At 39.6% G+C, this 72,089-nt stretch overlaps 1 long non-coding RNA gene across 1 annotated transcript; it reads left to right on the top strand.

Moving 5' to 3' along the window:
• Positions 1-27,209: 27,209 nt before the first annotated feature.
• Positions 27,210-67,470, top strand: LOC140122227 (uncharacterized). Its single transcript, XR_011854296.1, has 3 exons — positions 27,210-27,646; positions 64,656-64,864; positions 66,477-67,470. It is a non-coding gene; the product is annotated as an uncharacterized lncRNA (long non-coding RNA).
• The last annotated feature ends 4,619 nt before the right edge of the window (positions 67,471-72,089 follow it).

The raw sequence follows: 72,089 nt of genomic DNA, 5'->3' as shown, positions 1-72,089 counted from the left end.
ACCCTTGGGGATAGGGCCGGAGAATGTAAGATATGGGGTTGAGATACAACGGTCCAAGGCATGAGCGGATCCGGCTGGTGGAAGTAAGGGAAATTAGGGGAGACCGCGGGGTCTTCTTGCTTGACTGGAGGATGGAAGACCAACTGTGGGTCTGGGCTAGTTGAGAGCCGGAGTGGGCCAAATGGGTGCGAGAGTGACTGAGGCACTTCCAGGGGCCCGGCATCAGTGGCCTGGGGAGGGGGGGCGACGTCCATCTTGACCCTCCCGGGAAAGGTCGTCATTGGGGGGGAGGAAACCCCCTGGTTGGAGTTGTCCCAAAGCTGCCGTCTTGGGGAGAGGGGGGCATGCGGGCTTTGGGATCGGTCCCCTAGCGTCAGAGAACTGACTGGGGAGGCAGACTGATGGACCTCCGCTACCACTTGTATAGTGCGCCCCGGGGTGATCATGGACTGTGCAGGAACAGCAGGCTCCTGGGGCTGGGTGGTTGTGTCTTCCCCTAGCTCACAATCAGGGGTTGGGGCTGGGGCTGCAAGCGAGGCGAGGACTGGCTGACCTGATATGTTCATTGCCCCTCCGTTTGGTTCCTTCTCCATGCTGCAGGTGGCAGTTTCCATTGGTGGTGCCGTGGTGTGTCGCAGGGCTGCGACTGACCCAGCTGCGCCTCTTTCAGCTGCCGCCATGTCCTTCCTTGTGAGTGTGGCGCGTTCTGGCGCAGGCTGCGCCACTTGTCCGGCGGCCATTCCTGGGGACGCACGTGGCCGAGCGCCTGCGTCGGGAGACGGAGTGTTCCTGGCGGCGGACAAGGGGAGCACCGGAATGCCTCGGGGACCTCCGCTAGTGTCTCCCGCCGCTTTCGAAGAGCCGCTGGAGCTCCGGCCCGCCGGGGTCGGGAGCTCTTGTCTCGCCCCCGCCATCTTTGTAGTCGCAGGAGTCTCCGCTGCCGCGGTGAGGTAACGGGATATACCCCTTCAAGCGGCCCGAGGCTGGGTCGGAGTAGGGTGTGGGAGGCTTCCCTTCTTCTTTGGGCCCATATCTGTCGGTGACCGGATGCTGGGTGACGCTTGAGGTACCGTGGGGCCCGTAACGGAGCAGGAGCTAGTGAGTGGCACGTCTGCTCGCCTCCATAGGTAAGCCACGCCCTGGGATTACTTTTATGATATTGGCTACTAAGGAACCACTGTGACTGTATTAGCTACTGTGGGAGCACAGTCACTATAATGGCTACTATGGCAGGAATGTTAATATATTGGCTACAGAGAGGAAACAGAGAGGAAAGACAGTACTTTTAAGACTCAGAATTTACGAGTAGAGATATGTACTACTATAGTGCCTCCATTACATTGGGACAGTATGATCCAAGCTGACTGCGTTCGTCCGACTTACGGGATATTCCTGGTGCAGGTAGAAAGATCTTCCGGCTTGGCAACCACACGGCTCTCATCCAGGTTCCATTCACTGTACGGTCACACTAGATACTCCTGATACAAATGAAAGTGCAATAGTGCAACAGAGTTTCTTCGGGATTGATAAAATACATTTTTGTTTAATATACTCTATATATACTCTATAAATTGTGCATAGTGTGCAGATAGTGAATGGTCCAATTGATCTTTTCTTATATTTCTAAAGTGCTCATTAATGCAAGTTTTTAATTTTCGTATAGTTCTCCCAATATATTTCAGATCACATGGGCATTCTAGCATATAAATTATTCTGCTAGAATCACATGTGGCAAAGTGTTTTATGTCAAATGACTGTTGTCCATTTGACAATGTAGATTAGGACCCCCCAGCTCCCATACAAGACACTATCTGCTTATCTGCACACTACGCGCAATTTCACCAAAAAATTCCAAAGGTACATGTATTTTTAGTATAGAACAAGTCTCATCACATTGGAAAGGTGAAGATTTAATAAAGAAAAAGAACCAATGAAAACGTTATGGATTTTCCAGCTAAAAACCCTCATCTCGTTAGGACTGAATGCTGATTTTGAGATGAAATCTTTTTTATAAAAAGTTTTTTATTACAGTGAATTTCCCGCTTTTTGTGATTCTTTTCAAACATTAGTTTTTATTTTATTTTTTCGTGCCGTTGCAATATGAGTTCTTTTGTGTAGTAATTGAATTTCTGTATTAATTGAATTTTTGTAATAATGAACTAATCTCTGCATGTGAGTATAAAAATTGTAGTCTGATGCACATTGGTAAGCCGAAGGGTGAAACTCTGATTAGAGCAGGAGCCGATTGTGCGTCTTTTTTAAACTTATTGGGGCACATTTACTTACCCAGCCGACAGAGTTCACCCAAAGTGCATTGTCCGACGACAATGCACTGTCGCGGCACAGCGCATTGCCGTCGGACAATGCACTTCGGGTGAACTCCGTTGGCTGGGTAAGATCCTGCACCTGATTTGCTGCATCCGATTTCCCCTGCTCAGGTCCGCCAGAGTTCACCATTTTCTTCCCGGTGTATGTAAGTGCATTGGTTGCCACACCATTTGAATATTAAATCCCACACTCAGTCTGAATCAGTTTGTCACATTTCGGTCACATGAAAGCCGGTGCCAATGCGCCAAAATTTGATCTCGTGCAACACAATCCGCTCTAAATCCGACAAAATTTTGTTCCGCGGACCCTTAGTAAATAAGCCCCATTATTTCCTTTTTATCTAGAATTATTGTGAGTGTATAAAATAAAAAAGCTTTTATCAATTCAGAAGAAACTCTGTTGAACTATTGTACTGTATCTGTTTCGGGGGAATCTAGTGTGACCCTGGATGAGAGCAGTGTGGTTGCCAAGCCTGAAGATCTTTCAACCTGCACTAGGAGTATCCTGTAAGTAGGACGAATGCTGTCAGCTAGGAGCTTATTAATCTGATGTAATGGAGGCACAATATTTCTACTCATAAACTCTGAATTGGAGTCCTAAAGGTTCTATCTTTCTGTCTTTTTTGCATTATTGTAGAAGAAAGTTGAAGCTGAAGGAATATCTATATAATTCTGGACTTTTTCCATTTTATATCTTCTATTTTCATGTAGTGGTTTTAGATTTAAGGTATTGTTTTATCTTGGTTTGCACTGGCCTTTCTTATTTTATGAGAAAACCCTTTTAATGAATTTTCATACTTATTGGTTTAAGGGCCATAACTTCCTTTTCATGTGCAACACCATAAAGCATTTTGATGCATTTTTTTTCATGGTTAAAAATAAAAGGTTAATGGAACATTTTTTCCTTTTTAGTTTTATGGGGTTAAAGTTACAAAAATAAATATTTTTTGTAATGTATAGTATATTTTTTTTAAGTTATCAAAATAACTCAAAGTGATCATAATAAATGACTTTCCTAGCGTGTGGTGGTCGTTTTGATATATAATGGGGCACATTTACTTACCTGTCCGAAGTGCATTGCTTCCCCCCTCAGGTCCGGCGGAGTTCACCTTTTTCTTCCCGGTGTATGTAAGTGCATTGACTTGCGACACAATTTTAAAGTTAAATCCTGCGCTCAGTCCAAATCCGTTGGATCGTCCGATTGCCCGCCCCTCGATTTCTGTCGCATGAAAGCCGGCGCCAAAATCCGATTGCGTGCGACACAATCCCCTTCTAAATATCTGTCCCAGCCGTGCAATCCCCAAAAACGTTGGGAAGTCAGACAGAAATGCGATACGCGGACCCATAGTAAGTAAGCCCCAATATGTATAGTCTGGTCTAAATGTGCAACTATGGCAATGTGGCAAGGGAATTTTATTGAGGAATATTTTTTAGTAGTGTAGATTTTACCACGTATTTATGGCCGTGTGGCATTGGGGGGTCACCTCTCCTCTCACGTATGCCCATCTGGCCCATGTAAGTGTAGGCTTATATTATAAGCTAGTAACCAAATCACAAGGAACACAAGCACATATATATTGGCTGCAGGTATGCATGACCTGGCATTGACCATGTGCAGGCTATATAACCCCAGCACTCTGAGGTAAGATGTAGGTAATGCTGAGTGGTGATTGTTGAATCAGTTCATTTGTAGAATAATAGTGGATGCAGACAAAGATTTTGCTGGCCAGTAGGAGGAGAGAAGCAGAGAAAGTTACACACAGACAGACAACTGCCTTCACTATCAACCCCCTAGCCCAGTGATGGCGAACCTTTTAGAGACCGAGTGCCCAAACTACAACCAAAATCCACTTATTTACCATAAAGTGCCAACATGGCATTTCACGCAGTAACTTATTGCTACCTGTTCTTCAACATCATTCAATTGTATTGGCCGCCTGAGTTCACCAATACAGTTTAAAGAAGGTGGGCAAATTCAGACCATCATTGTCCAGGAAGAATGGTGGGTCCAGCAGGAAGACCTTCAAAGACAATGCAGTTCTTCAGCACTGTTGTTAAGTTGCTTGGGACTGCAGGAAGATTTGGTGGATTTGGTCCTGTTTGGTGAAATTGGTGCGATGGCCTGAGTGCCCACAGAAAGGGCTCCGAGTGCCACCTCTGGCACCAGTGCCATAGGTTCGCCACCACTGCCCTAGCCAGACCTTGTATTCTCAATGTGCCAGGAGATGTCATTGTAAGTGTAGAGTGTTCAGCTGGCACTGATGGTGTCTGTGGTGCAGCAAATATTGCAGCTTCTCATAATCCAGGAGTCACATAGGAAAACTGTAAATTTGTTGAATTAAATCCAGGAGTAAAATGTCTGCAGCAAGCAATATTATAGGAGCTCCAAAGTTACAGGATACAGAATTAAATGTGGCCTATTTTGTGTTCCTGTGCCTATAAATAAAGTCTTGCTGTATGAAGAAGATTTCTATTCTTGACAGATGATAAATTGTTGAAATAAAACACAATAAAAATAATTTCTCTTTACTGGTAACAGTCTAATAAAATGTATATGTATTTTTTTTCAAAATGCCGACATTTATAACATTTTGGCAGTATATCAATAGTGTTTGGTGAATTGTAATGGCAAAAAATAGAGGAGAAACTTATATATTTACACTTAATAGCTTCTTAATATGTGAAATCGTTTTCAGCAAAACTTAAAGGAATGTTCCCATTTCCAAATAAATGTTATTGTTTATATGATGAAAAGCTGCAGATATAGATGTCACTGGCAGTGATTTGTTATAGTAGTGACTTTACCTGAAGGACAAGGAGGTTGGATTTAGGTGAGTTAATTTTACTTATTTTAACTCATGGGGGGCAGGGTGCATTTATTAATTTGGGTGCAGGTTGGCTCTGGAGGTGTGCTATAAGTTTTCGTGTGATTTAATCACTCAGTGACATATATTAAAAACACTAATCTTCAATAGATAAACATTAAAAAAACCAGTATCACCAGGCATCAAAACAGCATGGAAAAAACCAAACCGCCAGTAACCAGTTCCCCCAAATTATGTGGAGTAGAAGTAGATAAGTCTTACCGGTCTTGCTGTGGCACTCAACTGTAAGGTGGCAGGCCCCAACTCATGTCCCAAATGTTGTTTGGATGGTGTGGTAGATCTGGACAGTGCACTAACACTTTCCCTATCCCCCATGGTGTTAGCTCCCGCCCTTACAAGGGCAGCACCTTGTACATTTGCCCAATCCACGTAATACACCCTGCACCCCCTCACCCACACGCGTTTCTTCCCTGAGTGGATTCTTCAGAGGGTACAGCGGTGGAAGCTTAATACACAAAAATGGTCTTAACCCTAGTGGGGGACAAAAAACCGGGGTAGGATAAAGTAAGTACTACGTATCAGGGCTCATGTCTAGAGACACTTCTTATTCCTAAGTGATCTATAAGAATTAATCTCCATTGATACTACTATACTATATTGCAGTATATGGTACTTTTACATAGTATTCAATACAATGAGCCATAATGGATCCTTTATCCTGACGTCATCTGGATCCCTGTATCCTAACCTGATGCGGAATTCTGACCTGATCCAGAACAACGTTTCCTGTCTGATCTGGAACCTGTATCCTAAACCCGTATCTAGAATCCCTGTATCCTGGCCTGATCTGGACGTCTGTATCCTGACCCGATCCAAATCGTGTTTCCTGCCTGATCCTGTAACCCTAAACTCTAACCTGATCTGAAACCCGGAACCTGTACTCCCAAGCCCTGTTGCAGAGTCTGTTCCTGAGCTTGTATCCCAACTCTGTGCCTGTTCCCTAATACTCATGTGTCTGCATACTTATCTCCCTTGACAAACTATATTTTTATCTGAAACTCTGACATCAGGTCTAAACTTTTGGGAAAGGGAATCCTGGCATATCTGTTAGCGCCCGCTGTACCTTCAAAGGTGCATCAAAGGTGCAAGATATAGAATTTATTGCTATATCCATATACACTCACCGGCCACCAGACATTAGGTACACCATGCTAGTAATGTTTTGGACCCCCTTTTGCCTTCAGAACTGCCTCAATTCTTCGTGGCATAGATTCAACAAGGTGCTGGAAGCATTCCTCAGAGATTTTGGTCCATATTGACATGATGGCATCACACAGTTGCTGCAGATTTGTCGGCTGCACATCCATGATGCGAATCTCCCGTTCCACCACATCCCAAAGATGCTCTATTGGATTGAGATCTGGTGACTGTGGAGGCCATTTGAGTACAGTGAACTCATTGTCATGTTCAAGAAACCAGTCTGAGATGATTCCAGCTTTATGACATGGCGCATTATCCTTCTGAAAGTAGCCATCAGATGTTGGGTACATTGTGGTCATAAAGGGATGGACATGGTCAGCAACAATACTCAGGTAGGCTGTGGCGTTGCAACGATGCTCAATTGGTACCAAGGGGCCCAAAGGGTGCGAAGAAAATATTCCCCACACCATGACACCACCACCACCAGCCTGAACCATTGATACAAGGCAGGATGGATCCATGCTTTCATGTTGTTGACGCCAAATTCTGACCCTACCATCCGAATGTTGCAGCAGAAATCGAGACTCATCAGACCAGGCAACGTTTTTCCAATCTTCTACTGTCCAATTTCGATGAGTTTGTACAAATTGTAGCCTCAGTTTCCTGTTCTTAGCTGAAAGGAGTGGCACCCGGTGTGGTCTTCTGCTGCTGTAGCCCATCTGCCTCAAAGTTCGACGTACTGTGCGTTCAGAGATGCTCTTCTGCCTACCTTGGTTGTAACGGGTGGCGATTTGAGTCACTGTTGCCTTTCTATCAGCTCAAACCAGTCTGTCCATTCTCCTCTGACCTCTGGCATCAACAAGGCATTTCCGCCCACAGAGCTGCCACTCACTGGATGTTTTTTCTTTTTCGGACCATTCTCTGTAAACCCTAGAGATGGTTGTGCGTGAAAATCCCAGTAGATCAGCAGTTTCTGAAATACTCAGACCAGCCCTTCTGGCACCAACAACCATGCCACGTTCAAAGGCACTCAAATCACCTTTCTTCCCCATACTGATGCTCGGTTTGAACTGCAAGAGATTGTCTTGACCATGTCTACATGCCTAAATGCACTGAGTTGCCGCCATGTGATTGGCTGATTAGAAATTAAGTGTTCTATGGATTCCCTAACTGCCTCCCTGGTTGATCGTATTCTGGCCTTTGATAAAGTGTGGGAACAGTGGGATCACTTCTGGGCGGAGGAGTTGGGGCGCGGGGAGGAGTGAAGTGAGAGCCCAACTGTTTGAGGAGGGTCTGTCTTGAGATTCATATGTTGTCTTCTGTCCTTGTGGGTATGACTGAGGTCCCTGTGTCTCTTCTACTGGTTCTCTTTTCCTTTCTTGTATATTAGGACTTTTGCTGGAAACGTGCTAGCACATAGGTGGATAAATCTGATTACAAACCTCAGTTATGAGGCCAACAATTTCAGACACCACATAAGGTTATTGGTTGCGTATGTTCAGGTCCCAACCCTGTTTGCATTTTATAAGGTACGGTCATAGACCGGAGAATCGCTGTATAATAAATATGTTTGATGAAGGGTTAATCCCTAGTTAAATAAGCAAATTGTTGAAAACTTGTATTTTCAGATCCGACAATTCCTATCTTTATTTGTATGTTTTGTTTAAAAAAAAAGAAAAATTCTTTTACTGCCTGTTTATTTGCTGACATGTGTCATCACATTGTATGTTCAACTTTTAATAAAAATACAATTATAAAAAAAAGAAATTAAGTGTTAACGAGCAGTTGGACAGGTATACCTAATAAAGTGGCTCGTGAGTGTATATATACTATAATAACTGCAACCAAATTTTTATTGTAAAGTTAATTCTGTACTTTGGTCATGGATAAAGAGTCTAATACAAGGCACAAGTAGGGAAATCAATTACAGATGACACAATTGTGCACTAATCATTCATGAAACTGCAGGATGGGACTTCATATAGGGTATTGGGTTCCCAAAAGACTATATAAAACTTACTCTGATGAGGCACATCTGACTCATCACTTGTGCTCCCCCTGTGCAATGAAGCCGGAGTTGTCCACCCTGGCTTCATTGCACAAGTGCCATAACGTCAGCACATGCGCAATGAAGCCAGTGTGTAGTACGCTGGCTTCATTGCTCGTCTGCATGGGGAGCATTATAACAAAGAAAGTATAAACATTTTTTATTTTAATTGTGCCCACATAGGGATTTGGTAAAGGGCAATTTTGGCCCCTAAACCACCAATCTATAAGGACCCGTGGGTGGTTTAGAGTCCCAAATCACCCTGACAGGTTCTATTTGAGTCTATCCTGATAAATCTGTCCATAACCATTTGTCCTACTGTTCATGTTTAATCAATGAAAAAGCCACTGTCAGAGCCTTCTGGCTACAAGTTATCCCTAATGGCACACAAAGTCCACCATTGGGGATTAGCTGGGACTGGGTAACCATAGACAGGATTTTGAAAAGCAATCCCATAATAAATAGGGATGTTTAGGAAGGGAGGGAAGGGTTAAAAAAATTTAGGGCAAAATGGTGATTTTGGACATCCATCTATATTTGTCAGGGGGAGAGATTAATGATGTGGGAGATCTAGTGTTATATGAGGGGGTGGGGGAGAGAGATGGGTGGGGGATGTGTTTTTTTGTCTTTGTTGATTATTTGTTTGTAGGGTTAGTTGGGGCATGGGTGGGTTGGGTAGGTGGTATAAGGTGATAAGTATTGGAGGGGACAATAAGGGGTAGGGTGCAGATTATTTTATTTAAGGTAGGAACATGATGGTTCAGTGTATGTATTTTATCTGGTATTGACCTGTGATTGTGTATTTTGATAAGATATATTATGATGTGATATTGTAAGTGCATTTGTATCCCTTGATGTGAAAAAGTAAAAAAAAAATTACAAATTTCAATTCCCTAGTGATGTTTTCACAATAAAGATCATTTTAACCACTTAAAGAAAAAAAATAGGGATGCTTGAGCAACTTTTATATTGCATATATGCTGATTATCACTTAATGATTGTGCAGGGGTTGGCAGCTGCAAACCAAGGTATGTATAAGTGTTTTATTTCTTTTATTGTTTGCCTGGGCAGTCATGGTATAGGGTGATTTGGAACATGAAACCATAATGACCTGAAGGTGGTTTGTAGTCCTAAATTGCCCTAGCAGGGTTAATTTAACACCCCAAGTCAATTGCCTTTTGTAGCATTTGCATTATTGTACCTTGCATCCTTTGGGGATCACAATAATAATAACCCATTTCACAATACACCCAATGAAGAGAATAGGTCTGTGGAAACAATCAAGCACACATAGGTTGATTATCGTCACAGAGAAGAACCTGCCCTGTACGTGTGAAGAAGCAGTGAGATTTCTGGTGTTTCTTTCCATTATTTATGCTCTGGGATCTCAGTTGACAATCTGATCTCCGCTGATTAGTAGCAACAACATTAAACAATGTAGAGTTAATCATGTCTCACCTGACTTTCTCTTCCTAACAAGACAGTAAGTGATTCCTTTACTGCTCTGCACAAGGTATCACAGTATGGGGTGCACTGAAATGAAATGCCAGAAGAGTTATCTGTGTTGTACAATCACTAGGAGCCTTCCAGATTTTCAACATTAGCCTGAATTTGAATGTAAACCTTTTATGAGAAATCAGTAATTATGCTGCAGTACCCTGACAGACGTCTCATACTCTTTACTGCCGGTGCACTTCTGGCTTTTTGAAGGGAAAGAGTTAATGAGTTGCAAGAAGATGCAGGAAGTAATACCTGAGTTTTACATTTGAGCAGTTGCTATTGTTTTCCACATTCGCTGCCAAAGTCTCAATTAAAAATGTGAGCTAAAGGTACATGCAGGACATTGTGGGTCATATGGAGGAAGTAGATACATAAGACATTGCAATAAGCTCTGAATAAACACGCTAAATTCTCTTCTATGTCTCCTATACTCAGCCCATGCAATAGTATCAGGTGTTGACACATTACACTCTGTACAGTACATTAATATCTTGGTAAGTAAATCTGCAGATCAAGGATTAAGAATTAGGATGGAAATGATTTAGCTTTATTCTTTAATCAGATCCTCCAGAGTTAACAATCAGAAACATAGTTCACACTTGCCTCGATTTAAAGTGCTTGTCCAAATTTACAGATGTGTTCACCTTTATATTTACTTCAATCTGGACACGTATGCCCCTTGAATAGAAGAAAATGATCACTGTGCATTTGACAGCTAGGTTTGAGATGGCTTACCAGTTAAAGGGAACCTACCATTGAAATTAACTCACCTAAAATGAATATTATATAAAAAGCTTTGATTAAAAAACATTGCCCTTATCCCTAACTGTTTCCATTCCATGACTGCAATTTACAGGTCTCACTGCTAGGACATGCTGCTATATGGAACTAGTGCTTAGGGACCATCTACCAATATTTGTCTACAGGCATATGCAGCTCTGTTAACTTATTGTTAGAGGTAGAAAAAGCTGTGTCAAATGTTTTACATAGTGCCTTGCTAGAATGTGGAGAGTTCTGTTTCTTCTGTTTCTGAGAATTTAATGTCATGTGACCTGGGAGATGTCATCTAAGGTCCTTTAATCAGTAAGTTTTTACTTTGCCCGGTAACATGAACATCTACTTCATGTATGTATATGATCACATTAAATCACAGCTGGTGTATATGTAAGCATGGGGAGAAATAGATGTCCATGGAGGCTGCTGTTATTTCATGTGATCAGATTCATAAATGGGATAGATGTCAATATTTCTGGGTAAAGAAAATGTTATTCATTAAAGGACCTTAGTTGACATCACCCTGGTATCACGAAATGAAGAGCTGAATAGTGAGGAGGCATATGTCATGGGGAGCCATAGATGAAAGTGGCAGGCTGAGCAGGACACGCCCCCCTCTGATGCCAGGTAGAATAACATAAAGTTATAAAGATTTCATGAGTATGTTGAGAAACAATTTTTAGATAAAGGAAGGGTGGAATTTAGTTACTAGGGATCTATGGGAATCTGTCACTAGCTGTATTTGTGAAAAATGTGGTGACATGTTCCCTTTAACCTATCCCAAAAGTCCTAAGCAGTACAGAGTAGCTCAGGGGGACTTACAGTTTGATGTCCTTCTTAAACCAGGGGTCAGACTTAAGCAATCAGACAGCTTTTCCTTTATCCTGCAGGAGACCCCCTTTGAGGATTCTAATTTCTTACAAAACAAAATACAACATCACAAAATACAGGCGGTCCCCTACTTTAGTCCTAGACTACAATAAACAGCTATAATAGTTATCAAAGGTGTCTGCAATGAAGCTTTAGTGTTAATCCTGGTTCTTATGACAACCCAACATTTTTAATATCCAATTGTCACAGAGACCAAAAAAGTTCTGGGATTACAATGATAAAATATACAGTTCTGACCTACATACAAATTCAACTTAAGTACAAACCTACAGACCCAATCTTGTATGTAACCCAGGGACTGCCTGTACTAGCAAAACCATTGGCTACCTGCAAGTCACCCAATGACAAGCTGCAAGCCAGATCCCACCCACATGCTTGTCTTTCTAGTAATTGTAATAGTCTCAATGGTTAGAAAATGTCAGAAATACTGTAACAAACCTTGTCATAGACTTACCTTCCTCATGGCTCCCTTATTCTTCACATGGACACGAGTGTCATGGAATTGTGAAAGTAAAATAAGTGAGAGTCTGTCTAATTGAAAGCTGTTTATTTTTTAACATAAGCAAGTAGATCTCATAGTAAACTTGTGTTTCTTGTATCATTTATAGATCAAAAAATGGAGCAATGGAGTCCTGCAAAACAAGGCTGAATAATGAAAAAAGTAAACTCTGAGAGAAGACCTGGCAACTGACTTGATATATAGCTGCTGTAGCTATGATTTGTGATGGCTTCAGAAATACTCATTTATCTAGGCAGGTGAATTTTAGAGTTTTGTCTCTTCCGGACTCTGCATAAAACAATATGCCTTACTGGAAACATTGAGTAATTCTACCATATGTCACTGCAGCATTATGCTGGGATCACACACACAAAGATGTGCTAGATATTGCAGCGTATAATGGACTGGATGAGGTCAGAATGTTATAGTATAGATGGAACTAATTTAAGTAGCTGTACTTTCTACACGATACCAGAAAGATTCTAATTTCTTGCTTTTAACTGTATTGCTTTTTATACTACCTATTACCTTTATACAGCGTAGTAATGAACAAGTAGCAATAAATGAATACATCAGAGAGAAGCAAATTGCTCTCAGGAAAGATACATAAGACACATAGCTGTGGACCCAGGGGATTAAATGATTTAAGAATAGTTTCCATTTCTTGTATTGATAAAGCATAGAAGATATAACAGCACCCAATGAAGGTGCGGACAACCTCCCGCTTGTTTGCTTGATAATTTCTATGAAATAAATTGGCTCTAGACAGTTATTAGCTGGGTGTGTATCTCCAGGCATTTTCTGTTTGTCAAGAGATACCAAGAATTAAACACTAATGGGGAAATGGTGGTATCAAAACCAGAAGGATAGGGGATTAGTCAGAAATAAGTACCGTATATTTTTTTCATATGCCAGAAACTCATGTGTAGATTTTTTTATTAAAAGGGTATTCATAACACAGTCATATTAATGCAACAGACTTATATTTATAAATACTGTATATACTGGCGTATAAGACTACTTTTTAACCCCTTAAAATAATGGCTACAGTGGGGGGTCGTCTTATACGCCGGATATACGGGGGCCGCACTGTGTGAGGTGTTTTTTTTCCCCGTCAGCGCGTAGAGAGCCGCTTCCTGGGACCGCCGCGCATGCGCGGCAGTCCGCCTCTCACAGTCATTAGAAGAGGCTTAGTACGCGCTGACGGGGCGGCGCGCTGTATGCTAATGCAGCCGCCCTGTCACAGCGGTCGGCGTCACAGAGCTGGGGGTCACAGGCGGCACTTACAGAAGCATATCGGATCTTCATTAATATCGCAGCTTACAGTTATGATCACCAGGCACTTGATCTCTTGTTTGTTTTGCAAAGTTTTAAGCAGACTTTTTTTCATTTGGGAGAGGGGTAGTCTTATACAGTGAGTATATACCAAATTCTATATTTTTAGGGCAGAAGTTGGGGGTCGTCTTATACGCCCAGTCGTCTTATACGCCGGCATATACGGTATATATTTATAAATACAATTTATATATATGTATTTATGTTCTAAGATGTGTCACATTCAATGCAATACACTTAAACTACCAACGCCACCTGCGGTGGCGCAGAAAAATGCCCATATCCGGACAGAGAAATATAAAACGTCACTTTTAATGATAATGAGAATAAAAAGTGGTAGTGTAATAACTGTTAACTACTTCACTTGAGAAACTACACATTAAAAATACAGGTACCTATGGCTCTTAGGTGATCTGTAGAAGGCTATAGCGAACAAATGTAGGAAGGGGAATGCGCCTATAGTCAGGAGAATGTATACTCTTCACAGTGTGTATCAGAGTGCTGAGGGCGGCTGAAGTGGCTAATACAGTGCGTTCCTCGTGTAAAGGGTTATTATATTTAAACCCAGTACAGCGGGTTCAGTAGTGGGATGATCATTAAGATCCCTTTACATACTGAACATAGCTACGTCCCTCAAGTAAAGTATCTCTGTGCTCGCACACTTCAATGTGCCAAGCACCTCTTATAGTGGCTGATCCTGACGGAAGTCCAGACATAGACTCTAGCTGGACCTTGTCAGTATAACCTATCCTACATAGTCACTGAGTAGAGCAAAAGTATATAGAAAAGAGCCTAGGTAATCCTGCTAATTAAAACAACAGAGAATTAGCCCCCCGACATGTTTCACCGGAGCACCGGCTTCATCAGGGGTCGGGCTAATAGTGTGTGTCGGCTCGGTAAAGCCGAGTTTATAAAGAGAGAGACCCTCCCACATTTGGGTTAAGATCCAATCTACTGTGCGAACAGATGACCAGCCTCCAAATGTTAATTGATCCATACCATATGCTGTGTGTCAGCCAGGTCCAATCAGCTGCTAGAAGCTAACAGGGGAAGTTGCCGAGTCCATTCATCCCAAGCGCGCATGTCAGATAACTCAGTATGTATGCGCATGTCAAAAGACTTAGTGTGTACGCTGAAATTATCCATGTGTGCGCATGTCGTGGGACTTAGTGCGCACACCAGGTAAGTAGTAACGGCGCATGCCTGGCTACTTAGTAACAAAAACCACTGAGTCAGAGGCATGATAAGAGTCCCGCACGGTGATGTAAGTATTTGCGCATGACAGGGGACTTAAAGTGTGCGCATAAAAATGTCAGTGTGTGCGCATGTTTGTAGACTTAGTGCGCTTACAAAGTTACTGATATCTACGCATGCCCAGCTACTTAGCAAAAGGATATATATATTTATAGGATCCAAGTTAGAGTACAGATAGGAGTCTTGCGTCCTTCATGAGTCCTATCATATGTAATCTGCAGTGCATGGTTCAATAACTGAGGTGAGTATAGCAGTTATCATATCAATGATAGGTATTGGTATATATCAAAAAGCCAGAAAAAGCAGTGTGTCACTGACATAATGGGTTCAGAAAAACATAACAAATGTTATTTGTATCAAACACTGAACACAAACACATATCTAAAATCAATTAAAATTGTACCGAAGTACATACAATTCTCTACCATGTTGTGCACTGTAGTTGGTGCAGAAACAAGACACCTCCTGAATGGGCAAAATATACCCAAGCCACCCCTAAGTATTGAAAAAACAGGTATAAAGTGCAAATGCATATATCAAGCTGCCATAGAGGTAAATGCTAGGTAAATGGATGCCTACAATGCAATCATAGTATACATTCAATACAGGTAATGGAGGCAAACCCTAGTGCAAAATACAGATAACCTGGCAATAAGCCAGTAAAATAGCAGCATACAAACGGGGTGGTAAAGTGGTCAGGAGGTGGAGGGCTCCCCACGCGTTACGTCTCCAACTGGAGACTTCCTCAGGGGTAAAAGATGCCCCCTGTGTTGCTGGGCTCCCCTTATATACCCCCTACGTTTCACTCACCCTCAGCTGTAGAAACATGTGTTCAACATTGTGTCCCTGAAAACCGGAAGTAGCATCTCACGTGATCGCGGAAACCGGAAGTAGCATGTCACATGATCGCGGAAACCGGAAGTAGCATGTCACATGATCGCGATAGGTCACATGATCAAGGTAAATATGGTTACTAGGTGACCGAATGATACCATGTCAGTGACACACTGCTTTTTCTGGCTTTTTGATTTCTTGTTTTGAGTGTGTCGACCATTACTTTTACTTGGTGTTACACTTTGCTGTGCAAGGTTCATTTTTCTTTGATTAGGTATTGGTATATATGTCTTTACTAAGGATGTCACCAGCCATACATAGTATAGTAGCTAAAGTGAGTATATCACAGTCAGAAATGTTGGTATGGCTATCACCATATTATATTTAACTTTCAATAGAGACTAGAAAGCGAAGTCGCATGCGACTCAGATGAACTGGGAGAGACAGACTGATTAATTGGACCTGTAAGGATGGCAAATGTCCCTTTTTATGCCAGCCTTGATAAAGTGTGTGACAAGGCAGAGGAACTAAAGTCTATAAAAGTAGACAGTGTTACTGTATATGAGGCTTATCACAGTAGACAGATATCACCAGGGAAGGGGTGTTTCTCAAGATAAGAACATCTGGAGGTATATGTGACCAATCGGCCAAAGTCTATATGTAAAGAATGATTAATGGTGCACTCGTATGTATGCTTTTTAAAGATAGGCTGTAAAAGTAAAACCCTCGTTAAGGCCAGTGGGACTCAAAGACTTTAGGCGGTGTATCCACCTAGCTACCAATTGTAAAAGTCTTCGATCAATGTTCCCTTGTCGGGGTCCAACTTGTATCTGGTCAATGGCCCAAAAACGGAGGGTTTCTGGTTTTCCGTCATGGTGGAATCTGACGTGTCTCGACAGATTATTAGGTGCATTGGGACATTCGATGCCTATGCTGATACTATAAAGAGGATCATGTCACGATATTGGCCGATCCTTACTGCGGATCCTGATTTGAAAGAAAAACTGACGGATAGACCGAACATCACTTACCGCAGAGGTCCTAATTTACGTAACTTTTTAGTACATAGTCATTTCACTGGGCACCCAGATTCCATCACTAAACTGAGAGACCGGATCCCAGGCTCTTATCCCTGTGGTACTTGCTCATTCTGTATATTTATGCCCAAAACTAAAACATTTGTCAACCCTGTGGATAATAAAGAATTTACAGTCAGACGGTTTATGAACTGTAAGAGCACAGCTGTGGTCTATGTGGCTCAGTGTCCCTGTCCTCGACTCTATGTAGGAAAAACTATCCAGCAACTCCGTAGGAGAATATCCAGCCACATTAGTGCAATTACAACAGGAAAGGATACCCCCATCTCGAGACACGTCAGATTCCACCATGACGGAAAACCAGAAACCCTCCGTTTTTGGGCCATTGACCAAATACAAGTTGGACCCCGACAAGGGAACATTGATCGAAGACTTTTACAATTGGAAGCTAGGTGGATACACCGCCTAAAGTCTTTGAGTCCCACTGGCCTTAACGAGGGTTTTACTTTTACAGCCTATCTTTAAAAAGCATACATACGAGTGCACCATTAATCATTCTTTACATATAGACTTTGGCCGATTGGTCACATATACCTCCAGATGTTCTTATCTTGAGAAACACCCCTTCCCTGGTGATATCTGTCTACTGTGATAAGCCTCATATACAGTAACACTGTCTACTTTTATAGACTTTAGTTCCTCTGCCTTGTCACACATTTTATCAAGGCTGGCATAAAAAGGGACATTTGCCATCCTTACAGGTCCAATTAATCAGTCTGTCTCTCCCTGTTCATCCGAGTCGCATGCGACTTCGCTTTCTAGTCTCTATTGAAAGTTAAATATAATATGGTGATAGCCATACCAACATTTCTGACTGTGATATACTCACTTTAGCTACTATACTATGTATGGCTGGTGACATCCTTAGTAAAGACATATATACCAATACCTATCATTGATATGATAACTGCTATACTCACCTCAGTTATTGAACCATGCACTGCAGATTACACATGATAGGACTCATGAAGGACGCAAGACTCCTATCTGTACTCTAACTTGGATCCTATAAATATATATATCCTTTTGCTAAGTAGCTGGGCATGCGTAGATATCAGTAACTTTGTAAGCGCACTAAGTCTACAAACATGCGCACACACTGACATTTTTATGCGCACACTTTAAGTCCCCTGTCATGCGCAAATACTTACATCACCATGCGGGACTCTTATCATGCCTCTGACTCAGTGGTTTTTGTTACTAAGTAGCCAGGCATGCGCCGTTACTACTTACCTGGTGTGCGCACTAAGTCCCACGACATGCGCACACATGGATAATTTCAGCGTACACACTAAGTCTTTTGACATGCGCATACATACTGAGTTATCTGACATGCGCGCTTGGGATGAATGGACTCGGCAACTTCCCCTGTTAGCTTCTAGCAGCTGTTTGGACCTGGCTGACACACAGCATATGGTATGCATCAATTAACATTTGGAGGCTGGTCATCTGTTCGCACAGTAGATTGGATCTTAACCCAAATGTGGGAGGGTCTCTCTCTTTATAAACTCGGCTTTACCGAGCCGACACACACTATTAGCCCGACCCCTGATGAAGCCGGTGCTCCGGTGAAACATGTCGGGGGGCTAATTCTCTGTTGTTTTAATTAGCAGGATTACCTAGGCTCTTTTCTATATACTTTTGCTCTACTCAGTGACTATGTAGGATAGGTTATACTGACAAGGTCCAGCTAGAGTCTATGTCTGGACTTCCGTCAGGATCAGCCACTATAAGAGGTGCTTGGCACATTGAAGTGTGCGAGCACAGAGATACTTTACTTGAGGGACGTAGCTATGTTCAGTATGTAAAGGGATCTTAATGATCATCCCACTACTGAACCCGCTGTACTGGGTTTAAATATAATAACCCTTTACACGAGGAACGCACTGTATTAGCCACTTCAGCCGCCCTCAGCACTCTGATACACACTGTGAAGAGTATACATTCTCCTGACTATAGGCGCATTCCCCTTCCTACATTTGTTCGCTATAGCCTTCTACAGATCACCTAAGAGCCATAGGCACCTGTATTTTTAATGTGTAGTTTCTCAAGTGAAGTAGTTAACAGTTATTACACTACCACTTTTTATTCTCATTATCATTAAAAGTGACGTTTTATATTTCTCTGTCCGGATATGGGCATTTTTCTGCGCTACCGCAGGTGGCGTTGGTAGTTTAAGTGTATTTCTATATCCCTGCCGTGACAGTAGGTCCAAAAAGTTTTTTTCTGTGTGACATTCAATGCAATACTCATATATTGTAAATTTAAAAAGTCTATTGAAAAATAAACAAAGAGATGTGCATAAATGACACATGAAAAACTTTATTGGTAGTACATTTTAAAACATACTTAAAAACTCAAAAAAAAAGGTTACATATCACAAAAACTCCCCTGATGAGGAAATAAATGGCAAAGAGTTGTCACCAAAATTGATGTATAAAGCAAGTAGCGGTCTTAAATAATAACACTGATACCTAGGACCAAAAAATCACAACCCAATAAATAACACAATAAGTGTATAGTATAAGTGAGAGGTCCATACCAAGTGCGAATGGATAAGGTACAAATCTACATTACCGTATGTATAAATAAAGTGCCATCCGGGGAGGAGAGAATGCCCCACGCGTATCGCCCGGCTTGCGGGCTTCGTCAGGGGCCGCTCATCACTAGTTAACACTATAAATGACTTAATCTAGTGGTAGTTGGTTTGCAGATTTGGTATGCACCCAGTATTTTTTTTAAGTTACTGTATTGAGTCTGAATATTTTGGAGGAATAGGAAAAGAAGCAAAAATGAATAGTAATTCCAGTGTCTGTGCCATCCTTTGTCCGTACAGGATGGCTGAGGATGCTTCATTGTGCCTCTTTCTTGTGTGGTGTATTAATACTCCCATAGCCAAGCTTTCAAAGTACTGATCAAATCATCTTCCAGATGGGGGCTATGAATTTTCATATAAGGTCTTATGGATCAGTTCTTTTTCCCGCTGTACTCTTGTAAACTAGTTGTGTTATTCTGTATTATAGTATCTTTGGACATTTGTTTGTATTCTTTACTATCCATTTTGCCTAGTAATTTTGTACTGCATTGTCCTCTTGGTTTTGAACTATATTTAGCATTTTTGCCTTTTTGTATTGTCTTGTCAGTGTTTGCATTTTGTTGCAGGTAAGAAACGCTGATTAGTTGTCTACCTACTGCTTAGGGTAGGCTGGGCTACTAGGCAGGGACAGTTGGGAAGGGGGTTTAGTCTCTGTGTCACCAGTCCATTTCCTATCCTGCATAATATCAAGACAATAGGGAGGAAGGATGGGCAAGTGAAAACTAAAAAATGAAAAAAGTAATAAAACAGGATAGGAGCTGTTCAGGAAAGGTCTGTGTTTTAGAGAACTAGAGGGGGGTTTATAGCAGTTTCCAACACAATTGGAGCACCATCAGTTCAGACTGAATAGATTTATGCACAATACAAATCTCTTAAAAAATTCAACAAATGTTTGATTATATTCATCTATAGTTTATACATTTTGTGTGCGTGGGGGTTAGGGGGAGGAAATATAAAAGATATTACTTCATTTGCTTTCTGATTTAAAAGGTTGTACAGCTCACCATACTGTAAATAAAGCATGCTAAAGTCATTCTGAAGGTTAATGCAGAGGCACTAAATATGCACAGGATCTCTTTTCGCTTCACTATTTTAGCAAAAAAGACCAACTTTCTATTCTGAGAACTAGAACTTTTTATATTTGTCCATCAAAAGAGCAATATTAGGGTTTGTTAATTGTTTATTAACATTTTAATGTCCCTCTTTAATGTCACTAGATAATTTTTATAATATGCTGCAATACTTCTTTACTGCAGTATACCTGTCAATTTTACACGGACATTCTCTACAATTGCTTTTTATTGTTAATTCTAAATAAAATCAAGTCTCTAAAAAACAAACTTCATTAAAATGTCCTTCCATTTTGTTGTAGAGTTTTCTTTGATCATGACCAATATTGGCACACCCATTTCCAAGCCATTCTGTTTACTCAATGGATTAGATCCATCAAAAAACTGTGCTCTAGAAAACATGCCCAATGCTCTGGAGACTCTGCTTCAGTTCTTTACAGCTCTCCAGTTGATGCTCGGCATTGTGCTTAGTGATCTGAGGCTTATTTTCTGCTGCTTGATAGCTAAAAAGTAATTGCTGTAGTCAAACACTGGTCTTTTTATATGTGGACTTTTCTGTCGAAGCTTCAAAGTGAATCTCCACTAGGGAAGAACTTCTTTTTTTAATTGGGGAAGTTGGCACCTATTATTATGACCATGGTAAAGGCATGAGAAAGGGGGCATTTATTAGGTTATTTTGGGAATGGAAAACAAAGCATGGGTTTGCGTCTTATGACCCTGATTTGCATAAAATATTGAGTTTTGCCACGAGAATATATAGAATCAATGTGCCAGAAAATTGGCTGCATTCTAATTCAGCTCCCTCTATGTGTAGATGTTCTTTAAAAAAAGTTGCAAAGTTTTATCTATTAGATTGCTTCTATTTGGGCCTAAATAATGATGTTTTTGAAATATCCCACATTATAAATCAGTCTACTACACCTGGTATCAGAGGATAAGTTGAAGTAAGCTTACTAGAGAGAAGAGGGGAGTTAATTGGTAAAAAGTAACAAAGTTTTTGGGCAACGTAACGGAATGCACCTAAATAGGTGCATTCGGAAATAGTCATTTTATAAATTTGTATCCTTGCTATTCACAGTAATTCTGTCTTGTTTTACCTTTCATGTCATCTTCATATTAACTGGTGTGAGTTTTGTAACCCTTGAATTTCCCTTTCTTGTCTGATTCTTTGGGCCAGGGACTCCATTATCATCACAAAAATTCCTGGTGACAATGGATACCCTTGCCGGGTACAATTAGAGATTCCAAATCCTGAGGAGTAAAACCCTGACACCAAGACCTTCCCTCTTGGGTTAGAATATAATGCCAGAATAGCTTGTAGAATTGGGCCTTTTAAACCAATTTTTTTTTAAAGTAGCTTCTAGGTACCCCCAGTGTATCCTATCAAAAGTTTTCTTTGCCTCTAAAGACAGGAACACACTGGGAGTCCGGAGGCCTGGGCCCATTGTAAAAGGTCTACTATTCTTCTGGTGCCATCCTTGGTCTGTAGGCCTGACACAAATCCCACCTGATCGGGAGATATTATAGAGTGAAGAACCTCATTTAATGTTATTGCCAACAATTTGGCAAATAATTTCACATCACAATTAAGGAGGGATATTGGTCAAAAATGTTCTGGTTTATCTAACTGTTTATCTCGTATAGGTATTGTTACCACAGTCACCAGTAAATTATTTTCTCCCTTTGTCCTTTAAATACTCGAACCATGTATAGTATAAGTTGTTTAGAGAATAATGTTCTTTTTGAAGCCCATCTGGTCCTGGAGTTTTATTTAATTTGAAGATCAAGATAGTTTTTTCTAATTCCTCTTCGATTATTGGTCTATTTAACTTTTCTATCTCATTCTCGGACAACTTAGGAATATCAAAAGTTGCTAGAAACCCTTCAATTTCTTCCTTTTCATCTTTCAAATTATTTAGGCTGGCGTAGTATGACTAAAAGGCTTCCGCTATTTCAATTGAGTTAGCTATTTTATTTTCTGGGTATTGTAGACTATATATTCTTGTTTCAATTATCTGTTTTTTTTATTTTATCCGCTAGAATTTTACTTACTTTATCTCCCATTGAATAGTGTCTTATCTTACATTTACGCATATCTTGTTCAGAATTTGATAACATTAATGTACAAAGCTACAATCACAATTCGCTTAGTTTTTTCGTGTTTTCTGCCCCTACTTTTTTCTTATTTTGATCCTCCACCACATTTATATCTGCTATTAGTTGTTATACAGTACTTTAGCTTCTTTTTTCCTTTAAGGATCCTTTCCTAGTCTCTTATAGCATTCACTAAAAGATAACTTGCATGTATTCCAAAGACATTCTTCATTAATTTCTTTATTATCATTTATTTAAAAAACTTCTCTGTTTCTTTTAAAAGAACACTTTGACACTTTTGTGATTTTAACAGGGAACGGCTGCAGTCTCCATCGAGGTGAGGGATTTTGTCAGGTACCTTTTTCTCACTTAGAATGATTGGTGCATGATCCCACCATGTAATTTCCCCAATTTTGGATTCCACACATCGCAGGAGAGTTTTACCATCAACCAAAAAGTAAGCTATTCTGGAATAATTCTAATAAGAAAAATATGTATAGTCACTTTCATTTACATGCTGATATCTCCAAATATCATATAACCCCCCTTCTAACACTATTTTGTTAGTTTCAAATCTATTGATACAAGATGAGGAATCCGTCAACCCTTTCACCGATGCGTTAAAGTCTCCACATATTAACCCCTTCATGCTCCATGTTGTATGTGTGTGGTGCAGAGGTGCGGGGGGTGTATGAAGAGGGCTCACAAGCTCATACACAGATGGGGTTTGTTGCATATTGCAGCAAACCCCCGCCCCTAATACCCACTAATCGGTGCTTGAACTGATTATGTGTATTAACTCTTCTGATGCCGCCGGCAAAGCTGCATTAAAAAGACGACGGAGCATGGGCGCCGCCATCTTGGATCCGATTGAAGCACCCACGAACGTCATTGGGTGAGGTGATCGCTTGATGTGACAGGCTTGGGTAAAATAAGTAAAAATAAAAGTTTCAAAAAGTTTTAAAAATAATAAAAAAAGTTAAAAACCTAAAAGTTCAAATCAACACCCTTTCCCTAGAACTGATATAAAAAGTAATAAACCGTACAATTCAGAGACACAATAGGTATCACCGCATTTCAAAATGCCTGATATATCAAAGTATATAAACGGTTATTGCCGGCGGTGAACCACATAACGGAAAATAGCACCCAAATGTTTGAAACGCAACGTTTACAACAATTTAACATCACATAAAAAATGGAATAAAAAGTGATCAAAATGTTGCACAGACCTCAAAATGGTAGCAATGAAAACATTGGCTCATTTCACAAAAAAATGACACCACACACAGCTCTGTACCTCAAAGTATGAAAAAGTTCTTAGAGTCAGATAATGGCGATTTTTTTTTCTCTTTCGTACACATTCATTTAATTTTTGAAAATGTATTAAAACACAATAAAACCTGTATATATTTGGAATCACCATGATTGCACCGAACCACAGAATAAAGCAGAGGTGTTATTTGGAGCGCACAGTGAAAGTTAAAAAAAAAACTGAGCCCACAAGAACCTTTTTTTTCCAATTTTTCCACATTTTGAATATTTTTTCCAGCTTCCCAGTACACAGCATGGAAAAATAAATAATGCCACGGAGAAGTAAAAATTGTTACACACAAAATAAGCCCTCACACAGCTCTGTACACAGAAAAAGGAAAAAAGTTATGGATTTTTGAAGGTGGAGAGCGAGAAATGAGCGAAAAAAACCTGCAGCCTTAAAGGGTTAACAGCCTTAAGCCTTTTTTCTACTGCATTTATTTTTTATAACACAGTTTTTAAAAATCTACCAGGAGTGATGATGTAACGTAGGAAAGATATTTTTTGGACTCTAAACAGCAAATTTTAGCAAATAATTGATTCGGATGGACCAATCGGGAGAAAAGATAAGAATATCAACCAAATAAACAAAAACATACTGACCCAGAAGATCCCCCAAGATATTAGCAAACTGTTGGATTTTAACAGTAATGTATTGATTATTGCTCATGATACAATACAAGGCATAACCAACAAAAAAGAAACCTGCTCCCATACGAGAGTTAGATGGGTGTATATGCCCCTTCTGTAAACTGTCTCTAATATACACCCACATAGCCTCACGCTTTGAAGGGAACAGATTAAAAATCCTGCCCTTAGGATATTTAGAACGATGTAAGATATCAAGTTGTAAAGCCTAAAGTCTTAGCAAAAACTTCGTCATCCACAAGACATCCACAAAATTGGAAATAAAGCCAGGAAGATTCACATCCTCAGTCTGAACTTCAGAAACAAGTACAGGCGGTCAGTCCCCTACTTAAGGACACCCGACTTACAGACAACCCATAGTTACAGACGGACCCCTCTGCCCCCTGTGACCTCTGGTGAAGCTCTCTGGATGCTTTACTATAGTCCCAGACTGCAATGATCAGCTGTAAGGTGTCTGTAATGAAGCTTTATTGATAATTCTTGGTCCAATTACACCAAAAATTTTGAAACTCCAATTGTCACTGGGGCAAAAGAAAAAAAATTGTCTAGAACTTCCATTATAAAATATACAGTTTCGACTTACATACAAATTCAACTTAAGAACAAACCTCCAGACCCTATCTTGTATGTAACCCGGGGACTGCCTGTAATAATTATACAGTGAGAAGACCATGTATTACCCCACTTTACCAATTCTCTAGAGGCCCAATCAAAGACAGGTTATGCACGGCTAACCATATAAGCCCAAAAATTACATAAGCAAATATATTTTTGAACACATAACATAAAAGCAACTCTTTGTGAATCCTACCTGTAAGGTAATTTGGGGATTCCCAAAACAAATATTGCCAACTTCTAAAGGGGACGTGTAAGCTCCTGTTACCAGAAATGGAGCATTCAGTTTTGACCAAATCTAAACCTAGAGCCTAACTGAAAGGATTACAGACAATTAGATTGTTCAGGAAATACCTATGTGCCCAAGTGACACTCCCAAAGTCATTTAGGTGTTAGTTGTTCTCCAGCACTGGTCATGTGGGACAGAACTCAATCAGATGACCTGATTTTCCACAGTAGAAACAAAGTGCATTCTTAAAGTAATACTCTTTATGATCATAGGATGACATGGCTCCAACAGGTTCTCCAACAAGTTGACCAGATTCTACAAGGGCGGTTCAATAAGTACCCGTGTTAGAAATGAAGACACCATTTAAAAAAAAAACTTTTAAAATTTTTTTCAACGTAGTCCACTTTCAGAAAGATACACTTCTCCCAACGTTCCTGGCATTAACCTGGATGATAACACCAACTTTCCTCCGGAACTCCTTCTGTCGTCAAACACGGGTACTTATTGAACCGCCCTCGCATTTAGATGAGGTAGAGGAGACAGTAGAAGAAGACAGAGGATCACACTGAGTAGTATGAACAGGTAAAGCAGATATGCTTTCATGTTTGCATTAACAGAGGAAATCTCATGGGGGTCTGAGGCTAAAGAAAATGCCCATTCTACTTCATAAAAGAGAAATAATTATACCTACATACAGGGCATCATTACCTGAGGCCTGAGGAAGAAATATAACTTACAACTCTCTCTAAAGGAGGAAAATAGTCTTTTATCACCGCTAAAGAAATTAGGCAACTTGACCTTGGGCTCTGACACAGGCAGATCTAAAAGAGGAAGGGGGCAATGTTCCTGCACTTTAAAGGAAACCTACAACTTCGGATAGGGCTTCTAAGCAGCAAATGCCGTGCAGGGTGAGCTGGTGCCGGCGCTTATCTTCGTTATGTTTTAAGACATTTAAACACTTTATTAATCTTTATATCCGAAGTAGCTTCCCCGCACCGTGGTCCACGCTCGGCGCACCATGCGCACGACCACTCGTGCGCCAGAATAGGAAGTGGTCGCGCACATGGTGCACCGAGCGTGGACCACGGTGCGCGGAAGCTACTTCGGATATAAAGATTAATAAAGTGTTTAAATGCCTTAAAACCGTTTAAAAACATAACGAAGATGAGCGCTGCACCAGCTCACCCTGAACTGGTGCACGGCATTTGCTGCTTAGAAACCCTATCGGAAGTAGTACGTTTCCTTTAAACCCGCTTTGTAAGGTTCTGCATCATGCGGACTAGGCCCTGCAACTGATTACCAATCACCTCCATGTTATCACCAGTATGTTATCAATGCAGCAAAAGCTATTTTTTTCTTTTAACGGGCTGGTTAAAATGTAATGGGGACACTGAACTCAGTGACAATAAACAACAATAAACCCAAAAACTCCAGTTTCCCTGTAGCCCTGCCTGGGTGCCTCAGCATATCTTAGGCCATATGAGACAACCACAAAGACGCTCCCTCCCTCCCCTGGAATGGGGACACGAAACAAGACAAACAAACAAATAACACAACAGGAAGGTCAGTAGTAACAACAGAGAAGGAAAAGAAGACTAGGTATAACACACATAGAACATTTATGTGAGTAGGAACTCTGCTCCAGGTTCAAGGGGCAGTTAACCATTGCCAGTCCAGAATAAAGCTTACAGAGAGCTGGGCGTGAAAGACTCAATCAGCAGCCCATCCACTAGAACACTGTTCAGACTGCTGACTGAAGTGAATCATCTAGAAATGCAATGTCTCCTCAGACTGACAGTATGAACTGATGAAGATGCTGACACAGATGTAGCAGTCCCTTTAAAATAACATATTGTGAAAGAAAATGGATACAGACAATATGGACCCAATTGTTCTGGTTTGCATTTATATGTATGTTTCATCTCCAAATTGACAAAAGATGGGAAAAAATAATGATGTTCCAGTGAACCATACAAGTAATATGGGAAGGAGGGCAGCGAGGCGTTATCTTGACAGGGCGTTAAAGCACAAGGCAAGAACGATAAGAAAGTGGAATATTGAGTATGGAAGGAAGAGAATGAGAGAAGAAAGATAACGGGTGTAAAAGCAGCTTCAAGCAGTGAGCGACATTACACTCTATTGGACCCCTGCTGACATCTCATTCAGCGCTGAGAGGAAGCGCCCCCCTGCCTCCTCACCTCATTCATTAAAAGCACCACACATAAATGACAGCCAGGGTATTCAGTGCTCTGCAGCTGCAGCATGATGATCAGCACAAGATGGAGCGCTCCCAAGTCCTGGCTATTAGTGTGCGCTACTTTACCTTCCAGCCTGATACACTCACACTATTCTTATGTACCTGTAGTGTCAAGTGACAGCCCTGCGTGAGCCTGACCTGACATGTGTCACCTGCCTTCTACACACTGATCCCAGATGTCCTGTTACTACACCGCAGATGTCCGGAAGGAAAATGTTTCCCAGCTTCACAGTACAATGTGTAAGTTTGTTTCTTATTATCTCATAGAGATACAGTGTCATTTTTTTTTTTTTTAGAAATGCGTATATCTAAAATATGTATAAATATGTTGTATCTACTATTTATTTTTTAATATTAGAAATGCACTTACGGATATTTGTTCCATGTTCCAAGTCATTATCTTTTATCATCAGGCAAAGCTGCATCTCTTATTATCTATGCAATCAATTAATGCTCTCCAGTAATGAGCTGCACATTGACACACTCTAGGAGTGATGAAGTTCTCTAACAAATAGGGGAATTGCTTTAACAATTTGTATCTATTTGTTAATTACCTTTTATTCCAATTAATGACTCGGTGCGCTCAGTGACATGGTGTTCTTTTTAAATGTGACATAGAAGCAATGCCTTGTAGTAGTAGTATAGAATGTGCCATTCATCATACTGTAATCATACTTGCTAACTAACCAATACTTAAGGAGCAAGAGCTCTAGGAGATATAATATCACCAAGATCATCATTGAAAGGTTAAGAGAATCCTTCTCTCACCTCATGCCCTTTCAAAAGTGCATCCCGCATGATATAATAAGCATAATTATATATATTTACTTGTTACCGAGCTCCGCGAGAGCTTACTGCTGCCTTTCTGGCATTTTCACTCGAGAAAATCAATGTACTAGACTTTCTCAAATGACTAGAGAAAAGTACTGGGAATGTATCTTTACTTTTATATTATTTTCTATCAGATTTAGAAATCTGTCTACATTTTTCTGTTTGTGACATAAACAGGAGTCTTCTGTGCACATATTGAGGGGCATTCATTATTGGCTTTCCGACAGTTTTTTGGCGCTTTTTTCCCTCCATGCTGCGCCTTGTGCACCACATTTAGGAAGTGTAGGCACCGCAATATTGCTCCTTTTCTGACACTCATGCCTTTTTTTATTTTTATGGTTGCTCAATTTGGGTGCAGTTTAGTAATCCCAACACTTATCCTGCACTTCTAGGTTCCTGACACTTTCTATGGCACAATTTTGCCGCACGAACAGGTGAGCTAACAGCTGATCGACCAAATTCTATTTCACCTTCATGAATGTGGAGTTAGTTCAGAACCTTTTTGGTCATGTGCCAATTCATTAACCCCTTGTGCCACAATTTAACATCTCCAGTGTAAATTACCATACAATCCGTGCGCCAAAAAAAAGGACCCTGTGCCACAGTTGATGAATGCTTTTTATTGTGACCTCATTCACAGCTTCTATGGTCAAGATGATCGCATAAATAAATGGTCATAGTGGGAGATTTGTCCTATTTATTCTTCTTGTATCCCATTGCATTTAGTGTACAGATTGAGAACTTATTACACAATGTAATGCTTATTCATATATTTAGCTTCGAGCTAGATAAATATATTTCTTCTTATAGGAATGATTGTAGTTCTACAAAATGCAAATATCATGAACTGGCATCTTAAAATCTTTTTGCCAATGTGTCAATGGTGCTAGGACAGTTAATGCTGGAACTTGTAGCTCTGTGTGAAGGAGATACCAGTGGCCACCGCAGTTGAGAGACCGGTCTTCTGGCTTGTTACAGAGGATATGTCATCTCTCCTAATGTGTCTCAGTAAATACAGTATCTGTAATCCATTTTTTCATATAGTTGATAATTGGAAGGTTTTTATTTCCCTTTGGGTTAACATGTTACTGCGCATATGTACATCTCTATTGTCAAGGGAAATGGTAATGGTAAAGATTATATGGTATATGTTATGGTAAAGGGGATGGTAAAGAAATGGGAATAACAATAGTGACAAAATCAGAAGTCAGGAATTGTATCTCATCCCATTTGTACAGTAGATTGATCCCCTAGGCTTGGATGGTCCTTATTTTGACCATTGTATTCTTACTAAAGGTACAGTAAGAAGTATGTTGTATTTATTTGTGGACTGTGTTTCTTTCTGTTGATCTAGTATTTTTCCTTGAATATATGTACTAAGAACACACATGCCGTTGGTCCTACAGCTGATGTCCACAGTACATACAAATACTGCTGAACCCCTGAAACATTGGAAGCATTGCTTTTATGTAGAGCAGCCTAACGGACAATCTTATTTCATGAAAAGGATTTCCTACAATTAACACACATACCCTAATCACTAGTGGCCTGATCATTGGGACCCCATCTATTACAAGAACAGTAGGTCATGAGAGTGAATGCATTGATGGTGAACGTGTCTGACTACCACTGATCTTATTTTTGTGTCTGACAGATCTGCAGTTCTAGTATTCTCATAGAAGCTAATGGAGGGATAGGGACAAAGGGACATTGCTGCTACTTTCATTTAGGACACATTTAAAACCTTTTTAGGGACTGCTAAGGGTCCATGTGCTAAGATCCCCAACATCCCCAGCTATACACAGCTACCATTATTGTGTAATAGGTGCCTTAAGCCCATTCCAAAAAACATTTTTGAATGACAATGACAGCCTTGTTAAGAGCATAAACTTTGATATAAATGAGCTAGTTTGGACATCTTGGGCATTGACTTTGTTCCTGGAGTGTCACTCTGCCATTCTTACTCCCCTTTATGTGAATGTACAGGTCCTCTTCCCAAGCTCCCTGTCTCCTGCAATAGCCATCAGGTCCAGTGTAAGTGCAATGCTTAGACCATGGCTTGAAGAGAGCTGATGAGATGGCGGAAAAGGCGTGGAAAACTGCTACAGTACCTAGGTCAATGCCCTGGGTGCACAAACTAGCTCATTTATTTACAGGAACTTGTGCCAGTGTAAAGCTATATATAAGGGATGCCTAGGGCGCACAGTGGGGATAGCCTAATATCGTGGGGGAAAGTAGTAGACTTCCTTTAACAGATGTTGCTAGCATAGATACAGCAAAGGCATTGTTAACAGTGGTCTCGCAGGTGTCAATAGGTGTTTTTGGTTTAACTTGTAGTCCCAGAGTCCTAATAAAAATATATCTCTAGCAGAGATGCCAACACACAGGAATTTTTTTGTGGTTAAAGGGAGTCTGCCACTGTTTTGACCATAGGCATAGATCCCAGATACAGGTAGCCATACCTGTGTATCTGTTATAATTAGCAGTAGGACAGTGAAAAAATGCATTTATATTTCAGGATTGTAGCTGGACTTGGTGCACTCCTGTGAAAGATCTCTTCATCAAACTGTTGCAGAGCCCTTCTCCTCTGCTCTGTGTAAGAGCTGTGGCAGGCTTTTGGTGAGCTATCACAGCTGAGGGGAGGGTTCGGCTGCAGTTTGAAAAAAGAAAATGTTGGTATGAGGACACTCTCAGTGCTCCAAGTCTAGCCACAATCCTGGAATATTAATGTATTAATACATATTAATGTATTTTCCTAACAACACACAGAAAAATATGGTTATGCAGATCCTCAGGACTACTACTTGTCTGCTGCTTTGCATGGTCAAAACTACTGCAAGCCTTCCTCAAAAGTAAGCCACGGAAATAACTAACACATTGAAATTACAATTAATACAATGTAGCGCTGTACCTATGCCTAGCTTATGCCTATGGACCACAACAACATATTGTATGCCAAGTGGTTGTCATTGCAGCCTGGAGTCTCAGAGACTCCTAGAACTGTCATGAGACCTGATGTTAAAGCTCAGCAGTACACACAATGTACTGTAATACAGTAGTAATGCAGTATATTGTATGAGCGATCAGGCTCCCTAAGGGTTAATTCCCCAGGGGCCTAAAATGACAGTACAAAAAAATTTTTAAGAAATGTTTAAAAAATTGAAAATGTTTAAATAATTCCCCCTTTCCTTAGAACACATAAAAATAAACAAAAATATTGCAAACAAGTTTTCTGTCCCAAAATGTTTATCCTGTGAACACCATACTGGACAAAATGTCCGAATCATGGCTTTCTTTGCATTTTTCCATCCATAAATATTTGAATACTGTCATGGGCCAGGGGTAGTGGACCCACATAACCACCGCAGACAATGACGTAAGCCGACACCTGGAAATGGAGTCTAAGTGGCATTCAGTTTTTACCAGAGCGCGCCGCAAACGGGTTGGACTTGCTGCAGTGTGGTCCCACCAGGTCACTCCACAGGCATGACTTTGTCCATGTTGGTGGCCATGTGTCCATGTTGAGGCAAGACGGAGTCGGTGAATAGCAGGAGGTCAGGACAGGCAGCACGGGATCAGAGTTGAGGACGTAACAGGAGGTCAAGGCAGGCGGCAAAGAATTGGAGTCAGGAACAGGAATCACAAAGGGAACAAGGTCACAAAGGGAAATCCCAACAATCACAGGAAACTCAGAAAACAAGCTTTCTCCAAGATCCAGCAGGGGGAAACAGGAAGGGGCTGGGAATTTAGAAGGGCAGGCGGTCGGCCAGCGGCAATTATCGGCCCGAGTGCGGGGACTGTGGAGACCGTCGCCGGAGCCAGGGTAGGTTAGTAGGACTGCAGACAGGCTCCAGTGGCACGGGTAGGCACAAGGGTGCACCTGCAACTCCCAGGATATGGGTCACAGAAGCATCAATGACAAATACAAAGAGTTCAAAAGGTTAAATACATCCCAAATTGATATAACTGAAGTCATATGTCCTGCAAAATATAACATCTTACTCAGGTCTGTATACCAAAATATGAAACAGTGATATGTGTCAGAAAACGGCAAAGGGTTGTACAACAGATTTTTTTTCCTTGCTGCCACTCTTGCTCCTTAATTTTCAAAGTGTTGGTGCCACAATACTGGTGTTTTTCAACACTCTCAACTTGTTCTAATTTTGGGCGCAAAATTGTGGTGCCGCTTGTGAATCCAACACTTTTCTGGTGCTTCTATTTTTCCGACTCATTTTGTGGCACAATTTGTGGCACAGAAAGAGAGCAGCTAAAAAGCAAGTCTAGTCAATTCTAAACCTTTTAGTCCATGCGCCAATTCATTAATCCCTTCGCCACAAAATTGTGCACGGTTCCAGCTCCACACTGCACCCAAATTGATAAATGCCCCTCAATATGTCGCACAGATAGCAAGCCCTCATACATCTCAGGTCACAGAAAATAAAAAGGGTTTGCTTTTCAAAAGGTGGAGAGTAAAAAAAAACAGAAGTGCAAAAATGGTCTGTATCCTGTACGCATTAATGGATAATAAAATCTTCCCTCCACAGAATAATGCTTAATAATACATTACAAAGTATAGGCACATACTGTAGGCTCTTCACTGAACTTTATCGAAACTCACCCAGTGAACATCTTTATGAAATAAACCAGACATATATATATATATATATATATATATATATATATATATATATATATATATACACACAGGAGGGAGGCAAAGAGTGTTTTAAATAATTGAACACAAGGCATAAAAACAGACTAGAAGGATAAAAGTCTTGTGCTTCATATCTTACTGTGTACAAATTGGCAGTTACCTAAATGGTGGGTCTGGCTATAGCTTTGTTGCTTTGCCTAGTATAGTGCATGCTACGCTGCTTTGTTAATTTTATTTTATCTGGACAATCCTGTATTATGTTTTTTATTCTATACAATGCGCTTAGACCTTCTTCGATACTGTAATGAAGGCATAACCTACATTGTAGCCTTGTGTCCCACTACCAATGATACCGGTAATTACTTTACCCATTAGAGGGTATTGCATTGTTAAAGCAATAGTACACATCAACAGAAGAGGCTCGAAGCATTGAGTGAAACGCATAATAAAGCCTGACCCAGACAATAGGATAAGCATTAGGGCTTATAGAAAAGTTAGCCATGGACATTAAATACATCTGGGACAAAAGGTTCAACTGGCAATGATAATGTCGATTTCCCAAAGCTAACCTTAAAAAGAAGAATACATCTATGAGAAGCTTTAACCAGGCACATCCTCATGTAAAGGGACATTTATTGTACACCTGCTAGTACTGTAGGTGGCTTTCATATCATGTTTTTTCATTCAGTTTAATGAATGAGAAAGGCAAAGAAGTTGTGTAATAGATGCATCAAACTGATTGAAACAGCCTCAGTCGAAAAATATTTATACTAATGTACATATATTACCAGGAGCATAACAAGCAGAGGCTGGGCCCCATAGCAGACTTTTGCATGCGGTCCCCTTCCCTCTTCGAAAATATACATATTTGTACGCTCACACATGTTTATACAATCACACACATTTATACACTGTTACACACATACACATGCACACAGAATTTTGCACTCCTATATACATTTATATACTAATACACTATACAGTATATACACTTTTATATACACATACAGTATATGCACATCTTATACCCTCATACCATATTAATATATCAAATATAAAAGCATATAGTATATATACATGGTATTGTTACACATACAGTCTATACACATACCACTTGTACACACCTCCATAGAATAAACACACATACATAAATATGCACCATATACACATGTACTACCATTTACAGACATTTAACATATGCACACATATATCAAATCCACCCATGTAACATATACATACTCATACACACATATGAAAATACTCATTGTCTAGCAGATTTCAAACAATGTGCAGCATAATGGGGCACATTTACTTACCCGTCCGACGAAGATCCCTGAAAGTGCATTGTCTGACGATAATGCACTAAGATCGTGCGCCCGATATCCTGCATGTGTCGCTTCCCCGCTTAGGTTTGACAGAGTTAACCTTCTTCTTCCCGATGTATGTAAGTGCATTGTCTTGCGACACAATTTAACAGTTAAACCCTGCACTCAGTCCAAATCAGTTGGATCGTCCATTGGCACATTCCCCAATTTCTGCTGCATGAAAGCCAGCGCAGCTGCGCAAAAATCCGATCACGTGCGACACAATGCCAGCTGTCAAAGCCGTGTGAAAATGTGGGAAAGTCAGATGAAAGTGTGTGTGTGGACCCTTAGTAAATAAACCCCAATATGTATATAATGGTGCACATCCTCCATTCTTTAGGGTAGCAAGTTGGATGGCTGGGCTCCCTGACACATTGAACCCCATAGTGGCTGCTTTGGCTGCTACCCCTGTAGTTACACCCCTGGATACTTCATCTAATACAGTGGGTACGAACCCATATTAATCATCAAGGGGTACCTGCACATGTTAGTGGAATGGCTGTGGGTTCGCCCTCAGTGGTAATCCTGCAGCCATTCTACAATCACCAAAAACAAGGTAAATTCAATTCTTCTGGGACTGGGGCAGAGCTCAATCTCTGGATTGCAAAGGTTGATTTTCTAACTAGCATTTTCAGTTTCAATTTACATTTTTGGGGATTTATCAAGTCAGCGAATGGTGGTTTACTAGATGCTAAATTCCCATTGTGGCAACCCCTTTGTTTAGATTTCTGAATGATCCCTTTATACTATGCTGAATATACATGAAAGCTTCTTATTGGTCACATTAGTTGAATCACTTACAGCTTTAGAACGCTATACTAGAAACTATCTATACAGTGTATACTGTAAAACTAGGGAACACTAGTATTTTATGCTTTCAATTCTATACACTTATTCAGAAGACAAGTACAAGTGGGAATACTAAATTATGGGTTTATAGTCCCTTTAATGCACTTCTAGTATGCACTTCATCAGCTGAATAATCTTCATACAAGGTATATGCAGTCCTTACCAAGATCTAAGAGCTATGCCTCGGGATTGTATTTGGTGGCATGACATTTAAATTGCTATGAAAGATTCAGTGCTCACAAAATCTCATTAACCACCAGCAATTTACTCTACATTAGCAGGATATACTAATCATTTTAGTTTTTTTCAGCATTTCATAGTCATTTTCCTCTCCAATAAATTTTCACCTGTAGCCTGCACATGTCCTCATCATATCACCCTGTCTAGGAAATGGCCTTGATCTAGCATAATGGCTAATTTTCACACTAATGTTTATTTTGGGGGCTCTTCATATAATCAAAGCACGGATTAGGGTTAACAATTCAACAATCTAGAAAGTCCATGTGAAGAGAGGTGAAATATAATACTGGGATGGACACAGCAAGTGGTCCTGATAGCTTTTGAATAGTTAATTTTTTTGTCAAGGCAATGATTACAATTATTACTACTACTACTGCTAAGATAACAGGACCAGTTACACATCCTCCGATTCATCTCTTTACCTGGTCAACTCACAGCCAGAGACCAGCAGCTGGGACAATCAGACGGAGTGCAGTGGACTGGCGCATGCGCACACCCACTCCAAGGATGCCGAGACGGTTTCCATCCTCGCATCATCGCCGAGTCCGTCAGATATCTCAACAATAACTGTTATATCTAAAGATATTCATCATATGCATTATCCATCAGAGGTAATATCTGTCTGCCCTTAAACACTCTGAACTCCATCGGAAACAGTTAAAAAGTTGAAGGAGTTAAAAGGTTAACAACTCACCTGCATGAATGAGCAACCCACCTGCATGCATGAGCAAACCCCAGGGTACATAATTATATTTTTATTTTTAATTTATATTTTTATTTTTTATTATGAAAGGCACAGATGTGCACTTGGGCCCTTATAGTGCCATTTGTGCCCTTTTTTTTTAAGCCCAGCCTGAGATCTGATAAGGTGTTATATACTGGTATGCATACCATATTATTGTATATTATTGCATTTTTTATTCTCAAATTTCAATCCCCTAGTGATGTTAACACAATAAAGTTTATTTGTAACCCCCTTACTTTACAATTTAACTATTGCCGCTATCACTCAATGATGGTCAGTGTAAAATTCCAGAGTGTGGAAGGGGACTCACTAAGTATGCTGACAATGTGCATAGATTATCAGATTCCAGGTTTATATACACTTTCATTTAGGTTCTGAACATTCACTAGTATCTGACACATATAAAGAGAGATGAGACAGATCCGAGATATGAGATTATGAGATCTATGAGATACATATTACTCATGACAATCTCAGCTCTGATATAACAGCTATGCTGTATCAGCTCTTCTATATACCTCCCTCCACCTCCCCTGGATATAGACCTTATCTGCCTATAGCTTGTAGCTTCACCAACCTCACGCTCCCAGCAGGAAGTCTCTGTGTGAGCTGGAGGGTGGGGGCTGGAGGCAGAGAGGAGCTCAGACAGAGTGGGAATTAACAGTCAGATCCTGGGGTATCCTGAGTATATTTAAGAATTTTGTCTTTGTGGGAAGACCCATTTAATTCCACGGAAACCACAGTTTTTCATGGCCGTCTTCATACCTGCTAATCCCAACACTTGTCTTGTCAAATATTACAGCAGCCCTTGCTACAGATGACTACAGTAGGTGAATGGACTCAATTGTAGCACACTTCCATGCCAGAAAAGTCATGCAAAAGTTTTCGGTCCAACATGGCCATTTTCCAAAATATATAGTCCAGTGGTTTGGTTCTTTGTTTAAGTCAATACAGTGCATTTAATTTACCCCATTGAGTGCAACATTCAGTGCAGCAAGGGATAGGGGGAAGATAGAACAGGATCAGTATCATAGAAACAAGCCATGGCCCAAACAAAGATAAACTGGAAATACAATAGCGGTTACACAGCTTCACGGTAACTAGCAAACAAGTTAACTTTATTTCCTTCAGCATCTTTCCATTGGTGCAATAGATGAAGTAGAAGAAGGTGAGCACATTGAGGACATCATTACACGTATGGAACAGTGATTAGCCACACAGATGATGAGAATATCACCTTCTCATCAACATCCACGAGTCCCATTTGCAAATGGATGAATATATCTCTTATCTATTTCAGTGAAAGTGACAAATGTTGTGTTTTTCTACATCCTTTCATAAAGGGAAATTGAGGGCCCTATTTTCATGATTGGTGTGTATTCCACACAGGGATCAGTGTTCATGGCTTACTGCTTAAGGTATAAGAATGTACAAATGAAATTAGACAATTGCTTTATTTGAGAATGTAACCATATATTGTGTCTTTATTCAGATTCTTGAACTAAACAATTATGATATTTTGAGAGCTAGAAAATTTTATTAATGCAAGTAGGAAAGTGATATGTACAATATTTTATGGCCCCTAATAAACATTTACCTAGCAATATCATACATTATTCATTGAATGGCCTTAGTTTTATGGCAAACTCAGCCATAAAAAGACCTCAGCCTTAATGGTATATATCTTTATTTTCTATTATATATTACCCTGTAACAGCATTGTGTAGTTGCCATTACTATTTGGGTGGGATGTAGTGGCAGGGTATAACACCATTATATTTTGGCAGCTGTCTAGGAACAAAACCAGCCTGCACCAGTCACTATGCTGGATACCCATATTACATCAGAGACATCCTAGGCGTGTCTGTCACTCCATCTGCACTAGCACTTGTGCTCCCTAATTTAACATGTGAGGTCTGTACAATCCCTGTAGAATAATTGCCGCAATGATGTCCATGTCTGTGCTGCTGTCCTAAGTGTGCAATATTTGTAATTTTATCAAATAGATGCCTAATGTGCTCTCAGGCTCATAATGCATTGCATTACATCAGGAAATAGGCATAGCTTAATAGTTAAAATATAAGATGGGATAGTGTTTCCGACTTCACTTTTATTTTTTGGTTTCAGTAAATCATTTATAATTATTAAAATGTACAGTTTATGGGCAAAAACTAAGTTAAGGCTGATGTATAATGCACTGAGTATTCACAGTAGCGCTAAAAGACTCCATCTTGTGATTGTCAGGAGGCGTTGGATTGAGCAACATAGGCGCCAGAGCATGCGCAGTTCTGCGAGAGGTGCGAGATGTTGTCTCCTGCTTTGCTCTGTTTATACTGTATAAGTAAGTTAATGGGAAGTTATAAATATAACAAATTATTCTATTGATGTTTACTGTATAGAAATGTTTAATGTATGTAAATTATAGGTACCCAGAACAAATCAAGTCTAAAGACAAGGGGCCCTGCCTCCATCTGGAGAAAACAAGGTTCAATCACCAGAGGCGACAGGGCTTTGTTTTTTTACTATGAGAACTGTAAATCTGTGGAAAAGCCTGCCTCAGGCGTTGGTCATAGTAGGGACAGCAGAGAGCTTCAAGAAGGGTGCTTTTTTACACCTAAATAATATTGATGGATATGTTATATAGAATTGTTTCCCCTAAATCCCTTCCTCATCCAATCCCTTTTTTCCCTTCCTTGATTGACCTTGATAGACATGCGTCTTTTTTCAACTGTATAAACTATAATACTATGATATATTAGATACATATTATAGTTAATGTGACATAATGTGGCTATGAACCAATTAAATTATATGGGGGAATGTCCTTGGTTGGTTTAAGGGATGTGGCAGTCATCACATGATTAAGCAAGCCGGAAAGAAGCGTAAAATGGCCAATTTGCATGTGTACATGCAATGATAAGCACCTTTTCTCCCTCCTAAATGTGTCCTTAAAGCATAAATAAAAGAATTGGCTAAAAATGTGATAAAGAGGTTGAGTGTCTTTGTATTTACTTGTATTATGCATTGATGTATCACTCATCTTGGTATTTGCAACATCCTGCACAACCCTTTTAAGTGGACGCGGGAGGGCGGTGAAGGGCAAGGAATAAGTTGGCCAGCGACAAGATGGGGCCAAGGTAGGCCGAAGTTTGCTTCTTAGTGGGCGTCTTAGGGCAGGTAATAAGGAGGTTGAGGTTATAGCTAAAATGCAGATTAGATTCTGCGGACTGTACTTTTTCACACACAGAACAGGCTGGTTTATCCCCTGTCATAGAGAGATAGGAACAATTCCTTGTTAAGACCAATGCCCATAAGGTATACCTACCCTTCACATTGCAAATTCTGTTACGGTTATGGTATTGGTTAACAACATTGATTTTCCAAAGACAAGCTGTCATGTATTTTTCTAGAAAATCCATAACAGAAATCTATAGTTGATATTCGGATTCCTGCCAGCGATTCAGTAACAGCTTTGCATGCAAATAATTCAAAAGAGGTACCGTAATCTTGAGATTTTCCTTAAAGAATTTGTGATGATGGTATAAACATGGTATAGATCTTAAAATCTGCAACATATTCTATTCTAAATTGAGTTTTTCCAGAGTAGGTTAATGGGGAATGAAATACTGTAACCCTTTTACATTTAGTCATCGCAAAATGTTAGCAGTTTCTGCAGGATTGAGGTGTAGAATCTGTTGGACTAGTGTGCGTTGTGATAATTGGGCATCAAATTTTTTGTATCCAATAATTTTTGCTCTTGATTAAGCAAAATCTTTCCTACTATACATTATATTTTTACTGCTTTGAATCCACTCAAGGAAGGAAAAAAAAATTCTAATAGTAATAAAAAAGAGTGAAAACTAATCTATTATGACATAGCCAAGTGAGCATCTAGGCTATTAAACAGTTTGTAATCCTGCAAGCTACACCGGTCAGTCACGCAACACATACCTATCCATCTCTGAATGCATTCCTGACATCTCATCAAAGCGTCGAAAGCTTCTGAGTGTTTCACATCCACATCATCAGCTTCTTGCTGTTTTTACTTCTTTCCCCATATTCCAGCTGTCATTTTCCCTGTCTCTGTACTAAATCCTAGCTCCTGCAATCAAGACTTTCAAAGAGATTGTTAGTCATGTGTTTTCTAAAATGTGCCTCGCAATTTCTATGGTCTAGCAGCATGCGTTTTGTTTTCAGCACCCTGTCTACATCTTAGAGGATCTAAGGTAATGCACAAACAATGTGCACCCTTTCCCGGGGATAAAAGAAGCCGTTGTCTGTGCTTAACCCTTGTCCGTATGGTTACTGCTAAAAGACATGGCACTTTGAATAAGTGGGGCAAAAATCCTACCCATTTTGATGTGCTTAGAGGTTTCAGAAAGCACTCTTATTTATTTCTCAGAGTCCCCATGGTCAGTATGTGAGTTGTGTGACTCCTCTCCTCCATGGAGTATTTCTTTAGCTAATTTTAGTAATACTACTTCATTAAAGGGGTTATCCGGGTGTTAAAAAATACTGAGGGCAGGGCTGGGGTGGGCTAGTTAAACATAATAAACATGCACTTACATCGCCCGACGCTGCCAATGTCCCGCAACTCGGTCCGTCTCCTCTGTCCGCCGGTTTGTATACAGGGGCACACAGGGGCGCACAGGCTTCCAGCCGGCTGGAAGCTCCCATCCGACACCATCTCCCAGCGCTTACAACGTCCCCGTGATAGGGACAGATGGGAGGAGGCGGCCACATCGCGGACCGGAAGCTCCCTGTGTGTGGCTTCTGCACGGATCGAAACGGACCACGGCACAGGGCATCGGCGTCGCCGGAGGAGGTAAGTACAAGTTTATTATGTTTAACTAGCTCACCCCAGCCCGGCCCTCAGTAATTTTTAACAGCTGAATAACCCCTTTAACTGGCAGCAAAATAATCTTTGGGCTAGAAGCTATTCCTTTCAACTTCCCCATACACATGAATGCTCTGCTAGGGAAACAGTGGTAATAGATCATCAGCAGAAATGACCTTACTTTCACAAAGCGTCATATGCAGAACTGCACAGAATAACGGATAAAAAGCACCCAGTATGTTGGCTGGATTTACCACATACTGCTCAGCTCCACTTGCTCTATAACACACGACTTGCAGATAACAAAGCATTTTCATGGTGGCAGTTTGACTTTAATAAGCTTGGGGCTTTGATGTTACTGAAAGAAAGATACATCTCATTGTGCTTACTTTAAACATGACCTACTTACCACTGTATACAAAAAGTCTCCCGTCCAAATTATCATTGAATTTGTGTTTGTGTAAAAAGTAAATTAACATTTCTATAAATCAAAATGAAAATATGGAAAAAACAAGCAACTCCAGTGGCTCCATACCTTTTTGATGCAAGCACTTGGCCTCCTTTTATTACTAATGCAATTTATAAACACATTAATGAAGTTTATATTTGGGACTATATCAAAAAGAAAGAAATTACCGTGAAGTTTCTTTGATGTACAGGCCAGGGTGTTGTGCAGATGGCTGCTTACTAGAGATTGCCCTAAGCCAAGACTTGCCAGCTCCTCCCTGGTGTTTTCTATATTTAGAAGGGGAATACGTTATTCCTCCAAGATATGGGATATGATCTGAGCAGTGATGTGTATTAGATCTGTAGACTGGTTACTATGGGAAACAGACACATTACGGAAGTAAAATCTGGATTATATATTTTTAGACGCCCAGTTATTTAGGAAAGTCTTTTAAAGGAATAAAACAACAATGTCTTAGCTACTCCTTAATTCTGAGAATAATATGGCTAAAATTCGACTTATGCTATCATTACTCTGTATCCCAGGGATGCTCAACTCTTTTTAGTTTGAGGACCAAATTGTTAGATGGTAACTCTTATAAGGGCCACAATTAAAATCCGCTTCTTGCACAACCATGGTTTCCTGCAACAGACGTTCGCACTCAAAGGCAGTGCGGGCTACAAGTAGCACACCCCTATATATTACCATGTTCATATATTGCATTTTCTTTTTTACATTTAGGTTTTATTCCTTAAAACCATGCATCAAGGGTTAATAAGACCTGCATAATCCAACAAACCTTTAAAAGATTGACTTATCCCCTCCTGATCCACATTTTTGGCCTCTAACCTAGCCAAACATGTTCCCTGCTATGCACTGATGAGAAGTAGTGATTGCAAAGCAGATGTTTTGTCATATGACAATACTTCTTGAAAGTATTGCATTGACTTATAGGGAGCAACTTTCCATGAGTTGTTCCTGTCATGTTCCTGCCCCAGAGGTAGGAGTGTGCAAGGCCTATTAGACTTAATGGGGCACATTTACTAAGGGTCCGAATTATTTCCGTTTTGCGCCGAATTGCCCCAGGGTTTTGGCGCAAGTGATCGAATTGTGGCACATCGGCGCTGGCTTGCATGCGACAGAAATCGGGGGGCATGGCTGTTGGACAACCCGACGGATTTGGACAACCCGCAGAATTAAAAAACGGAATTGTGTCACAAGATCAAGCACTCACATGCACCAGGAAGAGGCAGGTGAACTCCAGCAGACCTCGGCACAGAAGCGGCGGATGCAGAAACTCGGCACACGAGTGAATCGCGGCAGACCCAAATCCTCATCAGAGAACGCTTTGCGGGATCGCGACAGGACCGGGTAAGTAAATCTGCTCCAATATATCTTCAAATGTGGCCTGTAAATTACATCTTTCCTCTCCTGACCCAACCCAGTGGTACCTGTTATAGTCAGATAGCTTGGAAAGACAAGACGCATTGGGTTATGGCTTAAAACACAACAACTACACCCAGAATTTGGTGTCCGAGGGAGCCCAAAGATCAAACATTGATAATAATAATAATAGTAATAATATTCTTTATTTATATAGCGCCAGTGCTTTACAAATAATATAGGATCAAAACATTCAAAAAGCTTCATAACTAATGGGTCAATTCTTATTTTTTATTGGGGTGCAGGAGCTTCCAGGTTATTCTCTGGAGTCCACATACAAATTAATCTAGCAGAAGAACTGGGATAGTTTCATTAACCAGATGTCTTTACGATGAAATCAGTATTGTGATAAAGTAGCTTAATCTCACTGCAGGAAATGATTGAGCCCTCATCTGCATTTGGAATTTGGAAGGGTGCAGTCAGGGGGACCTGCCACTATGAAAACGCAGTGTAATCTGCAGGCAGCGTCACAAAGAGCAGGCAGAGCTGAGCCATTTACCATATAGCTTAAAGGGAACCGATTCCCTACAAGTTCATGATTCAGATCACTCATTTCTCTGTGTTTCAGAGTCCAATGGGTGATCTTGCTTAGTGATAGATGTCCATCACTAAATAGTATTAATGATGATTGCACCAGTGGCAAATCAATGGGCCACGTGCAGTTTTCCTGATTCAGGAATTGTGGTGACATTTTTCATAAATCTGCACTGCTTTGGAAGTGTGCACAGTTTATTTTTGGTGGACTTTGTTCATGCTGCAGAATTGTGGCGTACATCAGACAGAATTGTGGTGCAAACTCCGTCTAAGCGCTAACATGCTCCATTTGGTGCACATTTATTTCTATCTTGTTGGCCACAGTGCAGAAATCCCACTTATCATCTCTTGATAGCTTATTTTATGGATAGGTCATCAATAGTGATTCCTTGATTAACCTCTTATAGGACACCTAAACAAGTTGAGCCTATTTTACGACCTGGGCCCACCAAATGATCCTTCTCACGGTATAATAGAAACTTTATTTGATCTATTGAAACTTTTTTTGATCTATTGTAATTAATTTATACAGTTAAGTTAATAGAACTGGATACAGTAAATCGCATCTTACATAAGGAATGAGAGCAATTACTGTAAATGGTAAGAGTACAGTCTTGGTCCAATCACTTCCACAGACATTTCTTTGTAAATGACTATCTCTGCAAATTATTAAGTGTTGGCAACTATGCTTGAGAGAAGAAAAATAAGTGGAACTTTGTTTCACTGACTTTTTAATAAACTAAGCCTTGTTCGTAAGTACTTTGGTATTCATTTACAAGAGCAAGGCAATGCCACCTGCTCATTAAAGCTACGGTATGCTCGACCAGTGACATCAGAATTTGGGCTGCAGGATGGAGACCAAGGATTTTCCTAACTTATGCAAAAAAAGTGTTTTAGAAATTTTTGAACAGTAAATCCTAGAAGATTTCTTCCAGACTTCACCATGTAAATGAATACAATTATCTAACTGAATTCTTAGAAAAGTATCACAGAACAAGAGTTATAGTGGGTTCATTCTGACTATTAAACAATACAGAAGATTTTGTCTGATCTTCTCCAATGTATAACTTGCATTCAAAATGTACATCTATAAACTGTGAACACATATGTTACATACATGTTCTGTCATCAGCAATGGCATGTGCAGAGCATTGGGGTTCCACAATCACACAAATCATGTAGGACCCATATTCCACTTTATTATGAAAATAAGTAGAATGGAAAGAGAGATCACATTCACTATCAGGGCTGGATTAAGACATTTTGGTGCCCCAGGCCCCCTTCCTCTCTTCTCTCTATAAAATTGTAGCAAAAACTTAGCAGAATCATGATTAATACTAATGAGACTGCTGTGGGATCAACTACAATATTGCTTACCAGCAGTAAATTTAGTGAAAATAGAAAACCCTAATGCTAATGTCCCTCCAGTAATAATACTCCAGATATAAATATATACCTGAAATGTATATTCCACAAATATAAAAATAAACCTCCAATGAATTTAGCAAACCCATGCTGTAAATATATTCCAGCAAATGATATAACAAACACATATTTAGCAATAAATAAACACATACATGAAAATGTCCTGCACATATAAAATATCCTTCACAGACTTCACCTATTGTTCAAATTAGTTTGCAGGTTTTTACTTATATGTCCATGCTGGCTTGGTCCATCCTGTTCGTCTTCCTGGGAATCTCCTCTACTTGGCAATCCTTTTCCATCATGAAGAAAACATCATGACAACTCCTCCCGGCAATGACTTATCGTTGCAGAATTTGGCACCATGATGACTTTGGCCTCCACACTCCATCCCTAAAAAAATAACCGTGAATATAATGTCCCATAGATAACAGCTAAGTGTTTCTTAAAATTACCACAATGTGTCCCCTGCATGACAGAAAATACACTGTGACCCATCAATATATTAAAATATATACTACTGTATAGTTTCCCTCTCATTAAGTCCTATTTAATACCAGCAGCTTGTCATTAATTTAGATTGTACAGCACCCTCAGTATACATATGAAGCTGAGCACATGCCCTCAGTAAATAGGATGCCCAGGCCAGCACATTCCCCTACAAGTATCTACGTAGCCCATACCAGAACAATCTATCAGTATATAGGTAGCTGAGCACATGCCAGCAGTATATATGAAGCCCAATACATATAGGTAGCCCAGGCCAGCAAATACCCCCAGTGTATAGGTAGCACACACCGGCACACACCCTAGTTTATAGGTAGTCAAGACCAGGACATGCCCTAGTATGTATGTAGTCCAGGCCAGAACATGCCCCCAGAATATAGGAAGCCCAGCACATGCAACAGTATATAAACAGCCCGGCACATGCCCCTAGTATATAAGTAACCCAGCACATGTCCACCAGGATACATGTAGCCCAGAGCATGCCCCCAATATACAAGTAGCCCAGACCATGCTCCCACTATACAAGTAGCCCAGATCATGTCCCCTGCATATACACAGCCCATCACATGCCCCCAGTATGTAAATAGCCCAGCACATGCTCCCAGTATATAAAAAGCCCAGAAAATATCCCAGTATGTAAGTAGTCCAGCAAATTCCCCCAGTGTATGAGTAGACCAGCACATGCCACCAGTGTCTATATGTAGCCCAGCTCATGTCCCCAGTATATAAGTAGCCCAGTACATGTCCCATTTATGTATTCAGCACAGCATAAAATAAAAAAAAATAATACTTACCTACCTGGGCTCCCTGCAGCTCCTTCTCCTCCAGGAAGGAAGGAGCATGATGAAGCTGCTGTGGGAATCCTCTGAGCCATGCAGCACTAATGACATCACTGCTTAGGTGACAGCGCCACCTGCATCAAACAAAGGGCACAGCCAGCGGTAACATCACTACTGTTAGAGGTGTATAAAGATGATGTAGGATCCCTAAACTATGTAATAATTAAAGGCAGTACATTATATATTCTCGGCACGCATTTTATGCCAAGTGATATTTGGATCTTATGTAATACATTATCTAAAACATAAATAGAGACTTTTTCTTTGTCATCTAATTGTAGCTAATTATACAATTTTTCTCTTAATAAAAGTTTTTTGGCCGCAACATTTATTTTTTGTTCAGAATTTTTTTGAGAATCCCCAATACTTTCCATTATGTCATCCAATAGAATAAGGACATTAATTTTAAAACACTAAAATGACTTTAAAAAGTTAGAGGAGTTCATAGAAAAACCCTAGAGAACATTCGGCATTCAATGTACAATGGAAGGTATTTAACATATGCATGCAGTGTCTGCTTAAATGTACTCTATATAGTTATTATAGCATGAGTCATGTAATTATATAATTACTCCTGACTCATGTAATTACTTTTCTCATTGGTCTAAATCAGAACAGTGGAAGAAGAAACTACGAGACTTTGGATCGTATGTCCTGGCCTTGCAGATAAGTAAATCTCCTGTGTTATTATATCTTTAGGTTTACCAGATTTTTCTTTCAAGTCAAAATTTTTAAAAGAAAGGCACAGATGGAAGAACTACTCTACTATGTAGATTTAGCAAATTTTTGCACAGTGTAACTCTTGTCTAGTCTTACAATTGTGTAAATAGTGTTTTTATAATGGACACAGCAGCCTACTCAAGCCTTCCAGTTTTATTGCAGGTTTCTTCACTTTGAACTATATTATGTTTAACGTTGTAATAAGGCAGCAGCTGTTCAATGAAAATAATGGGCTGTGAAAAGAAACATTTTAACAACCTCTGAAACCACTTCCCAGCAAAGAACACAAAATAATCACATTTTGGAGAATTCAATCTCGACGGAAGAACAGATTGGTACTTTGACATAGTGAGCTTTTTATTTTTGCATACTGTTTTATAGCATGGCATATGAAGACTCAGCTGGTACGTTGTTGTAATGTTGGTAATCCTCTCACACTAGGAGAGGGTGAAACTACCCCTAATGACTCGCTGACAAATGCAATTCTGAATCAGAAAGCAACTAAGTGTGGAGGATCGGAACGTCTATAGCATCTTTGCTGTAGTATTTCCGATCTTTCAGCAGAACAGGTAAAGTGCACATAATTCAGGATTGCCATGGTTAATTATCGTTGGGTAATGTTGTTTTATGTAAGCATTGAGCAGCACTGGCTGAACACTCCTTTAGGGTGTTAATGAAGCATTGAAATTGCTTAGGGGGCCCTTTAGTTGACTTTGTTGACAGAAGATGTGAAAGACAACATTGCTGCAACCAAGAAAAGGGTTTACTTTTAATGTCTTGTATGTAAAAGCCACAATTTCCCAGACTAATAAAGGTTTTGGGGTAGCTCTAGAAAGTAAAAAAGAAGCCTATAACTGTAGGAGTTATAAGATGTGTCTGCAAATAAGCTTTATTGTTAATTCTGGTTCTTATGACAACTCAACATTTTTAAAATCCAATTGTCACAGAGACCAAAAAAAATTATGTCTGGGGTTGCAATTATAAAATATACAGTTCTTACTTATATACAAATTCAACTTAAGAACAAACCTACGGAACCTATCTTGTACTTTAGCTCGGGACTGTCTGTAATGGTATTCTCCAAATTCCATTTGAAATAGATATGTTCTCTTTGGGTCCCTTCAGGTACCCAAGCACAACTGAAGTACCCACGATCTCTCACCTGTGGACAACACTAAAGTTAATTGAGTAAATTGTTCTGTGTTTTACAGCTCACTATGTAGTATGGTGTGGTGTAATGGCCAATAAACCTATAAACCACAGACGTGCACTCTCTTATCTTTTTTAAAACAGGCTCTTTAGGCTTTAACACTGCATTCTAAAATGTTTCTGGGATTTATACCAGGGCTTTTGGATGCATAGTCACATGAACACAGAGTAAGGGCTCATTCACTTTGGCTTTGGTGCTCAGCTTCAGTTGCGCATCAGATGAGTTTTGTCTCCGTTGTGTCTCTGTTTTGTCTCCGATCCATGATGCATCTGTTTTGTCTCTGTGTCTGCAGAAAAAAACTTAAACATCACACATTGGGGCAGATTTATCAAGTGTCTGAAAGTCAGAATATTTCCAGTTGCCCATGGCAACCAATCACAGCTCAGCTTTCATTTTACCAGTGCTCATGAATATCTTAAAGGGGAGCTGTGATTGGTTGCCATGGGCAACTGGAAATATTCTGACTTTCAGACAGCTTGATAAATCTGCCCCATTGTTTTTCAGCCTCATCATTGAAAATAAAACTGATCTTTTATCAGGTTTTTTGGGGGACCCATAGACTTTTATTGCCTTCTGTGATTCACGTACGTGGACAAAATAGGACATGTTTCATAATCTTTTCCACGGGCAACGGATCAGTGAAAATCTGTAGAAATCACTGAACCACGGACATGAAAAATAAAGCCACTGTGAAAGAGACCAAAGGGTGGACTCAATTATTTCAGTGATTTTCTTATTAAAGCCATTTTGCTTATTGGCACATACAGATTTGTTTTCTCTCCCTTGCTTCACTGATTATTTATTGAAGGCTAAACCATTCTTTTCAATGTGCTTTTTCATACTTTAGTTTATATCCACTAATCAATAGTCAGTGCAAATAGAATTTTTGTAAGTCAACAACATTGGATCAGTGGGAAAAAATTGAAGCACATTGAAAAGAATGGTTCATTAAGACATCAGTGAGAGAAAGCAAATCTGTATGTGTCTATTAGCCAAAATTACTTCAGTGAAAAGTCAATGGTTAAAAAGAAAAAAAAACCCACTGTGAGTCTACTCCAACTGTTGGCTTTTACCCACTATCCCAGTTGCCCACTATCCTAGTTGCCCTCTAAACTAGTCTCAGTCAGTGAGTTTTGGGCCAATAAGGAAGTTTAAATAATAAAACTTAAATTTGAAGCCGGGTTTTGCACAACTGTGATCTTCTGAAAAAGGTAAAGCTACATGATTCTCCTGCTGCTACTTGGTATCTGAAATATTTTGCTTGCTTTAGATCCTCTCTAAATTCCGATTTGCGCTCTGTTACTGTTGATTTTGAATTGATTAAACTCCTGCTGCATTTGGCACTTATATAACTAGGCGACTGCTTTATCTCACAGACATAGCTCAAATATCTGATTTTGACTTTATGGGTATGTCTGATTGTGCATATATTTACAGGATTCATGACTTGCTTATTTTTGGGACTGTAAGAATGTCTTAAAATGAATGTGAATTTAATCATCTACGCACACAATGTTACAGGCATACTTTATTGGAACAATCAGGAGTCCACAGGGAATAAATTTGCATTCTTTGTGTTAATGAAATTCTACACTTTGCTTCAATCAACATAGCATTTGCTAAGTTGCTGCTTTTCCACTCTTGAGGTGTCTTGTAAATTTATTATGGGGTGTAAAGACAATATCACAGAAAATCACATTTTACGTGTCATTCGAAAGTAGTTCTCACTTCTGCAGCAAATCAAACTAAACAGTGATTTCCCAAAAGATCTTTAATATCACTTAGAGATGTCATCTTAATATGTAGATTTTAAATAAAACGTAATGTATAGTTATCTATTAATATCAGGCTGCAGAAGTGAAAATTAATAGATTTATTGCAGTTTTTTCATACAAAGACAACTAGAAAGCCTAGTTAGTTCAGAACCTGGCTGCTTAAAGGCAGAAAATAAGACTGCAAGGCTACAACATCAGGAATTGGGCCAACTTGGACTTAACATGAATGAACAGCTCACCTTTAGCAATGGTGAAGAAATAAATGATGGTCATTTTGGCGTTTATCATATTTTATGTACATATCTAAAGATGAGGAAAACATTGCTCAAATAATACTCAAACAAGGTCATGCATCAAAGTTGACATAGCAACTCAAAAAAACAGAATTTAATATTTTTAACCAAAACTATAATTTTTATTAAATTGTATGTACAAAAGTAGGTTTAAAAACATACATAAAATGTGTGCACATTACATGTGTTCAGGGTGCAGTCTCTGAGTCCAGGAAGGAAAATCCCAATTCCCTTAGCCCAAGTACAGGCAGTCCCCGGGTTACATACAAGATAGGGTCTGCAGGTTTGTTCTTAAGTTGAATTTCTTAAGGCGGGACTGAATACTTTATCATTGTAATCCCAGCCAGAACTTTTTTGGTCTCTAAGACAATTGGATTTTAAAAATGTCAGATTGTCATAAGAACCAGGATTAACAATAAAGCTTCATTACAGACACCTGTGATAACTGTTACAGCTGTTTATTGTATTCTAGAGCTAAAGTACAATAAATTACCAATATCCAGTGGTCCATTTGTAACTAGGGGTCGTATGTAAGTCGAGTGTTCTTAAGTAGCGGACCACCTGTACCGTGTAACGAAAAAATACTGTATACCTATCCAAAAAATACAACAATATTAGATATAAGACAAACACAAATGGATACAGTTACAAGATTACAGCACAATACCCTCAAATACTTACAAATATAAGTAGACTGCAAAATAATAAGATAACTTAGGCAAGGGTATCAGTAAATAAAACCGACCCAAATGGAGAAGAACACAAGTTATATGGAGGAGAGGGGCAATATATGACATGGAAGCTAAAGAGAAAAAAATCCCTACACCTATAGCCCAACAAGTGGGCTTTGTCATATAACTACACCTTGAGTTGCTATCTGAAATGTTCTCCTGATCCTGATCTCCTGGTCAGAAAAAGTATCTAGAAAATATTATACTTTTAACATTTGGTCAATATTCGGTTAATGCTGAAAACCATAAAAAATATGTAGAGCTTTGATTCTCAGTCTGACCCTTGGTTTCACCAAATCAGCGTCTTCTAGGATATGGTTGGTGTGTTTAACTAGTTGAAGTAAGAATGTAGGCAAAAATTTTCAGATACCGTGGTCTTTGCCCAGATTTGCTACCATGCTTTATATGATAGAAAACTGCCACACAAGGCATGATATATCAGGCACAGTCGCTAAAGTAGATGTATGGCTGCCATTTACCAGATTCTGAAGTTGTAATGTATTGATGAGATACCTTTGGCTATTAATAATCCCGTAACCTATTCTTCCTGTCTATTTAAAAGGTAACATGTGCTTATGTGATTGGTGATTGTTTTGTGCAGTCTGGTTCCCTGACTCATCCCTGTGTCGTAGCTCCTGGCCTACACTATTAACCATCTCCACAAACCAAGATTGTTAGGGCAATTTAATTCACTGTCTTTTAGAAATGTCCAAATTTGAAGGTCAATTGCTCTGTTTAGACAGCTTTTTGTTTAGGACTGTGTAAAACATAACTACTCTTATGAGCATTGCAAAGCAGGAAACGGCATCTGTCAATTTATGGCAAATGCTAGAAACAAACTACTTCTGAATCCCTATACAGGTCCCAGGAGAGGAGATGGTGCTGGGAGGAAGCTCTGAAATAGAACCATTAAGGCGGCAGTGATGGGTTTCTCAATGACAGCCCTAGTGATAATTACCCAGTTTAGACTTTAAGATCTATTTGTCTGCCGTCACACTTAATTATTGTGCCGATTGATTCTAAGTCTCAGGAAGGAAAAGGGTAAAGGTTACAATTTATTTAACACTCTATTATATTTAATGCAAACAAATCTCCTTGACAGATACCTGTTAACACAGAAAATAATAGCTGTGACAAATCAGAACTAAAAGTAGTGCATTATAACACTTCACCAAGAGATATAAATAGCTTGTACTTATAAAATCCCAAACAGAGAGAAAGACATGCATTGACAAAGAGATTCCTCTTATTCACCTCACATGACCCTTTTTTCATATTTTTGGTTTGTTGGGATACAGATGACTAAAAAGCATGCTCTAAATCATAACCCCTTCTCTGCTATGAAGTGGAGAACCGCAGTGTCAATGTCTCAGAAGCACTGCTTATTGAAAGCATCTTAGGGTATCTGCACAGATTGGGGGAGATTTATTATGCCAGAAAGCTGGTGGAGAAGGCATGTAAGTCTCCCCTTCCCTAACAGTTCAGAAAGTGGCAGACAGGGGGTGGGCAGTGAATGCCCGAGCACACCAATTTTGCTATGGTCTCCACTGTAAAACTGATGGAGACTAAAGCTGAAGTCTTCACTTGAGCAGACCTGGTCTAAACAAGTAAAACTTGCCAGAGATCCCCTTCTCCACTACCTGTTAGTAGTTTCGGGCAGGGAAGTGTTAGCGGGGAGACATTTTCATATTGGCTTTTAAAACAACAGCCTTAATAAATTCCCCCAATGCTTTCCCCTAATGGTTTTTGAAGGGTATGATGCCAAATGTTTGCCAAATAGTCACAACAGCCTTTAAAAGGGCTGAGCAACTGTCCCAAAAAGACTGCCTTGTCCCCTGAAAAAAGCCTTCATCCGAACATACACCATACAAGAACCGCAAGTTGAATTTCATTACCACCTACAATGATAACCATCTATACCTAAGAAAAATCCTCGAGAAGCATTGGCCTATTCTGTTAGACGACGCCTACCTAAAACCTCAAATCTCCACCCAACCCATCATTACCTATAGAAGGTCTCAAACCCTAAAAAATATTCTAGCCCCAAGCAAGCTTCGGAATACCAACGACAAAAAAATTATTAACACTTTCCCCTCCAAATCCATTTGGAGCTACAAATGTGGCCAACCCAGTTGTAAATGTTGCCTGAATATAAACCATCGGGCCAAACATTTCAAATGTAATACCACAAACGAAACGTTCAACATCAACTCCTTCCTAAACTGTGCGTCCACTTTCGTGATCTACATGCTTGAATGTTCATGTGGGCTACAATACATCGGACGCACAATTCAACAATTAAATGCAAGGATCAACAAACATCGCAGTAATGTTACGAATGGGTTCTTGAAACATAGTGTCTCTAGACACGGGCACTTGTATCATCAAAACGATTTTTCATCGTTTACCGTTACCCCCATAGAACAGGTTCCACCTGGAAACAGTAGATACAATAAGCTCTGCCAAAGGGAAATGTATTGGATTTTTAAGATGAACAGCTTAGTCCCTAATGGTCTGAATGAAACCCTAGAAAGCAGCAATTTTTAACATCATTTCTAACATCATTCGACACCTTGAGTATCACATAGCCTCTTTCTCCTTTATTCCCTTCTCCACATTAACCTGTGCTATATCTAATTAATTATCGTCCCATTCAAGCATTCCAGCAATCAGTTCCCATCCATATACCCATTTATGTATTAACCTAAATTTGCACTCACTCTTTTTAAAATATCTTTACAACCAATTTGAAAAAAACCCCAACCCTCTGCACGCATGCGCCCAATATCTGTCGCCAACTCTCCGGCCGACAATACCGCTCATACACGAACCTCCTGCACGCATGCGCCCAATTATCTGTCGCAACCTCTCTGGCCGACATCTTTTTGGATACCAGGAATATCTGCGCATTGGACCCTGAAACGCGTTGTGCTTTTAGACTTTTATTAAAATTTATATGTTAATTCCACTCTGAGTGCGCCACTTTACTGGATTACCAATCCTACAATACTGTCAAAATGTTTGGCATGGCAGGTGGATTACTGTATCAATATTACTGGAAATAATTGTCAAGTCACTCATTTGATGTGAATTAGAAATTCCTTTACGCTGGAAATTTTCTTCACAATGGGGCATAAATCAACACCTTACTGTTAGAACTTGCAAATTATTTCGCCCTCTCTGCCACCTTCACGCCACTAGGATGTGAAGTGGGGTGCACGGCCAGCCAAGCAGGACAGTAATGCCCCATGCAGGCTCCCTTGCTACTCCTGGCTTCTTTTCACGTGTGTAAAGTCGCCGGCTGCGTTTATTTCTGCATTTATTTGTATGGTGTAGAATAAACACTGTGCAGCACCCTGCCCAATACATCAAGAGGCGGTAGCCTTTTGATGTATCACGCTGCGAAAATGCAGCAGTGGGTCTATCATAAGCTGGTGCACAATAAATATCCCCCAATGTATTTATGGGATTTTCATAAATCCTAAATACTATAATGCGGATTTACCATGCAGAAATGCCAAGTGTCCAATCCAAACATAACACGCAACACGTGTAGATACGTAAATATAGGACTATTGTAAATCCTCACATCAGACATTGCGGCATATGATGTTTACAGACAATTCAGTTCAAAAGACCTTTTTCAATGTCTGCCTCTAAGTGGAATTTGCTGTGTTCAGTGTCCTGTCATGTCAGAACATGTCTTCACAGGTTAAGGATTGCAGGTACAAACTTCAGTCCTTTATTTCAGTTTATTGATGTACATATTTTATACAATAATCTGTCATGAAATAACTTCTCTATATGCCTTTATGTGTGCCCACTCCCTTGTGATATATAAAGGTATAGAAGTTAAAGTAGTCTATTTTAGCATAACCAAAATATTTTTGAAAACCCAGGTGATATGCCCAAGACAAGAACCTCATTTAATGCTACAAAAGATAAGAAATAATATGAGAAGATTTAATAACAAAAAGCTCAGATAGCAAAAAAAAATGATGGTGTAATGACTTTTTCTTTCTTTTAGGGTTAATAAATAACTATCCTGTCAGCTTTCTTTCCATTGTGAGCTGCTTAGTTAAAATATATTGACAAGTAAAATGACTTTATGGTCATTTAATTGACCAATTAAAGTTCCATATTTTTCCTTGACTTCAAAGTAATTTAATGTTCAAGAGCTTTTCTACCGCTCAAGGAAGATGGTGCAAACGATGGCCCCCCGCTGTTCTGCTTGTTATGGAATATGTGAGTGTTACATATTTAAATATGAAAGAGATTCTTATAAACCTTGAAGTCTATCACAATAAAGAGATAGTAAGGTTAGCAAAGCAACAATAAAGAGATATGTTAATTTCTAAAAAAATATAACCTATCTGTCTCCAGCTACAAAGACTAATTCATTCTCATATCCATTCCCTAAATGCATCAGCACTCTGTAAATAAGAACTTTTCTATTTGTAGCACATCCGCGTCGCCGTTAAATCCTTGGAAAACAGCCAGCAAGTCATACAGACCATGTATTTAATTCTAAGTGAAAACAAAGTGAATATTATTTTTTTTCCTGATGATTCTCAAATAATATTTCCACCTCTGCCCAGCTCTAAAGTCCCTATTAGAATGTGAAGTACAGTTATACTGTGGGAGTTTTATCTTGTCTACTTCCTTGTGAAAGGATCTGCTCCGTTGCTTACCATTGCTAATTTAGTTGGCCCTACTGCTTTTCATAAGATAAAATGTTAATGCTAATTTAAATACATTTTGATCACACTTCAAAGGCATGTCATGCCGGGATGAAATGAAAATAAAAGAGACAAGCTGATGGAGGATGAAGACTTCTCAGCTTAACGCCAGTGGCGCAGTCTAGTCTATTTTAAGCATCCTTATTAACAAAAGCTATATGCCAAAGCTTTTCATTCAGACTGCAATGATTATTTCATGTTATTTACATAAAGTTCCTTAATGTTAATTGTGCACTTTAATCATTAGACAAATTATCTCCGACATTTCTACAGCCAGTTCGTGTAGCCTGAAATAAACAGGTCAGGGTATTATCAGCAGAACTAAATGACCTTTCCTAAAGATAGGGTTGGTGATATAATATCTGATTTCACTTGAAATGCTAATGATTGTTGATATGTTGTGCAAAAGGACGGCAGTGATAAAAAATATGTATGGTGCAATGTAATATGTTATCTAAATAGTTCCTCAAATGTGACTCAATTCACCTTATTCCCTATTGTAGTCCGGTTTTTATCTGACTGAAGTCCAACTTCCCAGTTTTTAAGTATATAGCTATAAAGCTGGCTCCTCCTCTTTCTGGTGACATTTCAGGTTTAGTTGACATAAGATGCAACTCAATTTCTGGATATTATTAGACATGTACAGTATGGAATTTTTCACTAGTTTTATCTTCTTCAGGATTCATCTCTATTTCTTAGTGAGCTAGTAGGGAGACAAGTTGCTACGGTATGATATATTCTAGATCACTATATCGCTGATATACAAAGAAAGCGAAGATTTATGAAAGTACAGTGACCACTTAAATTCCAGTTGTGTGCAGCAAATAAGCATACATACTTAGTTAATAAGGTCGCAAAGTAAGAGTTCTCTGATTTTGGACAGTAATTCACCCTGAAGTGAAGTGTGCTCCAAATAAAACCCCCTAAAACTTTATACTCATCTCCGACCCTCGATCCCTTCGGTCCCTGTGTGTTTTGTGGGAATTGAAGCCGACGTAGTACATCTACCCACAATCCTTGTAAAGGACCCTAAACCACAGGTTCATAAGTCCCAAATCAACCTAACAGGTCTTTAAGGCAGCCTTTCAGGCATTTGGAGCCTTACACTCCAGGGTGGGATAGGGAAAACATTTCTTCTTTTTGCTACCTTGTAAGGCAGCTCCCTTAACACCAAGCATAACTTTCAAGAAGCCAAATAACATGATGCGGGATTAAAGCCAAACCTCTATTTCTATTCCAAAACAGATTCCCAACTCTAGACAGGACTGTTTCGATGTTATTACATCTCTTCAGTACAGTGTAGGGAACTGGTTTAGGTGAGAGAGTTTTGACTCGGACCAGGAAATAGGAGTTCTCCTTTCAAAGAGTTTGCCAATTAAGACTGCCTTGCAGGCACGTGAAGACTTACAGCCATTAACGCCAGGGGACTCTGAGAAATATACACCTATTTTTGTTATACAGTATGTATTATTGGGGTTAATGGAGACTATATGAATCAAAAGGTTGGAGCAGCACAGTCAAAGGTTGATAATAGCAATGGCTGCCAATTGAAGGTCAAATTCAATTCATTCCACTGATGCAAAAAAATTGTAGACACATTTAGATTGAAAAATGAATAGACACAACATTCTTCACTTGTAAATTTCATTAAAGGGAGAAAAAAAGTTTGCAAGTTTAGTCACATAAAAGGTAGTTATACACACTCCTCCTTGCCTCTCTGTAACACAGCATTGGCTCTGTTTCCCCTTAGTAGCCTGTGATTGATTGATGTGTTGTCATGGCTTCATTCTGCAGCAATAACACACTTTAAAGAGGTTTTCCCACAAAATTCTCACATCTCAATCCACTAGTGATGTTAACACAATAAAGATCATTTTTAACCCCTTTACAATTTTACTCAGTTTTATTGATGTTTTAGATCCTCTCCTCATTCTCTGGGCTACTCAGTGCAAAATCTCTAAAATCTCTAAGTAGACACATTATGATCCATCTTGTTCTGTGGGGTGACAGTGTGGTTACATTATCAGGGTACAGGTGTAAATACACTTTCATATGGCTACTGACATTGTACTAACACACTGACACGTCGATAGAGATGAGACAGATCAGGAGATTACACAGAGGCATGACAGACACAGGCTGACAGACTTTTACACTGTTACACAGATATGTGCCTGCCTCCCCCTTCCCCTGGATAACGTATCTCCTTGTAGTTTGCAGCCTCTCTCTCTGCTCACAATGTCCCAATCGCAGGATGCAAGTCTCTCTGAGCTCTGTGCATGGGGCGTCGCTACAATTACACACATCAGAGACGGACAGAAATCTCATCTGCAGGAAATCCAAGATGGCGGCCCAACCCTAAGTCAGAAGTTACAGGATTGTATCTAGGGGCAACTGAAATTGTGTATAGCAGGACTCACAGAGACAGGTTGGACTTGTTAATAACAGTGATTTAGAGAATAAGTTATTTTGTTATCCTGAGTACATATAAGTGTCACGGGTGGTCCCCATATGGGTCGCGGGCTCACCGGTGTTCCCCGAGCCTCGCAGGCACGGTGCCGGCGCGACTCACCTCTCCCAACTCCGGAATCGCTGCCAGGTTCCGGACGCACGCGTCCCCGCCTCCTAGGGCGCTCGCGGTATCTTCAGGAAATTTAAAGTGCCAGTGCACCGCTAATTGGTGCACTGGCTGATCACTTCCCCTTTAAAAACCCTGCACCTTCCTCACACTCTTGCCGGATCTTTGTGCCTCACAGCATGAGAGAAAGCTATTCTGCGATTTGCCTGCGATTCCTGCGTTCCTGTGTCTTCTGCGTTCCTGTGTCTCCTGTGTACCTGACTTCCTCCATGTTCCAGTGTTACCTGACCTCCTCCGTGTTCCCGTGTGCCGGTGTTCCTCCGTGTTGCTGTCCTGTCCCGTACCCTTCTGCTTGGACCTCCTGTTGCTGACTCTGGACCGGATTCTGACGTTGCACCTCTGCTGCCTGCCCTGACCTTGTGCCTGGACTTCTATCACGAGATTGTCAGCCGACTCTGTACTTCTACCTTGGCCGCCACTGCAGACAAGTCACGCCTGAGGAATGACCTGGTGGTACCACGCCGCAGCTTATCTAACCCGCCTTGCGGCGGGCTCTGGTGAAAACCGGGTACCACTTAGACTCCGGTCCCAGGTAGTGGCTTGTGTCATTGTCTGCAGTGGTCCAGAGGATCCACACCTGCAAGCCTGACAATAAGAAACTTGTCTTTGTGGGAATACCCCTTTAATTATTATTAAAAAAAACTGTGATCCCACTGGAAATCTTTGTTGAGCACCAAACCCTCGAATAAGTCTTCCAAAAATTCCTTAGCAGTAAAGAACAAAGAAAAAGAGAAGAGCAGTGCGCAAACACCTTTAAATCAATGTCAAAGCAGAAAAACAGCACAAACTGGATCCTTATCATCAGCTTGTGAGCCAATGATAGAAGATTAAAATGGGGGTCAGTTCACACTATGCGTCTTCTGACAGAAACTTCCTCAATCCTATGTACTTGATAACCAAACTCCCCTGTGTTGTCTGGCTTCTCTTGACCAAGGGTTTTGGTGGAATCAGAGTAGGAGAATAGTGAAGTCTGTACAATCTAACTAAAGTTAAAAGTAGCATTTATGAGCTATAAAAACATGCGATAATATAAAATCAGGCTTCCGGATTGCTGGTTGGCTTCCTCTGGTGCAGAGGACAGTGTTTCGTGTTATACCCAGGCAGATCTGTGTTGTACTCAGATTTCATACTGATTACCTAATATCAAGTCCAACTGTCAGACGTGACACCAATGTGTTTGAGCAGTGCAAGCTACACAGTGGTTGTAGCTGGAAGCCAAAAGAAAAATGGGCACCTCCAATGACATTAGCCAACTTTAGCCAAAATTAGCCATTATCCAATCCTAAAAATATAACACATTAATATACGCATTAGTATAAAAGCTACTTGAGGCAAAACAAAACCTTTCATTTCTTATATCTTTCAATAATTTATAGGAAATCTTCCTTCAAAATCAAGCATGATAGACCAGGGCCACTTACTCCTAGGTCAGGCACTCTGACTGTAGTAAACTTCTTATATTTGCTATCCTTGGCCTCTTTCCTACTAAAATCAAGTTTTCAAATTATGCCAATGAGCCAGAACCACTTTTATGGGAGTTTCCTGAGCTCCTTCATGCTGCAGCTTCACAGGCTGTTACACTGTCCCTCCCACCTGCTCCTTTAGCACCTTCCCCCTCCCTGCCTGATGTAATCTCACACAGTAGGAATGTGAAGTGCTCCTTCATAGTGTAACAGCCTGTGAAGCAACAGTATGGAGGGGCTCTGGTAACATCCCAGAATCCTTCTATCTCATTAGCTTAATTTTAAAAGTTGATTTTAGAAAGAAGGAGGCCATGGACAACAAATAAGGATAAGGGGGGCCTGGTTTATCATGCTTTATGGTGGTAGATTTCCTTTAATATTTTTGTAATATTTCCATTATCATGTAACCTATATGTGTTCTGTTAATATTTAATAGTTCAAACCACAAAAAACATCAAGCTAATTAAAATTGGAAATACTGGAGCAAGAAAGCCCTCCATCTTATTCCTGCTCTTTAATGACATTCCCTTTTGCACTCCTCAGTTCTTCTATGAAGCAAAGTTAGCATTAAATCTAGATATTTAACAGGTTGAACAAAAAGTTTCTCCAAAAAAACACAAGTTGTTCTGATTTATATTATTTTACAGCAGAACTTTAAAGATCATAAAATCGACCTTTAGCAGCCAGAGATTGTTCGGCATGAATTTCATCCTGGTAGCACTACATTTAATGTTGGTTTGTTCATATTTCTTTGTGTTAATTCAGAGGGATTACAATTCAGCCCTTTTAGTTCCTTAATAATACATTCTTAATATTCCCAAAAAGGTCAAGAGATATTCCTATAAAGTTACCAACCTGTGTTCTTACAAAAGTACAATACTGCAATGGCATGCAATTATCCACCTGGCCTTCATTACAACAATCTATTTTTGAAATTCTGAATTTTTATTACTGCATTCCTTTTTTTTATCTTTCTCCAGCTATTAGGCTTCTGATGACTCCTTTTGCGTCCTCAATTGTATGACTATTCTCCTATGTCTGCCAATACCATCTATCATTTCTAAATCACCAGTTAACCTCTTAACGCTCAGCGTCCGATATATCGGACGCTGAGCTCAGTGGCTTAACGCTCAGCGTCCGATATATCGGACGCTGAGCAGATGCCGGTTCAGCTCAAGATTTGAGCCGAACCGGCATCGGGAAACACGGGGTGCCGGCTCTGACTGATAGCCGGCACCCCAGTGTAACACCCGCGATCAGAGTTGTCTCTGATCGCGGGTGATTAACCCGTTAAATGCCGCGGTCATCGCGACCGCGGCATCTAACTTGCATCTGGGGTGTCTTTCCCCCACGATCGGCCCCCCCGAATCATTTTCGGGGGGCACCGATCGTTGCTATGGTAACACTGGGGTCCGATCTGGACCCCAGTGTTACCTGCAGGAACTGCCGGTAAGATGGCGTCTGTGACGTCATCTTACTGGCAGAGTGCCACCCTATGCAAGTGCATAGGCTGACACTGATAATGCCCTGCAATACATAAGTATTGCAGGGTATTATTATGAACAAGCAATCAGATGATTGCTTGTTCATTTCCCATGGTGGAAAAAGTGAAAAAGTAAAAAAAAAAATTATTCAATAAAAAAATAAAGTAATAAATCACCAAAAATGCCCAAAAGCCCCAAAACATATAAAAAGACATATAACTAAAAAAAAAAGTCTAAATCATAACACAAACCCCACATATATAGTATCACCGCGTCCGTAACAACCCGTAGAATAAAAATAAATAATTATTGAACCCGCACGATGAACGCCGTAAAAGAAATCTGTTATAAACCCTCCAAAAATTATGATTTTTACCTATTCAATCCCACAAAAAATGCTATAAAAAGTGATCAAAAAAACATATGTACTCTAGAATGATACTGGTGCAAAGTACAACATGTCCCGCAAAAAACAAGCCATCAACCAGCTCTGTAGCCAAAAACGTAACAAAGTTATGCCACTTGGAAGATGGCAATACAAAAATGATAGATTTTTCCCCACAATAGGGTTTTATTTTACAAATTTAGTAAAACGCAAGAAAATATATTCGTGTCTGGTATCCCCGTTATCGTATCGACCCATAGAATGAAGATAATATGATTATTAGTCTATACGGTGAACACCACAAAAAAAAAAGTAAAAAAACCAGTAGAGAATTGATGCTTTTCTACTCCTGCCCTCAAAAAGAAGTTCCTAAATTTTCAACAATAGGTGATACCAACCCCAAAATGGTAACAATGGAAAAAGCATCTCATCCCGCAAAAAAAATGCCGTCACATGACCCTAATAGCGCAAAAGCGAAAATTTTACAGCCTTCAAAAGAGGCCAATGAGGAAAGTAAAATCCTGGCAGCTGCAGGGTGCTCCTTCCCTTCTGCGCCTCACTGTGTGCCCATTACACAAGTCACGGCCACATGTGGGGGGTCGCTGCACTCGGGAGAAATTGTAGAACAAATTGTATGGTGGGTTTTGTATTTTTATCTTTTGGAAATGTGTAAATTTTAGGGCTAAATGAACGTATAACCGGCACAATTTGACTATTCTAAATTTCGCCTCCATTTTGATGTAATTACTATGAAGATCTCAAGGGGTTAACATTCTTCGTAAAATCTGTTTCTGATAGCTTGAGGGGTGCAGATTTGAAATTGGGTTGGTTATATGGGGGGTTTTGATGCTAAATATGTAAATTTTCATTCAAAACTGTATTTATCCCCAAAATAGTCAATTCTGAAAATCCGGAAAAGCGATATTCGATTTGTAAGCCGCGTGACATCAAAATAAATTATCCAGACATTTCAAAAATGGTGAAAATGTAAAGTAGACATATGGGAAATGTTATTCAGCAATTTATTTAGGTGGTAAATCTATCTGCCTGAAAACGCAATGATTTCAAATTTCAAAAATGGCAAATTTTTCAGAAAATTCATCATATTTTCTTTTTTTTGTAAATAAACGCAAAACTTATCAGCCAAAATTTACCACTAAAATGAAGTACAACATGTGGGGAAAAAACAATCTCAGAATCGTTTTGATAAGTAACAGTGTTCAAAAGTTATAACCATATAAAGCGACGCAAGTCAGAATCCAAAAAATCGGGCTGAGCCTTAACCTGCAAAATGGCTGCGTCCTTAAGGGGTTAATAATGCTCCTCGATCTCTAATTTGCTCTGCTGTTCCTCATATTTTGTCATTGTATGACTTCTTAATGCACAGATTCCTATTCCGAATGCATTTATTTTGCAGGCGGTATTGTTCAATTCATAGATCTTTCAGGTCAGCTTGTTCAAGTCTATGCTTTAGCTAGATTATTGGAACAAATACTTATCTCTTTGTTTGTGTTTTTTTGTGCTTCAGAAATCATGTCTTTGTGCTTTATGTTTACCAGTTCCTTTATTCTTCTCAGAAATAATTGTAGAAGATTATGTTATTTTGATATTGACAAAGAAAGCATCAGCTCCAGCAGTGCGAAAATATATCATTGTTCATCACAATGGGGAAGTGCCGAGCAGCGCTGACCTATAAGTGGCTTTTTTTTAGCATGGGTTCACGTGAACTTATATTTTAAAAAATCATCTTGATTGCATCATCAAATAGGCTATTTTACATACAGACGTGTCCTTTACGTAAGACGTGTCCTTACTTACCTTTCCTGGATATGTGACCGATATTTCTTCCAAGATATGGTCTTTTTTTCTAGACATTATTGTTTTGTGATATTATTAAGTAATATATGCTTAGAGATAAGTTGCATTGCGTTTTCAGTCACAACTTTTTAAGGGTTTGGTTAGTATGGTGAAATACTGTATAAAATTAATTTAATTTAATGAAAAACAGGGATACGAAGAAAGAACCATTAGCCCAGATTTACTAAAAACAATGGAAACTGCACTAGGTGCAGAGGGTGCCCGTTTCAAGATTTGTGGCACCGGTTTTTCAATAATCTGGCACCCTCTGCTCTGCTCCTCTGACAGATTGCACCAACTTTTTTTTTGGTGCACTTTTGACATGGGGCATGCAACACACTTCTGCCAGACTCTGCATGATAAATGTGTTGCACGGTCCGACTGATCACTGGAACGCCCCTTTCAGTGCAGACTTTTGTGTTGCATGAAGAATAGTGCAGCGGCAACACAAAATGGTTATGTGCAACACATATGTGGAGCAGACACTTCTTAAATACATACTTGTGAAAAATCTGTACGAGTCATGTTTCACTTAACCCATCCCAGGGATTATTTTTTAGTAAGTGTGATCTCCATGCAGGCCTCCTCAAGCCTCTATGCCTACTTCTGAAAACCAGATCTAACTTTACAAAGGTCGAGATGGCCGAAACATCGTAATTTTCGATCTGTTGTATATGCTTCCACTTACTTATGCATTAAGGTGAAGGCTACAATATGTGAAATAATCACTGAAATAAAATAGAAAGAATAATTTTCGTGTGTGCCATGTTTCCTGAATGGATATAATTGGATTGAGAATTCTACATTGAGCACCACCAATACAGACAGTGTGGTTTCTATTGTTTTACATATCACCCTGGCCACATGACATGAAGTGGCCAATGATGTAACAGAGCACTCTCTCAATGTTCCACATAATACCATGTTCTGTAGCAGTGAGACCTGTCATCGGGAACAAGGAGGCAGGGCAATACAAGTAACCAATGAATATGCAGGGCCTCATTGGACTCAGTGTGATGGACTCACATCAAATTTTGATGAGTTGCATATAAGTTTTCAAACTGTTTTTTTTTTAACATTGCAGCCAATGAAAAGAACCATTTAGGGATAAGGGAAATGGTTTTTAATGATAGTTTTTAATGAAGTATTTATTTTGGGTAGGTTAATTTGCATTGTAGGTCTAAGTAATCTTTGGATGAAAATGAATTTTAAAATATTTTGTTTCATTTATTTTTCAGATGATTACTAAAAAAAAACCTAAATGTACAAAACACACAAAAACAACGGGTAAGAAATCAACTCTTGTCTTCACCAAATGAAATTTACTGACAACCCTGGATAAAGGCTGAAAGATCCACTTCACGAAAGAAACTTCTTTTCAGATCCAGGAAAGTTCTTGGACTGAACAAATGATATTCTTTTGAAATATTTAGATTCAGAAGAAAAGGTAAAAATAGCAAAACAGGAAATTATCCATATTCATGGCATCCATATTGTTTTATAATAAATGTGCTCTACACTAAAATCAAACAAAAAAAACTGTCTTTATAAGATCCGTCCCTAGTCCTTTTGGATAGAGAATCTGTTTTTGGTCTTTGAAATCAAGCTTGGGTTAGACCTGTCAATAACATATTGAGGCGACCCATACTTGGTTTCTGGGACTGAAAGAGCACATCTACAATAATACATCATAAGAATATGCATCTACTAGTGTTAAATTACTGTATATCAAGCACATTTTCAAACAGTCACTATGTTATTATCTCGAGTAACGTAGTAGTAGCTAATAAAATCACATGCACAATAGCCAATATGATGTATGTAACCCATTGTGTGCCTAGGTCATTCTTTGTTAACTAGGTACTGCTGATTATGAGCTAATATGTCACATTCTGTTTTTGTTAGAGTGAACACTGGTATATTGCTTCCCCTGACAGACTTGATTGAGTTGCACCACACCTATCTGTCTCTGTTGACTAGCTATGATTCACAGAATTCCTCTCTAATAACTATCCAGACCAGGACTATAGATTCTCCTGTAACTGCTCCCGGATTAGAACTCTTTGCCTGCTATAGATTATACGTAGCTAGCTCCTGTTCACACTGCCTTTTTTATTCTGACCCTTTAGCTGTATTGTGACTATTTGTTTGCCTTGCAATTCTGTACTGCATTCGTCCTCTTTGCTTTGACCCATTTTTGTAACCATTCTTGTCTTGTCTTTGTCTCTGCACATTGGAACAAGTAGGGAATATCACTCGTTGTTTAGCCACCATCAAGGGTGGACCAGGCAAATAGGTTGCGGCAGCGCGGAAGGGGGTTTAATCTCAGGACCGACTATCTCTTTCTGTGTCTCAGGCCATTTTCAGACCCTGCATAACAGTATGGTAGTTTCCCTTCACAGTTTCTTTCTTTGTGTTCTTGTTCTTGTTTATGTTTTGTTATGTTGTAGCTATGGAAATTTACAATATTCAGTTTTTTGTCACATGTAATAACGCACAGGGCTGTGGTATGGGCACATCTAGCCATTTTATCAGACACTCTTCAGTTCTTTCTTAGCCATTCTCACTAATTATATTTATTGAGTATATCTTCCATGCTGCGTTGCAAAATATTATCTGATACATAATCACCAACATGAAACACTTCAAAGGAGCAGAAAAGAACAAATTGGGTCTTTAATTTGTTCTAAAAAAAAATAATGGATCAACATGGGAATTATGTACTGGTGTAACAAATTAACATAACTGAAAGCAAAGATTCAGCATTTAAAGTTTAACAAATTATTAAGGTAGCAAAAATCCAAGGAAACTGAAAAATTATCTACATCTACATTCCTGTATATTACTACATTTTTTCATACATAGAAAAGTCACAAAAGTCAGCAGGGATAGTCAGCATCTTATACAGTATGTAGTAATCCAAACTGGCCTTAGATTGGGTGGTACATTGGGTGGAATCTTATTTTGCTGCTCCCACCCAACATAAAACAACTGAATTAGATTTGTTATTGCACTATTCTTAGTGTAACATATTAATTACTGTACTTCTGTTTTTAAAGATATCTTGCTTCAACACTACTGCTATTGCTGTCTTAGGACAAGACACAGATACAACTGACTTCATGGAAAGAATTCCAGATTGGCTATTAGCCATATCCTCCTCCTTCCTATTTTCCAAATCTCAACATGGACAAAACAGAAATAATAATCTTTACTCCACCTAACACATCTCTCTCACCAGGTCTAACAATCACAATGCGTGGCTTCATACAAGTCCACAAAGTCTACTACTTAGAGTCATCTTTGACATTATATACTTTAAGCTTCACAACCAGTTCCTTTCTAAAACCTGCTGCCTCCATTTTAAGGACATCTCTCTCATCCTTCCTCAACCTGGAGTACAAAATTGCTCTCATCATCTTCTGCTTGGACTACTGTATTATTCTTCTCTGTGGTCTCCCAGCTAACACTCTCACATCCCTTCCATCTATCCTTAACCCTACTGCTTGGCTATTCCATTGGTCTCCCTGTTTCTCCTTTGCCTCTCCTCTCTGATAGTTTCTCCCCTGGTCACCCATTAGGGAACAAATTCAGTTTAAAATATTAACAATGGCTTGCAAAGTTGTCCGCAACCTGTCATCTCCACATATCTCTGAACTAATCAGCCATAATCATCCTATACATAGTCTCTGTGGACCTTCAGCTTTACTCTATTACCATCCACTCTTCTCACAACCGCATCCAGGACTTTTGCTGTGCATTCATCATACTCTGGAAATCTCTCCTAAAATGTGTAAGACTGTTCCCAACTTTCCAAACCTTCAAATGTAACCTGCAACCCCACCTGTTCATAATCACTTACAACACACATTACCTGCTCTGCTCCCTCATCTCATGTGTCCATCTACCCACCCATATGGGCAGGGTCCTCTTCCAGATCTCAGTAGTTTTTGCATTTGTACTGTCTGTATGTAATGTATCTGAACTCTTATTGATTGTACAGCACCATGAAGTGTATGGTGTTCTGTAAATAAAAATGAATAATAATGGGAAGAGGACGGCCCTGTCTGTGTCCTCCATAGATCAACTTTGACTATCAATGCAAAAATCTGTCAGATTATAAAAAAGCCAAATCTTTTATTAGAAAAAATGTAGTAATGTTCCGCTATATTTACAGTCCGTCTACCTCCATGCAGTGATCGGCTTCTCACTGTATAGTCCAATCATATACCTTTAAAATAGCTGAGCTAATGCAGTTTTTTTGGAAGAAACCCTGATACTATAGCGGATAAGCCCTGAAACTGTGATAATTATAATGCAGTAAAATTGTAAAGTATGTAAAGTAACAATATCAACTAGCTTTTTATCCAACACTGAGTAGCTCCAATATCGTACATACAGAGACTTATTTTATTGATGGTTAGATCTGCTAGTTCAAGTAAAACCCAATCTGTAAAACTTTAAACTCAAAAATGCATTTCCTTTTGTATTGCAGTAAAAAAAAAGTGGCAGAATCTTAGAGGCCATCTGTCATTAAACAATAACTAATATACAGACTACTGAAATATCACATTCTTCATTCATTCATAATATATAGGGAAATAAATTATTTCAGTCATCCCAAGACTATTTTGCAGCCAAGGAAGATTTCAAAATTCTTTGTAATCTACAGCCAATAGCAACAGTCTGTATCCTATGGCTCAAAGCCCAGCATTGCTCCATTCTCCTATACAAATACATTCATAGGTCACAAATAAAAGCATCCTATACTAAGACAACAGGTTCAAGCCTTAAGAGGGCAAAAATAAAGAAAATATGTATAGAGGCTCTCAGGTAAGTAATAATCCATCTTTTATATTTTTTCTCTGAGAAGAGATCAAGCCACGTGTGTCTAGTATTATTTAACTAAATATCTACTTGAGTTATCACCTGCAAGTGATGTGAGGACTTTCTGATAACCTTTCAATGTAACCAGACAATGTGGAAAAGGTAAAGGGAACCTGTCATTAGATTTTCACAAATACAGCTAGTGACAGAGTCCTGTTAACTGAACCTTCTTTTAGATAAAAATAGTTTCCTTCACATCCCCATAAATCAACTTTAAATACATCACCTGGCATTAGAAGGGGCGTGTCCTGCTCAGAAAACCCCTCCCATCTCAACCCCCCCGTCCCATGCCTCTTCTCAGCATGTCATGTCAACAATGTAATGTCAACTAAGGTCCTTTACACAGTAAGATTTGCAACGTTTACCTCATGCATGTATCTGATAGCATGAAATGACAGCATGCCTCCATAGACTTCTTCTCCTCCCATGCCTCCATGGAGGCATGCTGTAATTTCATATGATCAGTTACATACGGTAGACATTGCAAATCTTACTTGGAAAAGGACCTTAGTTGACATCCCCCTGGTCACATGACATGAACTGGTCAATGATGTAACAGAGCTCTCTCTCAGCAGCATTTCCTAGCAGTGAGCCCTGTCAAACAGGAACAAGGAGGCAGGGCGATGCAGGTAAAATTTAATATGCAGGACTTGTTTGATTGGATCCGGATTTACATATACATTTACAAACTGTTTTTGTCTTAACATTGCAGCCATTTCAGCATCTTGAATGCAACTTACTCACTTCCAGCAGAGATTACATGCACTCATATAACCATTGGCTCGAATCAATGGCTTACTTTATGTGTCAGACATTCCTTACTATGAGATGCAACTGGCAACTGATACCAAAAAATAATTATTCGGTGGTCTGGTTGTCTACATCCCTCAATTAACTCACACACAGCCCTGTTACATCCATCCATTAACTTACACACATGTTTGCTATATTATCCCATTCACTCACACACCTCTGCTACATCCATCCATTCACACAGCTTTGCTAGATACATTCATTCATTATTACACACACTTATCTCTTATACATACCAGTCCCAGCCTCTGCCCCACTTATTCATGTTGGGTGCGTTATTGTCTGAAAGATACAGTAGTTTTTTCAGTAAGATTATTTTCCCCTTTCCACAAAATGGAAGATAAATGTCTGGTCACAATGCATTTGAGTGCTGAGAACCCTCGGAAGTCTCATAGCAATAAATGGAACACAGTACAAAAACTCTATGATTTCTATTGGACATCTCACAGAACTCAAAGGACAGGCAAATCAGAAGTTCAAAAAAGGAGTATTTTAGGTGGAAAACAACAATATTTTTTTAATGAAAACAACCCTTTAAAGGACATCTGAAACACAGGAATACCACAGGAACGCCACAGGTCCGCCACAGGAACACAGGAATACCACAGAAACGCCACAGGAACACAGGAACACAGGAATACCACAGAAACGCCACAGGAACACAGGAATACCACAGGAACGCCACAGGACCGCCACAAGAACACAGGAATACCACAGGAACACCACAGGTCCGCCACAGGAACACAGGAATACCACAGAAACGCCACAGGAACACAGGAATACCACAGGAACTCCACAGGACCGCCACAGGAACACAGGAATACCACAGAAACGCCATAGGAATACCACAGAAACGCCACAGGAACACAGGAATACCACAGGAACGCTAACGGGAATGCCACAGGAACACAGGACCGCCACAGGAATACAGGACCGCCACAGGAATACAGGACCGCCACAGGAACACAGGAATACCACAGAAACGCCACAGGAACACAGGAATACCACAGGAACGCCACAGGACCGCCACTGGAACACAGGAATACCACAGAAACGCCACAGGAACACAGGAATACCACTGGAACGCCACAGGAACAAAGGAAACACGGAGGCAACTGGAAACGCACAGGAACACGGAGGGCTTTCTCTTCAGTGGAAGGACTTGAAGATCTGGCAGGGGATGCGGAGGCATCCGTGACAAAACTTTTCCACTAAGTTACCATCATCTAAGAAATGATAAACAGTAGACCTCTGAGAACCCCTAAAGTTTCAGTTCTGCAAAAGTACTAATACTGTTTATTTTTTACCTTTTTTCAAAAGGATAAATGTTGCATTTCTTAAAAAAGGAAAGTGACACAAAGCTTACTTAAAGCGTAACTAAACTTTGAAGAGAATTTTATAAATGAATAGTGCAGATAATAATCGTAAACTATGTAATATATTTTATTAAAGAAATATTTTCCTGTGTTCTTTTCTCCCCTTCCTTTCTTCCTTATAGAGTAACAAAATCCTTGAAGCTTTTTTTATTTCAGAAATGAATAGAGCAGCTGATAATAGTAAATTCTAATGTTTTTACTTAATTTTTTTTCTGCTCTTCCTGTTATAGTGACCAATGTATATGAATTTTTTTTAAAAGTCTTTAGAAACAGATTTCCTTACCACAAGTTAATTTAAAGAAACTGTTCAAATAAGAAAGAAAGGCAGGACACATGAATATATTTCTTTAATAAAATATATTATCATTATTATCATTTGCAACAATGATTTCTAAATGTTTGTTGAATGTTTGTTACACTTCGCAGTTTGTGTAAATCAGCTTTCTGTCTCTAAACACCATTGTAGTTGATCGGCTAAGGAACCCAATGTAACTAATTAGTTAAAGGAAATCTATCATCAAAATCTAGCATGACAAAACCAAGGGCACTTACTCATAGATCCAGCCACTGTGACTACGATGATCTTCATATATTTGTTATCCATGTGTAATCCAATATGTTGTTCATAATTGTTAGCTTTCTATCTAAAATTAACTTTTAAAATTTTGTGAGTCTGATGGGCTCCTGGGGCTGTTGACAGAGCCCTTCAGTGATGGAAATTCACAAGCTGTTACAGTATGCAAGGAACATTTCCCCCCTCCCACTGTGCGCTGAAACTGCCTCTGCTGCTGTGAGATTACATAAGGGGAAGTACCGAGGGATCAGAGGGAGATGAAGACACATCATGTAAATGTGTAGCACAGAGGGGCTATGGTAACACCCCCAGGAACACTTCAGGAATCAGGATTCATTGTGATGGTAGATTTTATTCATTTATCTATCCAAAGGGGATGGACCTAATAAGGATTTCAGATACACTGCTCAATGCAGGAGGAAGAGCAGAAACAAGGCACAGAGTAGCTGCCTTACTTAATGAACTATATTACAAAGTTAATTATCATTTATTTATTTGGAGAGCACAATTAACTCCATGGTGCTGCACCATCAATAAGGGGTTCACATAAATTAAGAACAAATGCAAGTACAAATTAAATAAAAATTAAAAATCACCTGGAATAAAAACCTGCAGATAATTTGATTGCAATTGCATAATTATTTGACCTTACAAGCTGCTTAATATTTAACTTTTTTTTAAAAAATGTCCTATTTTCTAAAGTGCATGCTTTTCATAAATATTGTAAGCCACCTAATAGCATGATCATAATTTACAGTATCCAACAACAAAAACTCTCACACTGTCATTTAAAATGTTTCGCCATTTTATTCAATTGTAAATGTCAAGTTAACATTTACTTCATCTGTCGATTACATTGGAATAATTCATAAACTTTTAATTTGATAAGAAAAAAAAAGCATCCCTTGGTTACAAATTATAGGAAGAACATCCATTGTAACATTGTACAGATGACATTTCCATCCAAGCTAGAGCACAGACGATGGGTCTTTCTTCATTGATTGTAGAAATGCTCATCTGCC

The sequence above is a fragment of the Engystomops pustulosus genome, chromosome 3 (assembly GCF_040894005.1).
Source record: "Engystomops pustulosus chromosome 3, aEngPut4.maternal, whole genome shotgun sequence".
Classification (NCBI taxonomy): Eukaryota; Metazoa; Chordata; class Amphibia; order Anura; family Leptodactylidae; genus Engystomops; species Engystomops pustulosus.
The sequence above is the reverse complement of the archived record's forward strand: the minus strand, read 5'-3'. Positions and strand labels throughout refer to the sequence as shown.